Source organism: Podarcis muralis, chromosome 5 (assembly GCF_964188315.1).
Source record: "Podarcis muralis chromosome 5, rPodMur119.hap1.1, whole genome shotgun sequence".
NCBI lineage: Eukaryota > Metazoa > Chordata > Lepidosauria > Squamata > Lacertidae > Podarcis > Podarcis muralis.
The window spans coordinates 35,813,114-35,885,202 of NC_135659.1; the positions used below are offsets into that span (position 1 = coordinate 35,813,114).

At 42.5% G+C, this 72,089-nt stretch overlaps 1 protein-coding gene across 1 annotated transcript; it reads right to left on the reverse strand.

Moving 5' to 3' along the window:
- Positions 1-9,514: 9,514 nt before the first annotated feature.
- Positions 9,515-43,271, reverse strand: IFI44L (interferon induced protein 44 like). The gene is made up of 22 exons (XM_077928117.1): positions 43,126-43,271; positions 41,591-42,090; positions 41,448-41,499; positions 39,329-39,524; positions 38,380-38,532; positions 37,308-37,479; positions 36,999-37,099; positions 35,923-36,128; positions 29,413-29,912; positions 29,270-29,321; positions 27,178-27,373; positions 26,219-26,371; positions 25,148-25,319; positions 24,844-24,944; positions 23,765-23,973; positions 16,878-17,377; positions 16,735-16,786; positions 14,647-14,842; positions 13,202-13,354; positions 12,317-12,488; positions 11,286-11,386; positions 9,515-10,149 (listed from the first exon to the last, which is right to left on the reverse strand). Exons 2-22 carry the CDS (start codon positions 42,081-42,083, stop codon positions 9,937-9,939), a joined length of 4,143 nt encoding a protein of 1,380 aa, XP_077784243.1. The 5' UTR covers positions 42,084-42,090; positions 43,126-43,271; the 3' UTR covers positions 9,515-9,936.
- Between the last annotated feature and the right edge of the window lie 28,818 nt (positions 43,272-72,089).

Genomic DNA, 72,089 nt, shown 5'->3' on the forward strand with positions numbered 1-72,089 from the left:
GAAGCCAGCGTGGGAAACAAGTATTGGGGAGAAGTGAGGCTGGGAATCAGTCCAACACTTCTCACCCTCATGTTCCGGTGGGGCTTGCACGGCCCAAGTCCGACTCCGGGGACAAGGACGAAAGAATGGCAAGCCCCTGGATTCCTTTAACGGAATTCCCTTTCCGCATCATTTGGAGGGATAGGCACTTACCCCTCCAAGAACCAATTTAACCAATGCCTAACCGCCAACCTTACAAGTTGTGACGATTTGCTACGTAGTAGGCAAAAACCAAATGGCACCAGCCAATCAGCCAGATGGCAAAATTCCTACTAGGCCCCCGCACCAAGGCGAACGACCCCATGACAGGCAATAGCAAGGTCAAGCGAGCAAAACAAAAAACCACCCTATAAAAGGGAGGGAGGGCGGGTGATCCGATGCAAAACGGCCAAGAGATCGTCCCATCGTCTGGCTCCTGAATTTATAGTCTCTGACCCCTCCTCCGAATTGGCAACACTCAAAAATCCCCAGCAACCCAATTAACCCTTTACAGGTTTGGGTTCCATCAAATTTGCCTAGTCATGACACAGTGGCCTGTTCCCCCAACCGCAACACGTGCTCTCTGTTAGGGAGAACACGCTTTGCCAGAGCAGGGAGACGGTCAGCTTCCCAGACACTGGAATTACACCCCCACGGTGCCTCTGTCTTCTTGGGATTTAAGCTCAGTTTATCAGCCCTCATCCATTCCACAACTGCATCCAGACAAGGTTTCAGACTATGCTTAGCCTCACCTGACTCAGAGGTTATGGAGAAATGGAGCTGGTTATCATCAGCATACTGAACACCCTTCGCCCCCAAACTCCTCTACATGACTCTCAATGGCTTCATGTAGACGTCAAAGAACATTCACAATGGGATTGTTCCCTGAGGCACACCGCAGCACAAGGAACAGGGAGCCAAGAGACAATCCCCTAATGTTATTCTCTAGACACTGTAAAACTGTATCCCCAGTACCCAGCCTACAACGTCGGTCCAGGAGGATACCATGGTCATTGACACCAACAGACTGAGAAGGTGGTACCCTGTCCCACTCTTGTTACAGGTTATCCATCTTGGTGACCAAGGCTGATTCAGTCCCAAAACTGTACCTGAACCAAAAGTGAAACAAATCCAGATATCCTCCAAGGACTCCTGTGTCTATTCTGTCAGAGTTCAGCTCTGCCTAGTCTTAGAACCTGAGGTCTCCTTGGATAAGGATATGTCTCCCATTCACCCAAGATGTTTCAGTGATGCTTTCAAAGTGTCCAGCTAGTGGCACATGAGACTACTTGGGAGGAGGGTGAAGTGCATGGAAGCACCCATGAAGATCAGGATCTGACTGAGAATCAGAAAGAGGTAGAACCTCAAGTTCCTGCGTAAGGTTCAAGGCTGAGATGCTTCACTGTTGAAGCAGCTTTTCCCCCAAGCTCCAGTCTTCCTGAACTAGGCAAATGGACTGTCAGGACTGAGACGGCTCCAAGTGAAAGGTTACAGCCTGCTGAAGAACAGAGAGAGGCAGATCACACACAGGCTGAGCTGAGTTCACATCAGACAGGGGTAACTTCACAGCCCCGTGGAATGCAGGTTGCCAAGGGAACAATCTTGAATGAGCAGGATCTCAGACAGGACTCTCATGGGGAGGAAAAAGACATGGGAGAGAAGATTGACAGTCTGTCTTTTCAGGAAGAAGTTGGAGGGTATCCAATGAGCCCACGCAGTCGTCGCTGGGGGAGGATGTATGACAGAAAAAAGAATCAGAAACAAAAGGGTCATAGGTTCCGTTTATGTTGGCGGAAGAGGAAGGACTCTTTAGAAGGGTCATCATGATGGATAAGACTGGTGGCATGTTAGAGCCATCCAGAGAACTCTGTGTTTTGCAATAAATCTTCCTTTTTAATTAACCATGCTTGCTGTGTTATCAAGTCAGAAACTGGGACTCCTGACATGGACATAGAGTGCTCTTTTCCACATAAACAAACACAGCTCCATTACTGGGTAGTTCATAGATTAGCATTATATGCACAAGCCTTTGGCAAATATGGTGCCCCCCACCACCACCAGCAGGAAATAAATACATACATACATACATACATACATACATACATACATACATACCCACCCATCTGGCTGGGTTTCCCCAGCCACTCTGGGCGGCTCCCAACTTTTAAAAGACAACTGAAGGCGGCCCTGTTTAGGGAAGTTTTTAATGTCTGATGCTGTATTGTTTTTAATATTCAGTTGGAAGCCGCCCAGAGTAGCTGGGGAAACCCAGCCAGATGGGTGGGGTATAAACAAATTATTATTATTATTATTATTATTATTATTATTATTATTATTAGTTGTTGTTGTTGTTGTTGTTGTCGTTTAGTCGCGTACGACTCTTCGTGACCCCATGGACCAGAGCACGCCAGGCACCTCTGTCCTCCACTACCTCCCGCAGTTTGGTCAAACTCATGCTGGTAACCTCGAAAACACTATCCAACCATCTCGTCCTCTGTCGCCCCCTTCTCCTTGTGCCCTCCATCTTTCCCAGCATCAGTGTCTTCTCCAGGGAGTCTTCTCTTCTCATGAGGTGGCCAAAGTACTGGAGCCTCAGCTTCACGATCTGATATAATAATAATTATTATTATATCAGACATTAAAAACTTCCCTAAACAGGGCTGCCTTCAGATGTCTTCTAAAAGTCAGATAGTTGTTTATTTCCTTGGCATCTGATGGAGGGGCATCCCACAGGGTGGGCGCCACTACTGATCAAAAGCAGTCCCTTCTGTTTTTAGCTACCCACAGTTCCTTGTGTCCAAACTTGGATAAACTGTAGTTAGCTTTAGCTTTTACAAACAGACCGACCTCAAAATGCAATGTAGGACTCTGTTTTGCTCATTCCTGCATTGCAGGGATTTTGGCCAGATGACCTTTGGAGTCCCTTTCAATTCTACAGTTCTATGATTCATATAAACCATACAAACCATAACCAAAACTAACCACAGTTCCCAGTTCAGACGACATGTCAAACTTTGGTTAGCTGGATCTCCTAATGGCCATAATGGAGGAGGAGAGAGGGTAAGCTAGCCTGCACACATAACATTAAATAATGGTTCAGCATTATGCCTGAACCAGACACTGTGCCACTAACTGGTCTTTTTCATTTATAAGACATTCAGTCTTATTTATTACCTGCCAATAGCACATTTTATCAATTCCAGACAGAACATTTTGCCTTATTTGCTTCTGTTGAGAGCATTAAACTTAGAAATGTGCCGTGGGCACTTTACAGAAATCTCTGCTATATATAATTTAAAATATTTGTATGTTATATTTCTATGCCAGCCCAACATTACATTAAGTGGGTGATGAAAGCTTAACGCCATTAGATTTCCTTTTAACTCCCACTTGCATTTACAAAAATCATATTTTCCATACCATAAAGTCGCAGTAAGCAGTTCTTTCCTTTTTTTTATAATTTTGGTAAACAAGGAAAATCTGTGCTTGCAGCTTTTAGAGGAACTCTGGTCTAATGTATTCATTAAAGGAAAGCTTTTGTCTACCTACAGTACTAATTTAAATTACCATTTCCATGAAAAGTTAGCCCAGCAGGCAGAGGAACCGTAAAGATGGACAAAGGTGGGCTGAAAACCCCAGGGAAGGTCTTTGTGGATGGGGACAAATAATTGCAAGGAAATAGATGTATCCTGAACAAAGAGGGTGAATTTGGGGGCAAGGAGTGGGGACTGGGTTTTTTGATCCTAAAATGCAAAAACATAAAACAAACATTAATCCGAGGGGAAAATGTGAGGCTAATTTCTCCAGCTTAAAAAAGACTGAAGAACTGCTCTGCTGCCCTGTTTTGTGAGATGCACTTGTAGTACTGATATATTCAAACTTTTTCTTTCTTTCTTTCAAAAAAAACTTCTATCAAATAGTGGGTAATAAATACACAGCAGGGCAAACAGGACAATCCTTTCTATTTAGGGGACCAGGTTGTTTATGTATTTGCAAGATGCCGTACCTAAAAATCAGTCTTTCTCCCAGGTTTACAACAATGCCTTGACCATTATCTCACTCCTCTTCTTCTTCTTCTTCATTCTACTTGTAAACTTTTGTGCATTTAAAATTGAATCCAGAATTTATTTTCTTTAAATCAGATGTTCAAATAATTTTGTGTGTGCATGCATAAGCATGAACATTGGTGTATGTTAAGCGTGATCATATACTTGTACATATATGACCCAGCAGGGTAATTGTGTTGCGATGGAAAAGTACAAATATTTATGGCCCTATCCCATTACTTCTCATTGCACATTTTCTATCCCTCAAACTGTGGGGGGGATACAGTCTTAGAATGGATTACAATGTGGTGAGAATATAGAGCGAATAGGAATGATATTGAGCTTCTTGTTCCTTCTCTGACATATATGATGAGAAGTCTGAGGTAAAATACCATTTTAATCACTGTAGCTTCCCCTGATCATTTCCATTCTTCTCAGAACACCCAAGTCACACCAGGACATGTTGAATTTATAGTATACAATTGCCCTTCAGGCATGCTCTGTATGTAGTTCTCAGGCCATATGCGGTTACTGTAAGGTGCAAAAAAACAAAAAAAAACACCTAGCTATAGCAAATGCTTTAAAAATGAACTGCTTTTTCCCAACTTAATAGGAAACTGTTAACTATAATATTCACCTAGCCTACTGGAGTATATTCAGAGCAAGCCTTTGAAAGCAGCTTTGAATCTTCTCGTCTCCCCAAAATCTCTCCCACCATCCTCCTGAAGTGGAATTTTCATTCTGTTTAACATCCGCTCTAAAATTGCCTCGAGCAGAATCCTACCAGACTGGAAGGAAGACAAGACTCAATTTATATGTCCCGTAGTCATTTAAATAGGAAGTGTGACATGCACCCCACCCTTGACATCACAATACAAACGCCGCTGAAATGCAGCAGTGAAAACAGCATCCTTCTTGTGGCTTTGACTGCCATGACTTTGACTCTTTGCCTCTCCTCCTGCCACCTCGAATGGGAAACGCTATCCAGTGAGATGGTTCATTCAAAGGCCGGGCTGGTACGCTAGGAATGAATGCAACCTGGAGATCTCAGCAGCCGCCAACCGGCTCCGAAAGAGAGGTGAAGCGAGCATGCTGGGAAGAAAGGGAAGTGATGCAGCAGCTGTTTGGTTTTACCTTTGGTAGCACAGAGAGTGGCAGCCATTCATTCATAGTCAAGCAAAGTTCTGTTCCAAAAGCAGCTTCAAAAACTCTGGGAGTGAAGGGTTGGGGGGGGGTGCTTTTGTGAAAGGTGGAGGGACTGGCTTTTATTTCTTCTGTTCCATTCAGGACAGAGGTTAGTCAAGTTTCATATTATTTCCATTTTTAAAGAGCCTCTTTCATTTTTGTGTGTGCGCGCATTGGCTATTCTGCGGACGACAATTCGCGTTCATTAGTGCCCCCATACTGAGATGGCTGAGCAACTATCAAAAGACAGAAGAGATACCCACCGATGCTCCTGGCTGTGAAATCCAAACATAATGAAATCTAGTAATGTGCCTTGAACTGGGTGAAGAAAAGAATAAACTCAGATGAAAATCCATCTTCCCCAAAAACTTAAAAACCATATTAATGTTAGAAGTGTCAATACACAGGTGCTCCTTTCCCCAAATATACCACACACAGGCATCGGTTCCATTGAGGCACATAGCAGGTGTTCAGACTAAAAAGTCACTGGAAATTATTCTTGATCTGTTTGAAAAAGTTATGCCTAAACTGGGTGTGGGGGGGACTTCAAATGTATATTCCACAGTCTTCAGTACATACAGTACATACATATAAATTGCTGGTTTTGTAGTGTTACTGTAAGGTACATATTGTGCATATTGTATTTTTGGTTTTATTTTGATTTCATAGCAAGGGGAAGCTGAATAACAAATGTAGGCCCCGCCACACAATCTCTTTCCCTTTCACGAGCTATTTTGGATGTGATGGTCAGCAGGATCAGTACTGCAGCACTCCAGCTGGGCCATATTGATAATAGTTGTTTCTGTGAAAATACATCAATGGGACTCTTGCCCTAGGCTAGAAAGCCTACTCACATTAGTCTTAGGAGCAGGCGTAGACTGGATGAAGGATGATCTTGTATAGAAATGCTTTGCGGGGGACCCCACAAACCACTTCACCACTGCCCCAAGCTCCCATAGTTGCTTCCTCCCTTTCCACTTTCCAGAAGACAATATAGGAGGGGAATAAGCACAGGAGAAGAAAATGCCCCTTTTCCCTTTCTGATATATGAAAGAAAAGGGGGGAGATATTCTTTTCCCTCTCACCTTGATCACCACCTTAGGAAGATAGAAAGAGAGGGAAGATTCTTTTCTTTCCCATAGCAGAAAGGGAAAGGGAACAATTCTTTCCTCTTCACTCTCCATCACCACAAAAGATTCTAGGAAGAAGCTGGAGAAAGAACAAAAAACTTTTCCCCCGATGCCTGAAATAAAAAAGGACACCCGTTCTCTTTTCTTCTGCCCCACAACTGCCTGACACGGAAGTAACGGGTGGCGGGGAAAAGAATGAGTCTCTTTTTCTTCCATGTATCAAAGAAGGGGGGGACTTGTACTTACCCCTCCCCACAGGAATGTGGGGGAAAGGCATGGGAATGCTTGCTACCACTGAAAGTGGCAAAGAAATCAGGATTATAGCAGTGCCACCCTACAAAAAAGCAGCAAAGGAAAGGTAGCATCAATGGCTGGAATTGCCATCTTTGGTATTCACTTGGTTCGTTCATACAATGCAGTGAGCTAAACCATGGCTAAGCAAGACTGCATGAATGTGCAGCCTCCTAGAATGGAGATCACAGCCAATCCGTTTCTCCCTGGTACAATTTACTGCCATATCATGCTGAGCTAAGCCAAAACTCTAAACTGGGACTCTCTCGAGTTTGCTGTACTTTGTTTTGCTAACCAGGCCAATGTTTACCCAGACAAAGAAGTTATTTACTCAGGTATTTTCTTCTCTCTCTTTACCTTCAGTATTCTGTGGCTCCTGCAAGTTCACTGTGTGGTTTGGATATTTTGTTTTATTGCTTTTACTTTTAATTTGCAAACTTACATACACCTGCAAATCTAGGAACTCACCTGAGCATGTAGAACATTAGTGTTGGATTGTCCTGTTGTGCTTCCAAATTTGCCATAAGAGGGAAAGAGGGAATAATGGATAAAACATAGCACTTTCCTTCACGAGTACAAAAATAAATACATTTGTAGGCATACCTGTAGATTCTTTATATAACCCCTCCCCCCACGATTGTGGGTTTTTATTATTAAATCCTGAACTAGAATTTCAGCCTAATAAAATGGTGTATGGGTATGTGCACAGCTCATTAACAGTTCTGTTGGAGAGTTTGCATCTCATTTCTAAAAGACGGAAGAAAAAAAATATCATTTAAAACCAAGGATGTGCCTGTTAACTCCTATTAAGCTGCTGTCTAAAGCAGAAGAGCTGCTTTAGCCCAGAGGGCATTTGGTACCATATTGGCCTGAATATAAGCCTCACTTTTTTTCCAAATTCCGATTGTGAAAAGTTAAAGTGCGGCTTAGATTTGCAACCTTACAAAACCTGGCTTTTATGATATCACTGCTGAAACAGACATACGGTAAAACGGAACGGGTGTGAGTGCCTGCGGAATTTTAAAGGAGCAGCTTATATTTGGGTATTGTCTTTTTTCTTTTTTTTCCTTGAATTTTAAAGGTGTGGCTTATATTCAGGTGCAGTTTATATTTGGGCTAATACGGTAGATCTAGAATGCAAATGTGAAAACTAAGAAATTGACTAGGATGTCTCAGAATCTCTGACTTACGGAGCAAGCAAGCATTTTTCCATTATTTTCCGAAACACCCTTAATAGAAGACTGGGGCTACAACAGAAGTTAGGCACTACAACTCAAAAGTATTTCTCCACACTTTTAAAAAAAGCTAAATTATGACCCCTTTCTGCCATCTAGTGGTTTTGTTAGGTCATTATAGAGTGCCTCAATGTTCTGTTTTGCTGGTTGATTTCCAGGTTTGAAAGCATTTGAGGGAATGTAACACATATTCCCACCCATCTCTTTTCAATTCAGAAGCATGGCATTATAAATGCTGAAGATTTGCAAGCACCAATTTCCCATTATGTCTGTAAGTAAGCAGGCACTCTCTAGGCCCATCTTGTTTTGGTTACAGGATAACTAGAAATATATATCACTACCATTCCTAGCAGGGTTAAGGGCACAATTTTCTTGAAACCTATCTGAGGCTTTTGTGATTCCCACATTAAAAGCAAGCAGGTTTAGAATTTTCTATACATTTCAAAAACTGTTTTTTGTTCAAGAATCTCATTTCCCAAAGAGGTAAGAAGTTCCAGGCAGGATTTCTGGCAAACTCCCTTGTGAAGAAATAGTACTAGAGGCTATTGTGACTATCTCTTTCAAGGACAAATCAGAACCTGAGGAGCTGTTGGTGGGGGGTAGCATTTGTTGTTCAGAATCATGTTTCTATCCATTACCGCAATCATTACTCATTTTATCCGCAGCAAATGTAGGGTTTATGGAGCAGAACCTGTAAGAAAAATTACTTTGTCTGAACACCCCTTTTTACTGTGCGCAAGTCTATCTATAGCTGTTAGACTTGTGGCTATATAAAGCACCCACGTTTAGAGACAGTGCAATTGCTGCTGAACAACAATTCCTGGGGAGTAGCAGTAGGGAGAAGCTTTTGCTTTCATGTCCTGTTTGTACATTTAAAACAGGACTGAAGCCCTAACAATTGGACATTCATGGTAGAGAGACATTTGTGGACAAAGAAGATCCCTGGATGGTTAAGTCTATAGGGTTGCGGCACTCATCTTGTTTTCAGGCCAAGGGAGCCGGCGTTTGTCCAGAGCCAGCTTTCTGGGTCATGTGGCCAGCATGACTATACCACTTCTAATGGAATGGGAAAACCATGACAGAAACCAGAGTGCACAGAAACCCCGTTAACCTTTCTTTCACAGCGGTACCTATTTATCTCCTTGCACTGGTGTGCTTTCACAATTCTAGGTTGGCTGGAGCTGGGGCAGAGCAATGGGAGCTCACTTCGTTGCGCAGATTCGGACCGCCGATCTTCCGATCGGCAAGCCCAAGAGGTTCAGTGGTTTAGACCACAGCACCACCCACATCCCAAGTCACAAAGTCACAGCTGGAATGGTGTTCTCGCTAGGAATAAAGAATAAAAACACGTCCTGCAGTAAGGCACAAGGCACAGGCTAAACTCTCAGGAGCTGAAGACTACACATAGCAAAGGGCTGTAGGAAATCCCCTCTTTTCCACAAGGCCGTCTCATTATTTCAGCATCAAGCCACTAAATTCAGTATGATTCAGAAGAGCACCTTATCTTTCTTAAATTGTCTGTATTGTTCTCCACTAGAGGGCAAACTTGATCAGCATTTAAAAACAAGACCCTGAAGCAAGACAAATACTAATAACAGACTTCGCCTCCAATTGTAATGAACATTTTATAACAGAAAAAAAATCACACACACAAAATAACGTTTGCAGAAATATTTTTTGTTCAGATTTCAAGTCTACGTTTTCCTCCTAAGTAAGTTAGGATCAAATTATCTTACATTTGACTAACACCAGGTATTTTGGCAGGGTAAATTCTTGTTCAGGAAATACCCCCTCACCCCAGTTATAGAGGAAATGCATGCCTTCTGATGCATTGGCAACAATTCCTACAGTGGCCCCCTCGGCCAATCTGAGAACTTGAGCTGGCTGATATGGGGAAAGATATCTAAGTCCCAAGTTGCGCAGGTCTTTATAACTTTACATGTTTACTATGCGCTGGAACATGTACCCCAAACACGTTCCTTTAAGTGGCAGATGTAAATGCACACGAAGGCAGAAATTCAGTCCTATATATCAAGGCTCAGCGTAACAATCCTTTGTGGAACGATTCACCGAAGTTTCGTCGTCAAAGTCATCAAAGTAGTCTTCAGCTAAACGAAGCATCTGCCTCACTGCCATGAGTATCAGGATATCAACATCATTCCTCAGTTCCAGCTCCGAGGAATAATTTTTAACAGGAACTATATGAGACAGAGGGATGCCAAGTTTTGCTTCCATTAGCCGCATCTGTAAAGGAAATAAAATGTGATTTGTTACCAAGGGAACTATTTTTATGCCCCTTTGGTTCCACCAGCTGACACAAGGCCACTGCTGGCCATATTAATTAATTACATTTTTATGCCCCGTATCTGTACACTGACCCCAAACAAAAAAAAATTCAGGGCCACTTACAAGAAAGAAGGTCCAGTCAATTTCCAGGTCCAACTTAAAAGTGTTGGTTTAATGCCCTATGACCTTTAATGCCCTAGACCAGGTGAGCCTCTCTTTGACCCTAGGATTTTCTTCAGGCCACACACTCTCCAAATAACAAACCTCAACAGCCCTGCTTTGCACATCTAGAGTGCAAAGATGTTATGACAGTTTTTCATAATACAATGCAATAAAAAACAAACTAATCTAAACAGAAAGAGAAAGAAAAATGCAGTGTCATCCCTCAAAGGTAGCTCTTAAACCTTGTCTCACACAGAAAGGGATGGACCTTCCCAGCCTCTCAGCCTGGGACCTCTTCCCTTCCCTGCCTCTCACACAGGGAAGGAATCTACACACATATTTAAAAACGCTGTGAAAATGCTTTTTAAAAAAATGTTTTGAAAAATACAGCTCACTGTCGCCAGCTAGTGTCACATTGGTATATTGCACTTCACAACCCTTTTAAAATGTTTTATTGGCATCTTCAAAACAAAAAAATTCCTTCCAGTAGCACCTTAAAGACCAACTAAGTTAGTTCTTGGTATGAGCTTTCGTGTGCATGCACACGAAAGCTCATACCAAGAGCTAACTTAGTTGGTCTTTAAGGTGCTACTGGAAGGAATTTTTTTGTTTTGACTATGGCAGACCAACACGGCTACCTATCTGTAACTGGAATTTTATTTATTTTTTTTATTTTTTTATTTTGACTATGGCAGACCAACACGGCTACCTATCTGTTATTGGCATCTGTGTAGCTGAGTCCAGGGACATTTATCAGCCAGCCATCACCTTCAAGTGTATATTCTCATTAGCCCAGAGTAGAGGATATAAAAAAACCCAAGAAGCAAGAGCAGAAGCAAAACAAAAAAAGGAAAGAAAAAGTAACAGAAAGATTAAAATATTAAAGAAAAGCCTGACTAGCTTTAAAGATAGCTTTTAATTTAACAGTTTACCTGCTTCTGAACAGCCATGCTTTTGTATACGTATGATATATCTTCCTCAACAATAGGACAAATCTGATCCACTTTAGTCAGAATAACAAGCTGTGGAACACCTGTAAGATTAGGTTATAAAAAAGGAGTACAATATATGTTTGTTTTTTTCATTTTGAATTGGGAATAGCCACCACAATTATTATTGTTTTTTTAGCAATGAGCGAAGAACTATTTGAAGCCATTTTTTATAATATGAAATAAGACAGCAACTACATTGTTCTTTTGGGGAAGACATTTACAGGTAGGGTGTCTTGTGCTTAAAGAGAAAATTGGTGGAGGTCATCTTTCCTGTGAATAATTCCTCTACATATTTGAAAGCTAATAGTTAAATCTCTAGGAATCAGTCCTTGTTTGGTAAAGCAAGTACAGTCATACTTCAGGTTACAGACACTTCAGGTTGCGTTTTTACGGGTTACAGACACACCGAAACCCGGAAGTACTGGGTTTCGGTGGTCGCACATGCACAGAACCGCGAAATCGCGCTTTGTGCATGCGCAGAAGCACCGAATCGCAACCTGCGCATGCACAGACGCGGCACTGCGGGTTGCAAACATGCCTCCCTCATGGATCAAGTTCGCAACCAGACCGTCCACTGTACAATGATCTAAGCCCTGGCTTATGAAGTCTCCTTCCAAGGGCCAATGGGCCACTGACAGACATCAAATAGGGAGAAGCGACAATCTGAAAATTCATGCAGTCAGGTATGCACAACTGCCTCCAACATATTCAGATAGTGGGACAATATGGTCTGCTTCTCATTGCTCCATAAAAAAGCTCTAATCATTTATCTTTGAGAAGGTGTGAGCTTTGAAGAGAAGTGTTAAATACTTCTCAGGAAACCAAGATAAGAAGTTCATCAACTCACAATCAATGGTCAGTGTTTCCTACATAGCTGAGGGACCATTTCAGCAATCAGCCTGCACAGGCAATGAAACATTGGTATTGAGGTGGATCAAAACATAAATGTAAAATAAATGTAAAAGACTGACCAAAACTGTTCGCTTTTCGACGGATGTCTTTCAGTTTTTCTTCCAGCTTCTCAGGAAGGATCTCAACCTTGGACCCATCAATAATGAACGCAACACAATGAATCCGGTCTTTTGGAGAGGGGCACTTGATATAGTTTGGCATATTGGGGCTCATAACACAGGATGGATTGAACTGAAAAGGAAAAGGGTAATAGAAGAAAAAATATAGGATAGCTGCAATGGAATCAGATTCCTATAGGGTTGTGTGAGAGACATAGGGATGGATGAACCTACATACAAAAAGATGACAGCCCCCATGTAGTGCTCATGGAGCAGCCATCTTTGATGTGTAAAGTGACCATTTCTGCATAGCGAAAATGACATGTAGTCAGTTGCTGCCCCATTTTGAAAAGCATTTTTACCCAGTGTGGTGAGGGTGTAGTACCTGAATTAGTACTCTGGTATTCTCAGTCTGGTACTGAGGAGACCATTACAACAATCAATTTCCCAAAACTCAACCTTGTTCAGGCTGCTCAGCATGATAAGCTGATCTGTGAGATATTTCCCAAATGGTTTCAAATTTTTTTTACTCAGAAGAAGATGAGTTTTGAGGGCATGGGCTGAAACTACCATGGCTTCATGGTGAGCCAAATCACATGATCAGCTTTCCCCAAGGACCAGTCTTCTAGCAACTGTGTTTCCAAGCCATGTCATGGATTTGTGGATGTAAATCAGTCCTTAGCCTGGCAAACCACTTGGGAAAATAAAACTGCGCTTGCTGGGGTTATAATGGCGGACCACAGGAACTGTGATGTTTGCATTATAGAAGTAAATTAGAAATGAAAAGCAGAGGTTCCTAAATGATAATCTCTCCATCTAAAATGAACAATAGAGGATGCATCTTACCGAGTACCGATCAGGAATATGGCCCTCCAATATGCTGCGCACGTCCTCAATGTCCAGACCAGTGTTGGGTTGAGCTTCAAGTCCCATGGTATCACAGAAAATGATTGGGAGTGGGGCTCTATCGCTTCCGCTTTTAAGTTGATAAGTCCTATACTGTTTTTTTGAAAATACAAATAGCACCATATTGAAATCTATTCCTATCTGCTTTCCTTTCTATTTTACATATGTAAATGACAAATTGCACCTACTAGTATATATACTAATCTACTGTAATTTTTGTGGCTCTGTATAAAACTGCAAACTCCATTACACAAAAACAGGTTACGAAAGGCAAGTTAAGTATGGTCACATCACGAGTCAATGGTGGTAGCTCCTCGCTGCCTCCATGGGCAGCGAGGAGGTTCAGGCAAAGGAAAGCCAGGATTTAGGTGGCAAAAATCCTAGCAATGTTCCCAGTGGAATCTGGTGAGCTCACTGCATCCTGCTGTGCCAAGCAAGCCCATATCTGGATGTGTGTCACTGCTATGGACGAGCCTCCGTCTCCGGCGTTATTTGGTTGTTCTGTAACAATTGGACAATTGGCATTAATCAAGAGGCGCTTCTGTACCGACATATGCTTATGGGCTACAATCAGTCAGCTGCCAAAAGGACTGGGCTTGGCTCTTTGAAGGTATCTGAATGTTTTCTTTGCAGCTTGAAAACCCTTACAACAGCCGGGAAAGGAAGGGGGAAGACAAGGTGTTTTGTGCTTTCTATGGTTTTCAAATGGTCTCCTGCCAAGGTCTGATGGGATTTGTAGTCTAGTAACCCTAGTTGAAGTATATATTGAATCTCATGTATCATTTTGTTGCCATTAGTTATTGGCCAACATGTTTGAAAATACAGTGGTACCTCGGGTTACGAACTTAATACGTTCTGGAGTCCCATTCTTAAAATGAAACTGTTCTTAACCTGAGGTGTGCTTTCGCTAATGGGGCTTCCCGCTGCTTCCGCGCAATTTCCGTTCTCATCCTGAGGTAAAGTTTGTAACCTGAGGTACTACTTCCGGGTTAGTGGACTTTGTAACTCAAAGTGTTTGTAATCCAAGGTGTTTGTAACCTGAGGTACCACTGTATCCTTTTTGGAGCTCTTCACTGCCAGCTTAGGATATCACCTCTGAATAATGTATCACCTACAAATTTTACCGTCACAGCAGTTACCTCTAATGACACATGGTTTGTTTCAAAATGCAGCCACAATTGCAAAAATGCAGTTATTTCCACTCAATAAACCTTATCTACAGGGCTGCAGATTTAAAAGGCTTGTGAGGCATGAATTCTCTTTTCAAAATGGACATTCGTTATAGCTAGGATAAACAATATATTTTGAAACAATACATGCATTTGAAATATTGCTTGAAAAATACTGAATGCATTTTATCTTTTGCTTTATCAGTGCAGAGCTACCTGCTTTGTCAGACTTGTGGAATCCGATCCTGCTGCAGCTTGACTTGACACGTAGCCTCGGAAAGTTGAATTCAAAGAGTTGAAGAAACTAGACTTCCCTGCTCCAACTGGCCCAACAAGCAGAACCCGACACTGGGGCACAGCATCCAAGCAAGGTTTGTAAGTTCTTATTTCTTTCATCAGTGCTTCCCTTTTCCTGCCAAGGTAGCAAAATACATCCATCTATTAACCATAGATTACCATAGATAACCATAGATAGAATCCGTGTGCTGCGCTGGCTCGCCAGATGCAGCTTTGTCACGCTGGCCACGTGACCCGGAAGTGTCTCCGGACAGCGCTGGCCCTCGGCCTATAGAGTGAGATGAGCGCACAACCCTAGAGTCTGTCAAGACTGGCCCGTACGGGCAGGGGTACCTTTACCTTTACCTATTAACCATATTAGCATAATCATATATACATATATCCCAGATTATACAGTGTTGAAGTTGATAAGCAAAGCAACACTCTATTATGTTGAAGCCTGTGGGTTTAATTGTGAATCAAATGAAGATAATGTGTACAAACCTTCTGAAATTTAGCAGAGTACCTACATGTTTAGTGACCTAAACTGGCCACATTTCAGACACAGCTGTTGAGAAATAGCTTAAATACCACCTCCAAAAGAATTGCTCTTTGGAGACTAATTTCTGCTGTTTACCACCATTTTTAGCCTACTGCCCCATACAATATCTTCCTTCCCTGCCTGATTCTCCTAAAATAAGAAAATGCAGACATCTTTCTACATCCCTTCACGAAGTGATCAGCTTTTAAACTAATCTCCACTGGTGGGGAGCTGCAGCTTGTGGGCCTCACTGGGCCTGGCAGCCTTCTCCATTTGACCTGCCAGGCCGTTAGGTCCAAGTTACACCCACCTGCCCTTCATCTGACATTATCTGAGGCCAAGGTCACGACAGGTAAAGCTGTAGCCTCAAATAGCATGGTGCATGCTTCTGTTAATTCCCCAGTGCTCCCTGATAGCCCACAGATGAATTTAGGTTAGCACGGTAGACTCCAATGCACCGCCAATTCATTTCATATTGGGTCGTGGTTTTGCAATATCAATAAATTCTATTTTGATGTTAAAATGGAGTCACTTTGAAATCAATCATTAATTTTATTTCTAGCAGAGACTTTTGAAAGGGGCCTGTCGGACCCCAGCAGCATAGTGATACCGTTAAAATAAACGATGTGCAGGGGTTAAGGATGATGTTCAATGTGCAAGGGTTAAGGATGCTGTTCAATGAATGGAACAGGATTTCCTTCTACACTGACTATATAGCTGCCCTATAACTCTTCTTTTGGACTGAAGAGGGGGTGTTCCAAAACCACAACTGGAGGTCATCCTGAGATGGTAAGGTAAAGGACCCCTGGATGGTTAAGTCCAGCTGAATTCGACTATGGGGTGCAGCACTCATCTCTGCTTTCAGGCCAAGGGAGCCGGCATCTGTCCACAGACAGGTTTTTTCCAGGTCAAGTGGCATGTTTCTGGTGCACAGGACACCATGATGAGTGCCAGAGTGCACAGAAACGCCATTTACCTTCCCACTGCAACAGTATCTATTTATCTGCTCGTGCTGTTTTGCTTTCAAACTGCTAGGTTGGCAGGAGCTAGGACAAAGCAACAGGAGATCACCCCATCGCACGGATTCGAACTGCTGACCTTACGATCAGCAAGATCATGAGGCTTAGTGTAACGGTGTGCCTGAGATGATGGCTAGCCAAGGGAAGGAAATATAAGAAAGTGACACCTGTTAGCAGCAGGGGTTGGGAAACTCAGGCACAGAGGCCAAACGTGGTTCTCCATCTTACCTCTCAGAACTCTCCACAAGCCACACCCCTCACTTGGCCATCACTGGTTAAGTGCTTTAGCCCAGCTGTAATGTGCTCTTGAACTGCGGTAACTTTGAAACCACTTGAAAATTATATGGATTAAATTGTATATAAATGCCTTAAATAAATAAATAAATGAAACAATGCCACTGGCTTGCCTAAATGGTGTGTGGGGTGGGGGGAAATGGGGTGGGAGTGTTTCTCGAGTCAGTAACCTACTTAGCTGTCCATGTCATCTCCCGCCATGGTTTTTCCAAAACACTACTCAGCCCTAAGGAGAAAATAAAATTTGACATCAGCAAGAGGGCAAATCAACAGCTTTCAAAAAATGAAATAACTTTTAAATGATTGTTTCAGCTCACCTTCGACTCGATATACTTCACATTCCAAAAGGACTTGGTCATTTCCATGTAGGTCTTCTGCACTGAGTGTGTAACTGTTAGTGTTAGCATTTGTGGTAACACTATTCTTGCTTTCTGACAGGAATACAAGTGTGTTAGCTCCAAAAGTAGGACCATATGCACTATTGTCAAGGACAGCCTCAACAGCATTCTTGACTGGGAATTTTAGTATGCTGGGCTCCTGCCCTTTCCCTTTCAATCTAAACAGGAAAGCATTGTTATCAAATAGGTATTTCCCAGCTGAAGCATAACTCTGTTCAGTAAAGCCTCCAAAGATATAGCCACTTGCATTGTATCCCACAACTACAGTTGGGCCCTGATTGTTGCATTTGTTATGAAATGCATTGACATTGTAGGTATGCAAACTTGCTTTATAGAGAAGGCTTAGATGTTGGCATCCCAAAATATCCAGCAGCGCCTTTCTCTCAGTTTTGGTCAATCGAGATTGGGCCATCTTTAATCTGAAAGAAATGAGATATAGTAGGAATATAAATATTTCTGAAATTAGGAACAGCCAAACCTTGGTAGCAGAAGGTCCCAAGTTCAATTTATAGCATCTCAAGACAGGTTTAGGCAATATCCCTGTCTGAAATTCAGAAACCCACTTCCAGCCAATGTAGACCAGGACTGTGACGATTTGCTACAAGATAGGCGAAAAACCAAGTGGCTGGTGCCAATTTGCCAGTTGGATAAAAATTCCTACCAGGCCCCTTGGGCAACCAAGGTTACCAACCACAGGTCTATAGCAAGGTCAAGCACAAAGCGATGAACTAAAGGGAAGGGTGGTTGTGTGATCCGTTGAAACGCGGCAGCGCAATGAGGGGCAGGAACTGCCGTGGCTGCATTTGAGCGGCTAAACTCTGCCCCCAAGACTCCCCTTGATTGGTAGGATGCCTGGGAGCGCAGTGCGGCAGCAGTGATGGCAAGCAGGGGCAGGAATGCCCAATGCAAAGTGCAGGAACAGCTCCCGATCACAACTCCTCCCCTCCGGGAGGAGGAGGAGAGGCTCTTTCAAACACATATGCCACATTTCTCTTTCAAACCTCCACAGGGTAAATGTTAAGAAGACTTCAGTCCTACAGCCCCACCCAAGACATGCTAGAAGCTGGAGAACAAGCTTTGACAATAAGAGCCTCATTTGATTCAACCTGCACAGATTTGTGCTGCTGGTCTGTGAACTGCAGCTGCAATACTTACTTAGGGGGCTAGGCCCCAGTGAACATGCCTGAGTAAGCATGGGGAGGAGGCTTGTTCTGTGCGTGCCTTCAGCTTGCTGTATTAAATAAGCATCAGGTTTCATGGTGATCTGCAAATATAAAGCAGCTTTCCCCCAACTAACGGTTGAAAAACAGAAAGCACCACTAGATGGTGAAGAATAATATTTTTCTTTTCACATGGACAATACCAGCCGAGGCTTTCTGACTCCACCCAAGAGATTAACACGCGCTTGTAGATAAAGTTAGATAATTTCGGTGCCCTCCCAAAAGCTTCCCTTTCACTGAAGGATCAGATTCAGAAAATCTCTCACAAGCATACATGCAAAGCAATTGTTAAGCTGAGCTGCTGAATCACCAAAAACCGTATGGAGCAGCCAAGCAACCGTTTAAAAATCTCCATTCTATTTTAATAGCTGTATGTGGCAGGAAAATATCATCATGACATGATCTTACCAGTTTAGGGGAATATTTTTTCCTGTTTCCAGAGCTCTGTTTTACTTCAGATTGGAAGCCCGGGAGCGTCTGCAAACAAGCCTCCTCCCTCTGAGAAGCAGCTCGTGTCTGCAAGGGAGAAACGAAAGTGAAAGTGCAGAGGTGCTCAAGAAGCAGAAACACGCCTTCTCAGGTTTCCTGGAGTCTGTGACTATGTAGGGGGGAATGCTCTTAGGGAGGAAGGTAGAACTAAAATAGAAATTTCTTGCAAGATACCTGACAGTAAGACAAAATCCTACATAAAGCTGAAATGACTGTGAGCATATAGGGAGGGGTGCAGGGGGTCTCAGCTTGTGCAAGAGCAAATGGCTCACATCCCTGAATCCAGGCTGCAGAGATCCTGCAAATGGGTGGGGATGAATGACTGCTCTTGGCTGATAGAGGGCCTGGCTAATGCAGGGAAGAGTCTGCTTTCCCTTAGCTTGTGCAAGAGAGCATCTCTCAGCCCCACTCACCTCACAGAGTGTTTGTTGTGGGGCAGGAAGGGAAAGGAGATTGTTAGCCGCTTTGAGACTCCTTAGGGTAGTGATAAAGCGGGATATCAAATCCAAACTCCTCCTCCTCCTAAAAAAGGTCACGTGTTGTGGTGAGACCTGGAGACTGGCCCTCTAGTTGTGGGTGGGTATATTGGTCAGCCATAACACCCGACTGGTAGGTCCCTCGTTGATGGGTTTAATCTGGCTAATGGGGTGCTGTCTAAATGGATTGAGGGACCTATAAATACCTATACACGTGACCCAGAGCTTCCTCTTTCAGCTCATGCATCGGAACACCCGCCCACCTCTCCCAATATTTAGGGCATTTTGCGATTGACCTTGCTATGCCATCATGTGTTGTCTGTCGTTGGGACAGAGGTATGGCAGGAATTTTGACTGATTGGCTGTCGCCACTTGGGTTTCGCCTGCCACGTACCAAATCATCACAACTTGTAACGTTGCAGATAGGCACTGGTTCAGGTGATAGGGATGGGGGAACAGTCTTGCCATCCCTATGTGAAGGGTATTGTGTTAAAGGAATCCAGCGACTCAACTTGGTTTGGTCAACCTCCGAGAGGGGGTTGTGCCCATGCCTGTGTCCAGGGGAGTGGACATAGTCCGTTCCCGGGCTTTCCGCCTACCTCAGGTGTTCACCCTTGGCTGACCGATGATAGAGCTCTGGCTCAGCAAGGGTGCAGAGAATTATTTGAACCAGAGCCTATGCAACCACTCACTTTCTGTAATCAATAATGCTGTGGCCTAAATTCTGCCAAAAACCCAAACTAAAATTTGAGTCAAATATGTTTTTATTTAGGGGGGGAGGTCTCTGGGTCTGAACATGCAACAAATGGATGTATACCATATATCCTCAAACCTTCCTTACTGCTGAACATGGCCTAGAGGTTGCAATGCTTGTAGTACCAGTACCAGAACTGAGGTTGGTCTGTGTGAATGTGGGTGGGAAGAGTGACATTTGTCTCTGAACCCTAATAATGTCTCTTTCTTGCCTGGATTTAGGATGAGGGTGGAACGTAGAAACTAGTCTTCTGTGCAATAGTAACAAGCTCCCTGCAGGTGTTTGATTTCTGGCCTGACTGCATCCAGGCCAGTCTTGCATTAGTGTTCCTTTTGGGAATGAAGGAGTCATTCATCCCAATGAGCAAATAGATGTGTACCATATATCCTCAAATTTACTTACAACAGGCCAGAGTGACTTACTTCTCTTCATTACCAGGGCTTTTTTTTTTTTTAACCAGAACTCAGTTCTGGCACCTCTCAGGTGGGCTCCATTGCCATTTTAAGAGAACTAGGGAGTTGCTCATGGTGAGTTCCAGCACCTCTTTTTCTATAAAAATAGCACTGCTCATTAATGAAATCAAAAAGTAAAAGGTAAAGGACCCCTGGATGGTTAGGTCTATGGGGGTGCAACTATGAAGGTGTGGCACTCATCTTGCTTTCAGAGACAGAGCAGACGGAAACCTCGTTTACCTTTCTTTTGCAGTGGTACCTATTTATCTACTTGCACTGGTGTGCTTTCGAAATGCTAGGTTGGCTGGAGCTGGGGCAGAGCAATGGGAGCTCACTTCGTTGTGCAGATTCAAACCGCCAATATTCTGATCGGCAAGCCCAATAGGTTCAGTGGTTTAGACCACAGCGCCACCCAGATCCCAAGTCACAAAGTCACAGCTGGAATCGTGTTCTCATTAGGATTAAAGAATAAAAACACTTCCTGCAGTAAGGCACAGGGCACAGGCTAAACTCTTAGGAGCAGAAGACTACACATAGCAAAGGGCTGTAGGAAATCCCCTCTTTTCCACAAGGCCATCTCATTATTTCAGCATCAAGCCACTAAATTCAATATGATTCAGAAGAGTGCCTTATCTTTCTTAAATTGTCTGTATTGTTCTCCACTAGAGGGCAAACCTGGTCAACATTTAAAAACAAAACCCTGAAGCCAGACAAATACTAATAACAGACTTGACGTCTAATTGAAATGAACATTTTATAACAGAAGAAATCACACATATAAAAATAATGTTTTCAGAAATATTTTTGATCAGATTTCAGGTCTGTTTTCGTCCTAAGGTATGATCAAATTACAGTGGTACCTTGGTTCTCAAACCACTTGGCTCCCAAACAAATTGGCTCCCGGAAGCCGCAGACCTGGAAGTGTTCTGGTTTGCAAATGTTTTTCAGAAGCTGAATGTCTGACAGTTTCTGCTTGAGTGCAGGAAGCTCCTGCAGCCAATCCGAAGCCATGCCTTGGTTTTTCTGCAGTTTTGGGAGTCGAACAAACTCCCAGAACGCATCAAGTTTGAGAACCAAGGTACCACTGTATGTTACATTTGACTAACACCAGGTATTTCAGAACACCAGGTATTTCAGCAGGGTAAATTACTGTTCAGGAAATACCGCATCACCCATTATAGAGGAAATGCATTCCTTCTGATACATTGGCAACAATTCCTACTGTGGCCCCCTGGGGCAATCTGAGAACTTGAGCTGGCTGATATGGGGAAATATATCTAGGTCACAAGCTGCGCAGATCTTTATAATTTCACAAGTTTGCTCTCAGTGTGACTTGGTTTTGCTACTGTGAACATGCCAACAGATGCTAATGGTAAACATCCCAAAAGATGAAATACAATTTCCTCGTTGAACAGCTTAAAAAGATAGAGGCGCTCCCAACAAGCAACCATGATAGAAAACACTACAAACGCTATTAGGGGGGGAAAGCATTAAATAATTGCTTTGACCATGGGTTACGCCAGCCAGATTCCTGTGCCCAGCCAAGACTACGGTGGCATCTCTGGAACATGTACCCCAAAAGTGTTCCTTTAAGTAGCAGATGTGAATGCACTGTTGATATTTTCACCCCCTCCCATTGCAAGAATCTCCTGATCTGATGTTTTGAGAAAGGAGGGGGAGGAAACTGCTCTTCTACTCTTCCGCTCCTGACTGCCTGACTCTGACTGCCTGAGAGAGTCTTATCTATGTAGTGTCTAGATGGCTGAGTGGGAGATGTAACACTCACGCAAGCCAGTTCCTTAGTTTGTAGTAGCTATTAGAAATAAAAGAAGTTATGCTTCACAGCTACCTTCCGCGTTATTTATACTTTGCTGAGTCTGGGGCTCACAATGCACAGTTGTGAGTCCAGTGCACTGAGACCTGCTTTCCAGGATTGGAAGGTCTGTGAAAGTGCTCCAGTCGCTTAGCTCAGTCGGGGCAGAACCAGTTATTGAGCCCAGTCGCTGACATCGGTTGAAAGGCATACTGACATGCACATGAAGGCAGCAATTCAGTCCTAAACATCCCTACAGTTCTGAGACACAAAGGTTATTGAACTTGAACTGCTGCATTGCTGAGATTATTAAAGGTAAAGGGACCCCTGACCATTAGGTCCAGTCGTGGCCGACTCTAGGGTTGCGGCGCTCATCTCGCTTGATTGGCCGAGGGAGCCGGTGTACAGCTTCCAGGTCATGTGGCCAGCATGACTAAGCCGCTTCTGGCAAACCAGAGCAGCACACGGAAATGCCATTTACCTTCCCGCTGGAGCGGTACCTATTTATCTACTTGCACTTTGACGTGCTTTTGAACTGCTAGGCTGGCAGGAACAGGGACCGAACAACGGGAGCTCACCCTGTCGCGGGGATTCAAACTGCCAACCTTCTGATTGGCAAGTCCTAGGCTCTGTGGTTTAACCCACAGCACCACCCGCGTCCCGCTGAGATTATTAGCCAAGCAATTATTAGCATGCCCCCAATATGAGCAACAGTTTCAGAAAAATCTATCCACAGCAGCACTATGTGCTCTTATGGGGATAGTTCTTTTTCTGAGATTTACAGCAACAGGCTAAGTGTCTACCCTTCCTTTTCCTTCTTCCTTTCCCCCTTTTTCAAAATCCTCCAAGTTGAGTAAGGACTTCAGGGACCAGGGGTGGCATATTTTGCAGCTGGTAACTTCAGAATTCATTCATACACTGAGTTTCACATGCATTTATTTATTTGTTTTAAGAAAGCAGTAACATTAAAAAGATACAAAACACCTGAAATATTTCTCATCAACATGGAAGTCCATTTTATACCTAGTTATTTATTGATCTTGCACATCACATGAGAATCATCAACCCCTGTATATAAGCCCCCCCCTCCCCTCCCTAGTATCACGTCTATAACTTGAGGTTGCACCACTTTCTCAACTTTTCCAAGGCCTCTGGTTGATGGCTTAGTTACCCTCTTGCACTTGCTCATAGCATAAGTGGTTTTCCTGGCAGCTGGTATTTTTTATTTCTCTTTCCCTTCAGATCACATCTCTAGTGCACACACCAATCTGGTTTCTAGCCTGGAGTCGCAGTGTAATGGACTTCGTGCAAGCTACCTATATAGTATTATTGTCTTAATGATTGTCTTATAATAGAAACAGAATTTTAGGTTTGGAAAGGATGTTGGAGGCCAAAAGAACATAAAAGCCTTGCAGCTCTACAGTTAGCCTGTCCATTACCCACATACATACAGCAGGAGCAACAGCGAGATACTGAGATTAGTATGTAAGCATGTTTCAAAACTGGAATGGCATCTCCCTAAATGGAGAATAAACTTGGTCACTTTTATTAAAAAGCTAAAGCATAAACTAGAATTCTAATGGGCTTCAGTAAATATATCACGGCTCAGCATAACAATCCTTAATGGAACGATTGACCGGAGGTTCGTCATCACAGTCGTCAAGGTAGTCTTCAGCTAAACGAAGCATCTGCCTCACTGCCATGAGTATCAGGATATCAACATCATTCCTCAGTTCCAGCTCCGAGGAATAATTTTTAACAGGAACTATATGAGACAGAGGGATGCCAAGTTTGGCTTCCATTAGCCGCATCTGTAAAGGAAATAAAATGTGATTTGTTACCAAGGGAACACTATTTTTATGCCCCTTTGGTCCCACCAGCTGACACAAGGCCACTGCTGGCCATATTAATTACATTTTTATGCCCCATATCCGTACACTGAACCCAAACCAAAAAAATTCAGGGCCACTTACAAGAAACAAGGTCTAGTCCATTTCCAGGTCCAACTGAAAAGTGTTGGTTTAATGCCCTATGACCTTTAATGCCCTAGACCAGGGTGAGCCTCTCTTTGACCCTAGGGTTTTCCTCAGGCCACACACTCTCCAAATTACAAACCTCAACAGCCCTGCTTTGCACATCTAGAGCGCAAAGATGTTATGACAGCTTTTCATAATACAATGCAATAAAAAACAAACTAATCTAAACAGAAAGAGAAAGAAAAATGCAGTGTCATCCCTCAAAGGTAGCTCTTAAACCGTGTCTCACACAGAAAGGGATGGACCTTCCCAGCCTCTCAGCCTGGGACCTCTTATCTTTCCTGCCTCTCACACAGAGAAGGGATCTACACACATATTTAAAAACGCTGTGAAAATGCTTTTTAAAAAAATGTTTTGAAAAATACAGCTCACTGTCACCAGCTAGTGTCACTTTGGTATATTGCACTTCACAACCCTTTTAAAATGTTTTATTTGCATCTGTGTAGCTGAGTCCAGGGACATTTATCAGCCAGCCATCACCTTCAAGTGTATATTCTCAGTAGCCCAGAGTAGAGAATATAAAAAAAAACCAAGACGTATGAGCAGAAGCAAAACAAAACAAGGAAAGAAAAAGTAACAGAAAGATTAAAATATTAAAGAAAAGCCTGACTAGCTTTAAAGATAGATTTTAATTTAACAGATTACCTGCTTCTGAACAGCCATGCTTTTGTATACGTATGATATATCTTCTTCAACAATAGGACAAATCTGATCCACTTTAGTTAGAATAACAAGCTGTGGAACACCTGTAAGGAGATTAACTTATAAAAAGGAGTATAATAAATGTTTGTTTTTTCCTTTTGAATTGGGAATAGCCACCACAATTATTATTGTTTTTTTAGCAATGAGCAAAGAACTATTTGAAGCCATTTTTTATAATATGAAATAAGATAGCAACTACATTGAGGTTGATCAAAACATAAATGTAAAATAAATTTAAAAGACTGACCAAAACTGTTCGCTTTTCGACGGATGTCTTTCAGTTTTTCTTCCAGCTTCTCAGGGAGGATCTCAACCTTGGACCCATCAATAATGAACGCAACACAATGAATCCGGTCTTTTGGAGAGGGGCACTTGATATAGTTTGGCATATTGGGGCTCATAACACAGGATGGATTGAACTGAAAAGGAAAAGGGTAATAGAAGAAAAAATATAGGATAGCTGCAAGGGAATCAGATTCCTATAGGGTTGTGTGAGAGACATAGGGATGGATGAACCTACATACAAAAAGATGACAGCCCCCACGTAGTGCTCATGGAGCAGCCATCTTTGATATGTAAAGTGACCATTTCTGCATACAAGTACACGGAAAATGACATGTAGTCAGTTGCCGCCCCATTTTGAAAAGCATTTTTACCCAGTGTGGTGAGGGTGTAGTACCTGAATTAGTACTCTGGTGTTCTCAGTCTAGTACTGAGGAGACCATTACAACAAGCAATTTCCCAAATTCTCCTCCAAGGGCTTTTCCACATTTCCTCTTCTTCCACTGATTCCCCATACCGCTTTCCCCCCTAGGGGAGGGAGACTGCTCTTTGGTGGTCAAAGAGAGCAAGTGGCTATTTGGGTTTCCCCAAAGAGAGAGGTCTAACTTGCACATCCAATCAATTGCAGGTGGAAACTAAAAACCCAACCATGTTCGGGCTGCTCAGCATGATAAGCTGATCTGTGAGATATTTCCCAAATGGTTTCAATATTTTTTTTACTCAGAAGAAGATGAGTTTTGAGGGCATGGGCTGAAACTACCATGGCTTCATGGTGAGCCAAATCACATGATCAGCTTTCCCCAAGGACCAGTCTTCTAGCAACTGTGTTTCCAAGCCATGTCATGGATTTGTGGATGTAAATCAGTCCTTAGCCTGGCAAACCACTTGGGAAAATAAAACTGCGCTTGCTGGGGTTATAATGGCGGACCACAGGAAGTGTGATGTTTGCATTATAGAAGTAAATTAGAAATGAAAAGCAGAGGTTCCTAAATGATAATCTCTCCATCTAAAATGAACAATAGAGGATGCATCTTACCGAGTACCGATCAGGAATATGGCCCTCCAATATGCTGCGCACGTCCTCAATGTAAAGACCAGCATTGGGTTGAACTTCAAGTCCCATGGTATCACAGAAGATGATCGGGAGTGGGGTTCTACTGCTTCCGCTTTTAAGATGGTAAGTCCTATACTATTTTTTAAAAAAATGCAAATAACACCATATTGAAATCTATTCCTATCTGCTTTCCTTTCTATTTTACATATGTAAATGACAAAATTCACCTACTAGTATATATGCTATCTACTGTATTTCACCTAATAGTATATATAATATCTACTGTAATTTTTGTGGCTCTGTATAAAACCACAAAAGTTCCATTACACAAGAAACAGGTTAGAAAGGCAAGTTAAGTATGGTCACATCACCAGTCAATGGCGGTTCAGGCAGAGGAAAGCCAGGATTTATGTGGCAAAAATACTAGCAATGTTCCCCAGTGGGATCTGGAGAGCTCATTGCATCCTGCTGTGCCAAGCAAGCCCATATCTGGATGTGTGTCCCTGCCATGGACGAGCCTCCGTCTCCGGCGTTATTTGGTTCCTCTATAATTTGGATAATTGGCATTAATCAAGAGGCGCTTCTGTGCCGACATATGCTTATGGGCTACAATCAGTCAGCTGCCAAAAGGACTGGGCTTGGCTCTTTGAAGGTATCTGAATGTTTCCTTTGCAGCTTGAAAACCCTTACAACAGCCGGGAAAGGAAGGGGGAAGACAAGGTGTTTTGTGCTTTCTATGGTTTTCAAATGGTCTCCTAGCAAGGGCTGATGGGAGTTGTAGTCTAGGAACCCTAGTTGAAGTATATATTGAATCTTATGTATCATTTTGTTGCCATTAGTTATTGGCCAACATGTTTGGAAATACAGTGGTACCTCGGGTTACGAACCAAATACGTTCTGGAGGCCCTCCCTTAACTTTTCCTTTATCAGCGCAGAGCTACCTGCTTTGTCAGACTTGTGGAATCCGATCCTGCTGCAGCCTGACTTGACACGTAGCCTCGGAAAGTTGAATTCACAGAGTTGAAGAAACTGGACTTCCCTGCTCCAACTGGCCCAACAAGCAGAACCCGACACTGGGGCACAGCATCCAAGCAAGGTTTGTAAGTTCTTATTTCTTTCATCAGTGCTTCCCTTTTCCTGCCAAGGTAGCAAAATACATCTGTCTATTAACCATATTAGCGTAATCATATATACATATATCCCGGATTATACAGTGTTAAAGTTGATAAGCAAAGCAACACTCTATTATGTTGAATCCTGTGGGTTTAATTGTGAATCAAATGAAGATAATGTGTACAAACCTTCTGAAATTTAGCACAGAGTACCTACATGTTTAGTGACCTAAACTGGCCACATTTCAGACACAGCTGTTGAGAAATTGCTTAAATACCACCTCCAAAAGAATTTCTCTTTGGAGACTCATTTCTGCTGTTTACCACCATTTTTAGCCTACTGCCCCATACAATATCTTCCTTCCCTGCCTGATTCTCCTAAAATAAGAAAATGCAGACCTCTTTCTACATCCCTTCATGAAGTGATCAGCTTTTAAACTAATCTCCACTGGTGGGGAGCTGCAGCTTGTGGGCCTCACTGGGCCTGGCAGCCTTCTCCATTTGACCTGCCAGGCCATTATGTCCATGTTACACCAACCTTCCCATCATCTGACATTATCTGAGGCCAAGGTAAAGCTGTAGCCTCAAATAGCATGGTGCATGCTTCTGTTTATTCCCCAGTGCTCCCTGATAGCCCACAGATGACTTTAGTTTAGCACGGTAGACTCCAATGCACTGCCAATTCATTTCATATTAGGTCGTGGTTTTGCAATATCAATAAATTCTATTTTGATGTTAAAATGGAGTCACTTTGAAATCAATCATTAATTTTATTCCTAGCAGAGACTTTTGAAAGGGGCCTGTTGGACCCCAGCAGCATAGTGATACCGTTAAAATAAACGATGTGCAAGGGTTAAGGATGCTGTTCTATATCCACAATGAATGAAACGGGATTTCTTTCTACACTGACTTTAAGACTGCCCTGTAACTCTTCTTTTAGACTGCAACTCTGCTTTTAGACTGAATGGGGTGTTTCAAAACCACAACTGGAGGTCATCCTGAGATGGTAAGGTAAAGGACCCCTGGATGGTTAAGTCCAGTTGAATTCGACTATGGGGAGCAGCACTCATCTCCGCTTTCAGGCCAAGGGAGCCAGCATCTGTCCATAGACAGTTTTTTTCCAGGTCACGTGGCCAGTTTCTGGTGCACAGGACACCATGACGAGTGCCAGAGTGCACAGAAATGCCATTTACCTTCCCACTGCAATGGTATCTATTTATCTGCTCGTGCTGTTGTGCTTTCAAACTGCTAGGTGGCAGAAGCTGGGACAATAGCAACAGGAGATCACCCCATCGCACAGATTCCAACTACTGACCTTATGATCAGCAAGCCCAAGAGGCTCAGTGGTTTAGACCGTGTACCTGAGAGGATGACTAGCCAAAGGAAGAAAAGATAAGAAAGTGACACCTGTTAGAAGCAGGGGTTGGGAAACTCAGGTGCCGAGGCCAAATGTGGTCCTCCAGGCCTCCATCTTACCCCTCAGAACTCTCCACAAGCCACACCCCTCACTTGGCCCTCACTGGTCAAGTGCTTTAGCCCAGCTGTAATGTGCCCTTGAACTGGGGTAACTTTGAAACCATTTGGAAACGATAGGGATTACCGTAAATTGTATATAAATGCCTTAAATAAATACACTGGTACCTCGGGTTACAGACACTGCTAACCCAGAAATAGTATCTCGGGTTAAGAACTTTACCTCAGGATGAAAACAGAAATTAGGTGGCGGCGGCAGCAGGAGGCCCCATTAGCTAAAGTGGTACCTCAGGTTAAGAACAGTTTCAGGTTAAGAACGGACCTCCGGAACAAATTAAGTTCTTAACCCGAGGTACCACTGTAAATGAAACAATGCCACTGGCTTGCCTAAATGGTGTGTGGTGTGGGGGAAAATGGGGTGGGAGTGTTTCTCAAGTCAGTAACCTACTCAGCTGTCCATGTCATCTCCCGCCATGGTTTTTCCAAAATGCTACTCAGCCCTAAGGAGAAAATAAAATTTGATATCAGCAAGAGGGCAAATCAACGGGTTTCAAAAAGTGAAATGACTTTTAAATCATTGTTTCAGCTCACCTTCAACTCGATATACTTCACATTCCAAAAGGACTTCGTCATTTCCATGTAGTTCTTCTGCACTGAGTGTGTAACTGTTAGTGTTAGCATCTGTGGTAACACTATTCTCGCTTTCTGACAGGAATACAAGTGTGTTATCTCCAAAAGTAGGACCATATTCACTATGGTCAAGGACAGCCTCAACAGCATTCTTGACTGGGAATTTTAGTATGCTGGGCTCCTGCTCTTTCCCTTTCAATCTAAACAGGAAAGCATTGTTATCAAATAGGTATTCCCCAGCTGAAGCATAACTCTGTTCAGTAAAGCCTCCAAAGATATAGCCACTTGCATTGTATCCCACAACTACAGTTGGGCCCTGACTGTCGCATTTGTTATGAAATGCATCGACATTGTAGGTATGCAAACTTGCTTTATAGAGAAGGCTTAGATGTTGGCATCCCAAAATATCCAGCAGCGCCTTTCTCTCAGTTTTGGTCAATCGAGATTGGGCCATCTTTAATCTGAAAGAAATGAGATATAGTAGGAATATAAATATTTCTGGAATTGGGAACAGCCAAACCTAGGTGGCAGAAGGTCCCAAGTGCAATTTATAGCATCTCAAGTCATGTTTAGGAGATATCCCTGTCTGAAATTCAGAAACCCACTTCCAGCCAATGTTGGCCAGGACTGGGGAACCTTTTGTCCAGACATGTTCCTCTAAGCCTCCCATGTTGCCCATGAGACCATTTTCATAAAGCAATCCCTACCTGCCCCATATGACATCAGATGTGGAGCAGAAAAGGCAGCATTTTTGAGGAACAATTGGGAGCATACAGTTTTGATGGAGCAAGTCATGCTTCCAGATACCCATCAACGGATGGGCAGCATGCTGGAATCAAGGCTTTCAAACACATATGCCACATTTCTTTTTCAAACCTCCACAGGGTAAATGTTAAGAAGACTTCAGTCCTACAGCCCCACCCAAGACATGCTAGGAGCTGGAGAACAAGCTTTGACAATAAGAGCCTCATTTGATTCAACCTGCACAGATTTGTGCTGCTGGTCTGTGAACTGCAGCTGTGGTACTTAGGGGGCTAGGCCCCATTGAACACACCTGAGTAAGCATGGGGAGGCGGCTTGTTCTGTGTGTGCCTACAGCTTACTGAACAGGAAGCACCACTAGATGGTGAAGAATAATATTTTTCTTTTCACATGGACAATACCAGCCGAGGCTTTCTGACTCCACCCAAGAGATTAACACGGCGCTTGTAGATAAAAGTTAGCAAATTTCAGTGCCCTCCCAAAAGCTTCCCTTTCACTGAGGGATCGAATTCAGAAAATCTCTCACAAGCAAACATGCAAAGCAATTGTTAAGCTGAGCTGCTGAATCACCAAAAACCGTATGGAGCAGCCAAGCAACCGTTAAAAAATCCCCATTCTATTTTAATAGCTGCATGTGGCAGGAAAATATCATCATGACATGATCTTACCAGCTTAGGGGAATTTTTTTTCCTGTTTCCAGAGCTCTGTTTTACTTCAGATTGGAAGCCCGGGAGCGTCTGCAAACAAGCCTCCTCCCTCTGAGAAGCAGCTCGTGTCTGCAAGGGAGAAACGAAAGTGACAGTGCAGAGGTGCTCAGGAAGCAGAAACACGTGTTCTCAGGTTTCCTGGAGTCTGTGACTATGTAGGGGGGAATGCTCTTAGGGAGGAAGTTAGAACTAAAATAGAAATTTCTTGCAAGATACCTGACAGTAAGACAGAATCCTACATAAAGCTGAAATGACTGTGAGCATATAGGGAGGTGTGCAGGGGGTCTCAGCTTGTGCAAGAGCAAATGGCTCACATCCAGGCTGCAGAGATCCTGAAAATGGGTGGGGATGAATGACTGCTCTTGACTGATAGAGGGCCTGGCTAATGCAGGGAAGAGTCTGCTTTCCCTTAGCTTGTGCAAGAGAGCATGTCCTGCCTAAAAAAGGGCACGTGTTATGGTGAGACCTGGAGACTGGCCCTCTGGTTGTGGGTGGGTATATTGGTCAGCCATAACACCCGACTGGTAGGTCCCTCGTTGATGGGTTTAATCTGGCTAATGGGGTGCTGTCTAAATGGATCGAGGGACCTATAAATACCTATACACGTGACCCAGAGCTTCCTCTTTCAGCTCATGCATCGCAACACCCGCCCACCACTCCCTATATTTAGGGCATTTTGCGATTGACCTTGCTATGCCATCATGTGTTGTCTGTCGTTGGGACAGAGGTATGGCAGGAATTTTGACTGATTGGCTGTCGCCACTTGGGTTTCGCCTGCCACGTACCAAATCATCACAACTTGTAACATTGCAGATAGGCACTGGTTCAGGTGATAGGGATGGGGGAACAGTCTTGCCATCCCTATGTGAAGGGTATTGTGTTAAAGGAATCCAGCGACTCAACTTGGTTTGGTCAACCTCCGAGAGGGGGTTGTGCCCATGCCTGTGTCCAGGGGAGTGGACATAGTCCGTTCCCGGGCTTTCCGCCTACCTCAGGTGTTCACCCTTGGCTGACCGATGATAGAGCTCTGGCTCAGCAAGGGTGCAGGGAATTATTTGAACCAGAGCCTATGCAACCACTCACTTTCTGTAATCAATAATGCTGTGGCCTAAATTCTGCCAAAAACCCAAACTAAAATTTGAGTCAAATATGTTTTTATTCGGGGGGGAGGTCTCTGGGTCTGAACATGCAACAAATGGATGTATACCATATATCATCAAACCTTCCTTACTGCTGAACATGGCCTAGAGGTTGCAATGCTTGTAGTACCAGTACCAGAACTGAGGTTGGTGTGTGTGAATGTGGGTGGGAAGAGTGACATTTGTCTCTGTGCTGCTGGTCTGTGAACCCTAATAATGTCTCTTTCTTGCCTGCATTTAGGATGAGGGTGGAACGTAGAAACTAGTCTTCTGTGCAATAGTAACAAGCTCCCTGCAGGTGTTTGATTTCTGGCCTGACTGCATCCAGGCCAGTCTTGCATTAGTGTTCCTTTTGGGAATGAAGGAGTCATTCATCCCAATGAGCAAATAGATGTGTACCATATATCCTCAAACCTTACTTACAACAGGCCAGAGTGACTTACTTCTCTTCATTACCAGGGCTTTTTTTTTTTAACCAGAACTCAGTTCTGGCACCTCTCAGGTGGGCTCCATTGCCATTTTAAGAGAACAAGGGAGTTGCTCATGGTGAGTTCCAGCACCTCTTTTTCTATAAAAATAGCACTGCTCATTAATGAAATCAAAAAGTAAAAGGTAAAGGACCCCTAGATGGTTAAGTCTATGGGGGTGCAACTATGGAGGTGTGGCACTCATCTTGCATTCAGAGACAGAGCACACGGAAACCTCATTTACCTTTCTTTTGCAGTGGTACCTATTTATCTACTTGCACTGGTGTGCTTTCGAAATGCTAGGTTGGCTGGAGCTGGGGCAGAGCAGCAGATTCAAACCGCCAATATTCTGATCGGCAAGCCCAAGAGGTTCAGTGGTTTAGACCACAGCGCCACCCAGATCCCAAGTCACAAAGTCACAGCTGGAATTGTGTTCTCATTAGGATTAAAGAATAAAAACACTTTCTGCAGTAAGGCACAGGGCACAGGCTATACTCTTAGGAGCAGAAGACTACACATAGCAAAGGGCTGTAGGAAATCCCCTCTTTTCCATAAGGCCATCTCATTATTTCAGCATCAAGCCACTAAATTCAATATGATTCAGAAGAGTGCCTTATCTTTCTTAAAATGTCTGTATTGTTCTCCACTAGAGGGCAAACCTGGTCAACATTTAAAAACAAAACCCTGAAGCCAGACAAATACTAATAACAGACTTGACGTCTAATTGAAATGAACATTTTATAACAGAAGAAATCACACATATAAAAATAATGTTTTCAGAAATATTTTTGATCAGATTTCAGGTCTGTTTTCGTCCTAAGGTATGATCAAATTACAGTGGTACCTTGGTTCTCAAACCACTTGGCTCCCAAACAAATTGGCTCCCGGAAGCCGCAGACCTGGAAGTGTTCTGGTTTGCAAATGTTTTTCAGAAGCTGAATGTCTGACAGTTTCTGCTTGAGTGCAGGAAGCTCCTGCAGCCAATCCGAAGCCATGCCTTGGTTTTTCTGCAGTTTTGGGAGTCAAACAAACTCCCAGAACGCATCAAGTTTGAGAACCAAGGTACCACTGTATGACACATTTGACTAACACCAGGTATTTCAGAACACCAGGTATTTCAGCAGGGTAAATTACTGTTCAGGAAATGCTGCATCACTCATTATAGAGGAAATGCATTCCTTATGATGTATTGGCAACAATTCCTACTGTGGCCCCCTCGGGCAATCTGAGAACTTGAGCTGGCTGATATGGGGAAATATATCTAGGTCCCAAGATGCACAGGTCTTTATAACTTCACAAGTTTGCTCTCAGTGTGACTTGGTTTTGCTACTGTGAACATGCCAACAAATGCTAATGGTAAACATCCCAAAAGATGAAATACCATTTCCTCGTTGATCAGCTAGATAGAGGCGCTCCCAACAAGCAACCATGATAGAAAACACTACAAACGCTATTAGGGGGAAAAAGCATTAAATAATTGCTTTGACCATGGGTTATGCCAGCCACACATTCCTGTGCCCAGCCAAGACTACGGTGGCATCTCTGGAACATGTACCCCAAACGAGTTCCTTTAAGTAGCAGATGTGAATGGCACTGTTGATCTTTTCACCCCCTCCCATTGCAAGAATCTCCTGATCTGATGTTTTGAGAAAGGAGGGGGAGGAAACTGCTCTTCTACTCTTCCACTCCTGACTGCCTGACTCTGTGTGTAGAGAGTCTTATCTATGTAGTGACTAGATGGCTGAGTGGGAGATGTAACACTCACGCAAGCCAGTTCATTAGTTTGTAGTAGCTATTAGAAATAAAAGAAGTTATGCTTCACAGCTAGCTTCCGCGTTATTTATACTTTGCTGCGTCTGGGGCTCACAATGCAGTTGTGAGTCCAGTGCACTGAGACCTGCTTTCCAGGATTGGAAGGTCTGTGAAAGTGCTCCAGTCGCTTAGCTCAGTCGGGGCAGAACCAGTTATTGAACCCAGTCGCCGACATCGGTTGAAAGGCGTACTGACATGCACATGAAGGCAGCAATTCAGTCCTAAACATCCCTACAGTTCTGAGACACAAAGGTTATTGAGCTTGAACTGCTGCATTGCTGAGATTATTAAAGGTAAAGGGACCCCTGACCATTAGGTCCAGTCATGGCCAACTCTGGGGTTGCGGTGCTCATCTCGCTTTATTGGCCGAGGGAGCCGGCGTACAGCTTCCAGGTCATGTGGCCAGCATGACTAAGCCATTTCTGGTGAACCAGAGCAGCGCACGGAAACACCGTTTACCTTCCCGCTGGAGCGGTACCAATTTATCTACTTGCACTTTGATGTGCTTTTGAACTGCTAGGCTGGCAGGAACAGGGACCGAACAATGGGAGCTCAACCTGTCGCGGGGATTTGAACTGCCAACCTTCTGATTGGCAAGTCCTAGGCTCTGTAGTTTAACCCACAGCGCCATCCACGTCCCGCTGAGATTATTAGCCAAGCAATTATTAGCATGCCCCCAATATGAGCAACAGTTTCAGAAAAATCTATCCACCTATCCACAGCAGCACTATGTGCTCTTACGGGGATAGTTCTTTTTCTGTGATTTACAGCAACAGGCTAACTGTCTATCCTTCCTTTCCCATCTTCCTTCCCCCCTTTTTCAAGATCCTCCAAGTTGAGTAAGGACTTCAGGGACCAGGAGTGGCATATTTTGCAGCTGGTAACTTCAAGATTCATTCATACACTGAGTTTCACATGCATTTATTTATTTGTTTTAAGGAAGCAGTGACATTAAAAAGATACAAAGCACCTAAAATATTTCTCATCAACATGGAAGTCCATTTTATACCTAGTTATTTATTGATCTGGCATATCACGTGAGAATCATCAACCCCTGTATATAAGCCCCCCCCCTCCCTAGTATCACGTCTATAACTTGAGGTTGCACCACATTCTGAACTTTTCCAAGGCCTCTGGTTGATGGCTTAGTTACCTCTTGCACTTGCTCATAGCATAACTGGTTTTCCTGGCAGCTGGTATTTTTTATTTCTCTTTCTCTTCAGATCACATCTCTAGTGCACACACCAATCTGGTTTCTAGCCTGGAGTCGCAGTGTAATGGACTTCGTGCAAGCTACCTATATAGTATTATTGTCTTAATGATTCTTATAATAGAAACAGAATTTTAGGTTTGGAAAGGATGTTGGAGGCCAAAAGAACATAAAAGCCTTGCAGCTCTACAGTTAGCCTGTCCATTAGCCACATACATACAGCAGGAGCAGGAGCAAGATACTGAGATTAGTATGTAAGAATGTTTCAAAACTGGAATGGCATCTCCCTGAATGGAGAATAAACTTGGTCACTTTTATTAAAAAGCTAAAGCATAAGCTAGAATTCTAATGGGCTTCAGTAAATATATCAAGGCTCAGCATAACAATCCTTAATGGAACGATTGACCGGAGGTTCGTCATCACAGTCGTCAAGGTAGTCTTCAGCTAAACGAAGCATCTGCCTCACTGCCATGAGTATCAGGATATCAGCATCATTCCTCAGTTCCAGCTCCGAGGAATAATTTTTAACAGGGACTATATGAGACAGAGGGATGCCAAGTTTTGCTTCCATTAGCCGCATCTGTAAAGGAAATAAAATGTGATTTGTTACCAAGGGAACACTATTTTTATGCCCCTTTGGTCCCACCAGCTAACACAAGGCCACTGCTGGCTGTATTAATTACATTTTTATGCCCCATATCCGTACACTGAACCCAAACCAAAAAATTTCAGGGCCACTTACAAGAAACAATGTCCAGTCCATTTCCAGGTCCAACTGAAAAGTGTTGGTTTAATGCCCTATGACCTTTAATGCCCTAGACCAGGGTGAGCCTCTCTTTGACCCTTGGGTTTTCCTCAGGCCACATGCTCTCCAAATTACAAACCTCAGCAGCCCTGCTTTGCACATCTAGAGTGCAAAGATGTTATGACAGTTTTTCATAATACAATGCAATAAAAAACAAACTAATCTAAACAGAAACAGAAAGAAAAATGCAGTGTCATCCCTCAAAGGTAGCTCTTAAACCTAGTCTCACACAGAAAGGGATGGACCTTCCCAGCCTCTCAGCCTGGGACCTCTTATCTTTCCTGCCTCTCACACAGAGAAGGGATCTACACACATATTTAAAAATGCTGTGAAAATGCTTTTTAAAAAAATGTTTTGAAAAATACAGCTCACTGTCACCAGCTAGTGTCACTTTGGTATATTGCACTTCACAACCCTTTTAAAATGTTTTATTTGCATCTGTGTAGCTGAGTCCAGGGACATTTATCAGCCAGCCATCACCTTCAAGTGTATATTCTCAGTAGCACAGAGTAGAGAATATAAAAAAAAACCAAGACGTATGAGCAGAAGCAAAACAAAACAAGGAAAGAAAAAGTAACAGAAAGATTAAAATATTAAAGAAAAGCCTGACTAGCTTTAAAGATAGATTTTAATTTAACAGATTACCTGCTTCTGAACAGCCATGCTTTTGTATACGTATGATATATCTTCTTCAACAATAGGACAAATCTGATCCACTTTAGTTAGAATAACAAGCTGTGGAACACCTGTAAGGAGATTAACTTATAAAAAGGAGTATAATAAATGTTTGTTTTTTCCTTTTGAATTGGGAATAGCCACCACAATTATTATTGTTGGTTTTTTTTAGCAATGAGCAAAGAACTATTTGAAGCCATTTTTTATAATATGAAATAAGATAGCAACTACATTGAGGTTGATCAAAACATAAATGTAAAATAAATTTAAAAGACTGACCAAAACTGTTCGCTTTTCGACGGATGTCTTTCAGTTTTTCTTCCAGCTTCTCAGGGAGGATCTCAACCTTGGACCCATCAATAATGAACGCAACACAATGAATCCGGTCTTTTGGAGAGGGGGACTTGATATAGTTTGGCATATTGGGGCTCATAACACAGGATGGATTGAACTGAAAAGGAAAAGGGTAATAGAAGAAAAAATATAGGATAGCTGCAAGGGAATCAGATTCCTATAGGGTTGTGTGAGAGACATAGGGATGGATGAACCTACATACAAAAAGATGACAGCCCCCACGTAGTGCTCATGGAGCAGCCATCTTTGATATGTAAAGTGACCATTTCTGCATACAAGTACACGGAAAATGACATGTAGTCAGTTGCCGCCCCATTTTGAAAAGCATTTTTACCCAGTGTGGTGAGGGTGTAGTACCTGAATTAGTACTCTGGTGTTCTCAGTCTAGTACTGAGGAGACCATTACAACAAGCAATTTCCCAAATTCTCCTCCAAGGGCTTTTCCCCATTTCCTCTTCTTCCACTGATTCCCCGTACCGCTCTCCCCCCCTAGGGGAGGGAGACTGCTCTTTGGTGGTCAAAGAGAGCAAGTGGCTATTTGGGTTTCCCCAAAGAGAGAGGTCTAACTTGCACATCCAATCAATTGCAGGTGGAAACTAAAAACCCAACCATGTTCGGGCTGCTCAGCATGATAAGCTGATCTGTGAGATATTTCCCAAATGGTTTCAATATTTTTTTTACTCAGAAGAAGATGAGTTTTGAGGGCATGGGCTGAAACTACCATGGCTTCATGGTGAGCCAAATCACATGATCAGCTTTCCCCAAGGACCAGTCTTCTAGCAACTGTGTTTCCAAGCCATGTCATGGATTTGTGGATGTAAATCAGTCCTTAGCCTGGCAAACCACTTGGGAAAATAAAACTGCGCTTGCTGGGGTTATAATGGCAGACCACAGGAACTGTGATGTTTGCATTATAGAAGTAAATTAGAAATGAAAAGCAGAGGTTCCTAAATGATAATCTCTCCATCTAAAATGAACAATAGAGGATGCATCTTACCGAGTACCGATCAGGAATATGGCCCTCCAATATGCTGCGCACGTCCTCAATGTCCAAACCAGCATTGGGTTGAACTTCAAGTCCCATGGTATCACAGAAGATGATCGGGAGTGGGGTTCTAATGCTTCCGCTTTTAAGATGGTAAGTCCTATACTATTTTTTAAAAAATGCAAATAACACCATATTGAAATCTATTCCTATCTGCTTTCCTTTCTATTTTACATATGTAAATGACAAATTTCACCTACTAGTATAGATACTATCTACTGTAATTTTTGTGGCTCTGTATAAAACCACAAAAGTTCCATTACACAAGAAACAGGTTAGAAAGGCAAGTTAAGTATGGTCACATCACGAGTCAATGGCGGTAGCTCCTCGCTGCCCTCCATGGGCAGCGAGGATGTTCACGCAGAGGAAAGCCAGGATTTATGAGGCAAAAATCCTAGCAATGTTCCCTAGTGGGATCTGGAGAGCTCAATGCATCCTGCTGTGCCAAGCAAGCGTGTATCTGGATGTGTGTCCCTGCCATGGACGAGCCTCCGTCTCCGGCGTTATTTGGTTGTTCTGTAATTTGAACAATTGGCATTAATTGTTTCTGTACCGACATATGCTTATGGGCTACAGTCAGCTGCCAAAAGGACTGGGCTTGGCTCTTTGAAGGTATCTGAATGTTTTCTTTGCAGCTTGAAAACCCTTACAACAGCCGGGAAAGGAAGGGGGGAGACAAGGTGTTTTGTGCTTTTTATGGTTTTCAAATGGTCTCCTGGCAAGGGCTGATGGGAGTTGTAGTCTAGTAACCCTAGTTGAAGTATATATTGAATCTTATGTATTATTTTGTTGCCATTAGTTATTGGCCAACATGTTTGGAAATACAGCGGTACCTCGGTTTACAAACTTAATACGTTCTGGAGGCCCGTCCTTAACTTTTGCTTTATCAGTGCAGAGCTACCTGCTTTGTCAGACTTGTGGAATCTGATCCTGCTGCAGCTTGACTTGACACGTAGCCTCGGAAAGTTGAATTCACAGAGTTGAAGAAACTGGACTTCCCTGCTCCAACTGGCCCAACAAGCAGAACCCGACACTGGGGCACAGCACTCAAGCAAGGTTTGTAAGTTCTTATTTCTTTCATCAGTGCTTCCCTTTTCCTGCCAAGGTAGCAAAATACATCCGTCTATTAACCATATTAGCGTAATCATATATACATATATCCCGGATTATACAGTGTTAAAGTTGATAAGCAAAGCAACACTCTCTTATGTTGAAGCCTGAGGGTTTAATTTTAAATCAGATGAAGATAATGTGTACAAACCTTCTGAAATTTAGCACAGAGTACCTACATGTTTAGTGACCTAAACTGGCCACATTTCAGACACAGCTGTTGAGAAATAGCTTAAATACCACCTCCAAAAGAATTTCTCTTTGGAGACTAATTTCTGCTGTTTACCACCATTTTTAGCCTACTGCCCCATACAATATCTTCCTTCCCTGCCTGATTCTCCTAAAATAAGAAAATGCAGACCTCTTTCTACATCCCTTCACGAAGTGATCAGCTTTTAAACTAATCTCCACTGGTGGGGAGCTGCAGCTTGTGGGCCTCACTGGGCCTGGCAGCCTTCTCCATTTGACCTGCCAGGCCATTATGTCCATGTTACACCAACCTTCCCATCATCTGACATTATCTGAGGCCAAGGTAAAGCTGTAGCCTCAAATAGCAGAGTGCATGCTTCTGTTTATTCCCCAGTGCTCCCTGATAGCCCACAGATGAATTTAGGTTAGCACGGTTGACTCCAATGCACTGCCAATTCATTTCATATTGGGTCGTGCTTTTGCAATATCAATAGATTCTATTTTGATGTTAAAATGGAGTCACTTTGAAATCAATCATCAATTTTATTTCTAGCAGAGACATTTGAAAGGGGCCTGTTGGACCCCAGCAGCATAGTGATACCGTTAAAATAAACGATGTGCAAGGGTTAAGGATGATGTTCTATATGCACAATGAATGAAACGGGATTTCTTTCTACACTGACTTTAAGGCTGCCCTGTAACTCTTCTTTTAGACTGCAACTCTGCTTTTAGACTGAAGGGGGGTGTTTCAAAACCACAACTGGAGGTCATCCTGAGATGGTAAGGTAAAGGACCCCTGGATGGTTAAGTCCAGTTGAATTCTACTATGGGGAGCAGCACTCATCTCCGCTTTCAGGCCAAGGGAGCCAGCATCTGTCCGTAGACAGTTTTTTTCCAGGTCACGTGGCCAGTTTCTGGTGCACAGGACACCATGGCGAGTGCCAGAGTGCACAGAAATGCCATTTACCTTCCCACTGCAATGGTATCTATTTATCTGCTCGTGCTGTTGTGCTTCCAAACTGCTAGGTGGCAGGAGCTGGGACAAAGCAACAGGAGATCACCCCATCACACAGATTCCAACTACTGACCTTATGATCAGCAAGCCCAAGAGGCTCAGTGGTTTAGACCGTGTACCTGAGAGGATGACTAGCCAAGGGAAGAAAAGATAAGAAAGTGACACCTGTTAGAAGCAGGGGTTGGGAAACTCAGGTGCCGAGGCCAAATGTGGTCCTCCAGGCCTCCATCTTACCCCTCAGAACTCTCCACAAGCCACACCCCTCACTTGGCCCTCACTGGTCAAGTGCTTTAGCCCAGCTGTAATGTGCCCTTGAACTGGGGTAACTTTGAAACCACTTGGAAACGATAGGGATTAAATTGTATATAAATGCCTTAAATAAATACACTGGTACCTCGGATTACAGACACTTCAGGTTACAGATGCTTCAGGTTACAGACTCTGCTAACGCAGAAATAGTATCTCGGGTTAAGAACTTTACCTCAGGATGAAAACAGAAATTAGGTGGCGGCGGCAGCAGGAGGCCCCATTAGCTAAAGTGGTACCTCAGGTTAAGAACAGTTTCAGGTTAAGAACGGACCTCCGGAACAAATTAAGTTCTTAACCCGAGGTACCACTGTAAATGAAACAATGCCACTGTCTTGCCTAAATGGTGTGTGGGGTGGGGGGAAATGGGGTGGGAGTGTTTCTCAAGTCAGTAACCTACTCAGCTGTCCATGTCATCTCCCGCCATGGTTTTTCCAAAATGCTACTCAGCCCTAAGGAGAAAATAAAATTTGATATCAGCAAGAGGGCAAATCAACGGGTTTCAAAAAGTGAAATGACTTTTAAATGATTGTTTCAGCTCACCTTCAACTCGATATACTTCACATTCCAAAAGGACTTGGTCATTTCCATGTAGGTCTTCTGCATTGAGTGTGTAACTGTTAGTGTTAGCATCTGTGGTAACACTATTCTTGCTTTCTGACAGGAATACAAGTGTGTTAGCTCCAAAAGTCGGACCATATGCACTATTGTCAAGGACAGCCTCAACAGCATTCTTGACTGGGAATTTTAGTATGCTGGGCTCCTGCTCTTTCCCTTTCAATCTAAACAGGAAAGCATTGTTATCAAATAGGTATTTCCCAGCTGAAGCATAATTCTGTTCAGTAAAGCCTCCAAAGATATAGCCACTTGCATTGTATCCCACAACTACAGTTGGGCCCTGACTGTCGCATTTGTTATGAAATGCATTGACATTGTAGGTATGCAAACTTGCTTTATAGAGAAGGCTTAGATGTTGGCATCCCAAAATATCCAGCAGCGCCTTTCTCTCAGTTTTGGTCAATCGAGATTGGGCCATCTTTAATCTGAAAGAAATGAGATATAGTAAGAATATAAATATTTCTGGAATTGGGAACAGTCAAAGCTAGGTGGCAGAAGGTCCCAAGTTCAATTTATAGCATGTTTAGGAGATATCCCTGTCTGAAATTCAGAAACCCACTTCCAGCCAATGTAGGGCAGGACTGGGGAACCTCTTGTCCAGACATGTTCCTCTAAGCCTCCCATGTTGCACATGAGACCATTTTCATAAAGCAATCCCTACCTGCCCCATATGACATCAGATGTGGAGCAGAAAAGGCAGCATTTTTGAGGAACAATTGGGAGCATACAGTTTTGATGGAGCAAGTCATGCTTCCACATACCCATCAACGGATGGGCAGCATGCTGGAATCATGGCTTTCAAACACATATGCCACATTTGGCTTTCAAACACATATGCCACATTTCTCTTTCAAACCTCCACAGGGTAAATGTTAAGAAGACTTCAATCCTACAGCCCCACCCAAGACATGCTAGGAGCTGGAGAACAAGCTTTGAAAATAAGAGCCTCATTTGATTCAAACTGCACAGATTTGTGCTGCTGGTCTGTGAACTGCAGCTGTGGTACTTAGGGGGCTAGGCCCCATTGAACACACCTGAGTAAGCATGGGGAGGCGGCTTGTTCTGTGCGTGCCTTCAGCTTGCTGTATTAAATAAGCATCAGGTTTCATGGTGATCTGCAAATATAAAGCAGCTTTCCCCCATCTAACGGTTGAAAAAACAGGAAGCACCACTAGATGGCGAAGAATAATATTTTTTCTTTTCACATGGGACAATGCCAGCCGAGTCTTTCTGACTCCACCCAAGAGATTAACACGGCGCTTGTAGATAAGGTTAGCAAATTTCGGTGCCCTCCCGAAAGCTTCCCTTTCACGGAAGGATCAGATTCAGAAAATCTCTCACAAACATACATGCAAAGCAATGAGCTGCTGAATCACAAAAAGCAGTATGGAGCAGCCAAGTCCCCATTCTATTTTAATAGCTGCATGTGGCAGGAAAATATCATCATGACATGATCTTACCAGCTTTGGGGAAATTTTTTTTCCTGTGTCCAGAGCTCTGTTTTACCTCAGATTAGAAGCCCGGGAGCAAACTAGCCTCCTCCCTCCGAGAAGCAGCTCGCGTCGGCAATTGGAAAACGAAAGTGGAAGTTCAGAGGTGTTCAGGGTCAGTAACACGTGTTCTCGGGTTTCCTGGAGTCCGTGACAAGGGGGAAATCCTCTTGGGGAGGAAGATAGAACTAGAAAAGAAATTTCATGCAAGATATCTGACAGTAAGACAGAATCCTACACAAAGCTGAAATGACTGTGAGCATATAGGGAGGGGTGCAGTGGGTCTCAGCTTGACCCTGAATGGCTCGTGTCCCTGAATCCGGGCTGCGGTGATCCTGCAAGGAGAAAGAGCAACTAGGTGTTTGGGCAGCAATGCAAATGGCTGGGGATGAATGGCTGCTCTTGACTGATAGAGGGTCTGCTAATGCAGGGAAGAGTCTGCTTTCCCTTAGTCTGGGGGAAAGAAGAGTGTTGGAGCAAAGCAGTCCTACAGGTACCACATTCACATGAGAGGCAGAGAGAGGGAAAGGATCGCATCAGTTGTAGCCAAAACTCCCCCTTTCTTACATGTGTGGGGCACTCCATCCTGGCAGCCCAGTCAGCGGTGGGCCTGTGTGTAGGGACAGGCAAATCTGTCAATTTCAGTTCCATGCAAATGCAGGTTAGAGTTGTTTTCAAATAAATAAATAGATGGAATTGATGTTGAAAAAACTATCGATAAAATTAGGGTATGGTGTAAAAACAAAAAAAATTCCTTCCAGTAGCACCTTAAAGACCAACTAAGTTAGTTCTTGGTATGAGCTTTCGTGTGCATGCACACTTCTTCAGATATCTGAAGTGGTATCTGAAGAAGTGTGCATGCACACGAAAGCTCATACCAAGAACTAACTTAGTTGGTCTTTAAGGTGCTACTGGAAGGAATTTTTTTTGTTTTGACTATGGCAGACCAACACGGCTACCCATCTGTAACAGGGTATGGTGTGTTATGCTTCCTCCTCCACCCTGGAACAGTCAGAACTAAATCCAGTTTTAATTCACCAATTTGTAACTATGAATTAGAGCACTTCTTTTACAGCAGAAGTGAGGGGGGTTTCATCTTATTAGAGCGTCCCCATGTTAATCTGTAAAACATTGGGTGGTCTGTTTCATATGATTTTGGCCCTGCCGTCGCCCTTGCCCGCTGCTGATGTCAGCCCCTGAGATAATGCAGCCTTCAACAGAAAAAAGGTTGCCCACACCAGCTTCCACAGCTGCATGACAGACAGAAAACCAACAGGTGGAGCCCTCCACATTTCTGCAGCTTTACAGTTGGTGGTGACAGTCCAAGCATACCAGGGTTAATGTTTTCCATTGGTCATTATTGGGATTCATGCATTTGAAATCAGCACAAGAATAGTATAGCCTAATTCTCTTTTCCTATAGCACTTGGGGAATAAGGTAAAGGTAAAGGTACCCCTGCCCATACGGGCCAGTCTTGACAGACTCTGGGGTCAAGAGGCCGGGGGCCAGCGCTGTCCGGAGACACTTCCGGGTCACGTGGCCAGCGTGACAAGCTGCATCTGGCGAGCCAGCGCAGCACACGGAAACGCCGTTTACCTTCCCGCCAGTAAGCGGTCCCTATTTATCTACTTCCCCTTCATGGATCACTGCCTTGCCGTGGCGAAGGGGCTTGAATAACTCAGAGAAGCTATGAGCTATGCCGTGCAGGGCCACCCAAGATGGACAGGTCATAGTGGAGAGTTTTGACCAAACGTGATCCACCTGGAGCAGGAACTGGCAAGCCACTCCAGTATCCCTGCCAAGAAAACTCCATGGACAAAGACAACAGGCATATAAAAGTTATGACGCTGGAAGATGAGCCCCTCAGGTCGGAAGGTGTCCAACATGCTACTGGGGAAGAGCGGAGGACAAGTACAAGTAGATCCAGAGCTGATGAAGCGGCTGGGCCAAAGCCGAAAGGACGCTCAGTTGCGGATATGCATGGAAGCGAAAGGAAAGTCCAATGCTGTAAAGAAAAATATTGCATAGGAACCTGGAATGTAAGAACCATGAACCTGGGTAAGTTGGATGTGGTCAAAAATGAGATGGCAAGAATAAATATTGACATCTTGGGCATCAGTGAACTAAAATGGACGGGAATGGGCGAATTTAGTTCGGATGACTATCATATCTACTACTGTGGACAAGAAACCCGTAAAAGAAATGGAGTGGCCCTCATAGTCAACAAAAGAGTGGCAAAAGCTGTACTGGGATGCAATCTCAAAAATGATAGAATGATCTCAATACGAATCCAAGGCAGACCTTTTAACATCACAGTAATCCAAGTTTATGCACCAACTACTGGTGCTGAAGAAACTGAAATTGACCAATTCTATGAAGACTTACAAGACATTATAGAAGTGACACCAAAGAAGGATGTTCTGCTCATAATAGGGGATTGGAATGCTAAAGTAGGGAGTCAAGAGATAAAAGGAACAACTGGCAAGTTTGGCCTTGGAGTTCAAAACGAAGCAGGGCAAAGGCTAATAGAGTTCTGTCAAGAGAACAAGCTGGTCATCACAAACACACTTTTCCAACAACACAAGAGACGACTCTACACATGGACATCACCAGATGGGCAGCATCGAAATCAGATTGATTATATTCTCTGCAGCCAAAGATGGAGAAGCTCTATACAGTCAGCAAAAACAAGACCTGGAGCTGACTGTGGCTCAGATCATCAGCTTCTTATAGCAAAATTCAAGCTTAAACTGAAGAAAGTAGGAAAAACCACTGGGCCGGTAAGATACAATCTAAGTCAAATCCCTTATGAATACACAGTGGAAGTGAGGAACAGGTTTAAGGATTTAGATTTGGTGGACAGAGTGCCTGAAGAACTATGGATGGAGGCTCGTAACATTATACAAGAGGCAGCAACTAAAACCATCCCAATGAAAAGGAAATGCAAGAAAGCAAAGTGGCTGTCCAACGAGGCCTTACAAATAGCGGGGGAGAGAAGGCAAGCAAAATGTGAGGGAGATAGTGAAAGATACAGGAAATTGAATGCAGATTTCCAAAAAATAGCAAGGAGAGACAAGAAGGCCTTCTTAAACGAGCAATGCAAAGAAATAGAGGAAAACAATAGAATGGGAAGAACCAGAGATCTGTTCAAGAAAATTGGAGATATGAAAGGAACATTTTGTACAAAGATTTCCATAATAAAAGACAAAAGTGGAAAGGACCTAACAGAAGCAGAAGACATCAAGAAGAGGTGGCAAGAATACACAGAGGAACTATACCAGAAAGAAATTGATGTCTCGTATCCCCCAGGTAGTGTGGTTGCTGACCTTGAGCCAGACATCCTGGAAAGTGAAGTCAAATGGGCCTTAGAAAGCATCGCTAATAACAAGGCCAGTGGAAGTGATGATATTCCAGCTGAATTATTTAAAATTTTAAAAGATGATGCTGTTAAGGTGCTACACTCAATATGCCAGCAAATTTGGAAAACTCAGCAGTGGCCAGAGGATTGGAGAAGATCAGTCTACATCCCAATCCCAAAGAAGGGAAGTGCCAAAGAATGCTCCAACTACCGCACAATTGCACTCATTTCACACGCTAGCAAGGTTATGCTTAAAATTCTACAAGGCAGGCTTAAGCAGTATGTGGACCGAGAACTCCCAGAAGTGCAAGCTGGATTTAGAAGAGGCAGAGGAACCAGAGACCAAATTGCAAACATGCGCTGGATTATGGAGAAAGCTAGAGAGTTCCAGAAAGACATCTACTTCTGCTTCATTGACTATGCAAAAGCCTTTGACTGTGTCGACCACAGCAAACTATGGCAAGTTCTTAAAGAAATGGGAGTGCCTGATCACCTCATCTGTCTCCTGAGAAATCTCTATGTGGGACAAGAAGCTACAGTTAGAACTGGATATGGAACAACTGATTGGTTCAAAATTGGGAAAGGAGTACGACAAGGCTGTATATTGTCCCCCTGCTTATTTAACTTATATGCAGAATTCATCATGCGAAAGGCTGGGCTGGATGAATCCAAGGCCGGAATTAAGATCGCCGGAAGAAATATCAACAACCTCAGATATGCAGATGACACCACCTTGATGGCAGAAAGTGAGGAGGAATTAAAGAACCTTTTAATGAGGGTGAAAGAGGAGAGCGCAAAATATGGTCTGAAGCTCAACATCAAAAAAACGAAGATCATGGCCACTGGTCCCATCACCTCCTGGCAAATAGAAGGGGAAGAAATGGAGGCAGTGAGAGATTTTATTTTCTTGGGCTCCATGATCACTGCAGATGGTGACAGCAGTCACGAAATTAAAAGACGCCTGCTCCTTGGGAGAAAGGCGATGGCAAATCTAGACAACATCTTAAAAAGCAGAGACATCACCTTACCAACAAAGCTCCGTATAGTTAAAGCCATGGTTTTCCCAGTAGTGATGTATGGAAGTGAGAGCTGGACCATAAAGAAGGCTGATCGCCGAAGAATTGATGCTTTTGAATTATGGTGCTGGAGGAGACTCTTGAGAGTCCCATGGACTGCAAGAAGATCAAACACATCCATTCTTAAGGAAATCAGACCTGAGTGCTCACTGGAAGGACAGATCGTGAAGTTGAGGCTCCAATACTTTGGCCACCTCATGAGAAGAGAAGACTCCCTGGAAAAGACCCTGATGTTGGGAAAGATGGAGGGCACAAGGAGAAGGGGACGACAGAGGATGAGATGGTTGGATAGTGTTCTCGAAGCTACAAACATCAGCCTGACCAAACTGCGGGAGGCGGTGGAAGACAGGAGTGCCTGGCGTGCTCTGGTCCATGGGGTCACGAAGAGTCGGACACGACTAAACGACTAAACAACAACAACATTTATCTACTTGCACCTGGGGGTACTTTCGAACTGCTAGGTTGGCAGGCGCTGGGACCGAGCAACGGGAGCGCACCCCGCCGCGGGGATTCGAACCGCCGACCTTTCGATCGGCAAGCCCTAGGCGCTGAGGCTTTTACCCACAGCGCCACCCACGTCCCACTTGGGGAATAAGGGTAGTCAAATATTAGAACCAGACATCAGGGATGATGTGCAACCCTTTTAAAATGAACCACCACCTGATAAATAGCTGATAAATAGATAAAACAGGAAGTCCAAAGCAACGATTGTGTGAAATTCAACAGTATGTGTGTATTTTAGCTATAGTTCTGTATATATAGTTAAGTTTACAATAAAAGTTTAGGATATTTGAAGGCCAATGTATGCTACACCAATAAAGACTGTTATGTTGCATTTTGATGTTTTCTTGCTCTCTTACATTTTTTCTTGGGTACAGAACATCATGCATTTCTCAAATCTTCAGCTTTCATTTACTTGTTCAGATGTCTTTGTTTGGAGCTAAGCACTGAGCCATCTCTGCTTCCTCTCCTTATGAAGTTCTCAAGCTTATTCATTATTTTTGAGATTATATATATATATATATATATATATATATATATATATATACCATAGGTGAGTCAAGGTAAAAGTCATACAAAGCTTCTCCCCACAAAATATAATAAGCAGAGACAGCATGTTCTTGTTCCGTGAACATATAACATCAGAACATTCAGGAATCATAGTCTCTAGTCCATGGATCAGTTAATCATACATCTTTTTCTGGGAGTTATTACTCCTGTTACAAAGGAGGCATGCCGAAAGAACAAAAGAGCTATTCTTTGCAGGCTTGTGCAAAGCAGTTGCACCATTGTTCAGGTGTACTTCAAGCATTGCGAGTTTGCTAGTTATTTTCTCAGCTCTGTGGCAGTAATCAAAACTGAACTTGCATTACCCATTGGAAAGAAATGGTAGGTGCACCAATTTATTCCTCTGTACCTTTTCTCCCTCCTCACATAATCTCTGCTCGATAAATAGTTGTTCTTATGGCAACTGAGTGTGCTCCAGATCACGTATTTCATCATGCATATAACGGGGTATCTACACCACTCGGAAGTAACTAGGAGGAGAGGGAACGCCTGTAAATTTCTTTCAACTTATCAAGAGGCTTTACAACAAAGGGTTTCCTGAATTGTGGTGCCACCGCTAGGAAAGGGAGTGGCTCACATGAAAGAGAATGAGAGGACACAGCTCCTCCCTCCACAGCTGATCCGAGTTCTGGTGTTGTTGGCCAATGCCCAGCAGGGTTGCTGGTGGTGGCGGCGGGAAGAGAAGGTGGGGGTCAAAAGCAAAAACCAACATGAGATCACACTGCACAATCTCACGAGACCCACCTTTTCAAGTCCACTTTGGCGCAGACACAGTATTGTGGCAACAGCCCTTGCTTGCAATCATTCAAAGCCATAATAACAGATTCAGTTGTACTTTGCCCTCTGCAATGCAAGAGGAAGATACCTGGAATAAGTTTCCCGTATCTTCTGAACAGGTGCCTGGTTATCTGCTTGCTGGGCTGCTAGTGCTTTTGAGGTCCTTAGCAAGTGTCCAATTTCATTTTTTCATTTTGCTATCTCTAAAATGGGAATAAGCTGTGGCTCTTCCTTAAGAGAAAATTTGCTTCAGAATCTGTTCTGTGCTTTGGATAACAGGTTGCTTCAGTGCTGGCATCTCACTTTGGTTTATTTTCCAAAATTATGGAGGTCTCCACATTGACTATAACTGGGAAATCAACAAATGACTATGATTTTTAAAAATGATAATGATGCCAAACTCAGATGAAATCTGCAGGAAGCCCCTCCTGAGGTGAGTGAGCTACTTTCAAGTCCTGAATTCAGCTGCCAAGTAACAGCTACAATATGCAGAAGCTGTGCCTTAGAACACAGACCAGCACAAGCTCACTCCAGGTGTGACGACAGAGCTCATAGAGTTGGGGTTGGCAGCAAAAATAAGTCTGCAGTGATTTCAGAGATGGAATGGAGGAACTATGCAGTTGAACCTATAAACAAAGGGACTAAGCTTGTGAACCTACCCATTTTCAATGGCATCCTTAACTCTGATATTGGACCTTGCTTCTCCAGTCACTATACACAATATTTTTATTTGACTGTATGTAAAGTATTTGACTTTAATAACATTTTTTTAAAAAAAGTATTGCATTCATTAGGTATGTGTGGGTGAAAATCCCAACACACACACACACACACACACACACACACCACTGCTGCCCCCAAAACGAGTTTTAACCAGGTCTTCTGCAGTGAAATTGGTAATGATTTCCAGCATGAGTTGTAAAAGCGGCAATTTAAAAAATGTATTCCATTATACATGGATTTGCAATGCCTTAATCCATTGATCTAATTTTCCTGATCATGGCATAGGTGTAGAAGTGTACATACTGAGAATGAAATGCTAGAATAAAAAGCAGTCATGCTGTTCAAGTCTATGGGTGTTTAAAAGGTACAGTAAAGGTAAAGGGACTCCTGACCATTAGGTCTAGTTGTGGCCGACTCAGGGGTTGTGGCGCTCATCTTGCTTTATTGGCCGAGGGAGCTGGCGTACAGCTTCTGGGTCATGTGGCCTGCATGACTAAGCCACTTCTGGCGAACCAGAGCAGTGCACGGCAACGCCATTTACCTTCCCACCAGAGCGGTACCTATTTATCTACTTGCACTTTGACATGCTTTCAAACTGCTAGGTTGGCAGGAGCAGGGACCGAGCAACGGGAGCTCACCTCGTCTCGGGGATTCGAACCACCGACCTTCTGATCAGCAAGTCCTAGGCTCTGTGGTTTAACCCACAGCACCACCCTCGTCCCTCCTATGGGTGTTTACTTAGAAGTAAATGCACTAAATTACTCCCTAGGAAAAATGCATAGCATTGCAACCTGCTCAGGTTGATAAAATATAAGCCACTCAACACCTCTCACTGAACTCATGGATCCATACAGAAATACCAAATCCTTAATCCGCAAATCAGCGGTGTCTGGCTTTTGGTAATACTTCCATTTGCCACGAGGTGGCCCTCTTAGTATAGTTTTGTACTTCAACACATACTTCCAACATGAATTCCATGGTAGATTGTATCGTACAGTATACAATGAAATCGATCTGCAATTCTATCCCCAACACATTTCATCTCCCATCTTCTTGCCACCCTTTCCTCAGTATTTTCTCCTTCACCAGGTTCTGGAACATGCTCATGTCAGATGCCTTGTGTAGATAATACCAATTAAATAACTAAGCAAAATTTCATTTCACAGGTATATAAACGACATCTGTGCTCGTGTTTTCTAGAGATGTCATTATTCACCTGGATTTATTTATTTTTTATTTATTTTAAACATTGGACTCTAGCTTGTTGAAATGCCAAAAGATGTTGAATTACGGTACTTTCAGAAATGCTGAAATATTCCAAAAAAATGAAATGCTGAGAAAAACATGGTTGATACATTTATGGTTGCCTTAAGATATACAGTGGTACCTCGGGTTAAGTACTTAATTCGTTCTGGAGGTCTGTTCTTAACCTGAAACTGTTCTTAACCTGAAGCACCACTTTAGCTAATAGGGCCTCCTGCTGCTGCTGCGCTGCCGGAGCACGATTTCCGTTCTCATCCTGAAGCAAAGTTCTTAACCCGAGGTACTATTTCTGGATTAGCGGAGTCTGTAACCTGAAGCGTATGTAACCCGAGGTACCCCTGTATTCGGAATATCATTGTATAAAGTGAAACCATCAGGTTGCAGGCAAGTATGCCATTTTATCTCATAATATTCAGATGATCAAATATTGTAATAAAGAAGAATAAAGCTGGACTGCACTGCTGGGAGGACAAAAAGCAATAACATTTGGGATTACAGGCCTTTGAGCTGCACAAAACTGTTCATGTGATGGTGATGCTCTTAAGCAAGGATTTTAGTTCTGTATTCTAATAAAAGGTAAAAGGTGACCAGGTTGACAAAATTCCCAAATCCATACCTAGGGCCAAAAAAAAATTTAACCATCTGAAATGTCACAGAATACAAAAGCTTTCAAGTTCTCAAGCACTGACAGATAATTTTGCAATATTTTGCTAGGCCTACTAAAGGTATTGTCCTAAAATGGATTTTGGATTATTTTCCCTTTGTAATATTTTGTTTGTGATATATAGAGAGAAGGAGCACATAGGTCTGTTGGCTGCAATACTGTGCCGAGAAATGTACTTCTATTTAAATGGCAATAATCAGTTCTAAATGTGTGCCTATGCGAATATGTTAGCATATGCAAAATTTATGCAAATTGCTATCCTCTTTTGCCCTTTTTTTGATGATGCATTTCATCATTGTTGACTTTGATTAACTGGACAGCTTAAACCAGTCCACCTGAACCTCAAACAAGCTTTGGAGGCAGAAAGTGTGAGATGATGAAGAAGGGAAAAGGGGACACACACCAACTTGCAGCTTCTCACTGCTTTCCCATAGACTTCCAAAACCATTAGATGAAAATCTCTAATAAGTCATCATGTCCAGTACACTTCTTCTTTTGCTCCTTCTTTGACATTTATTTTATTGTTAGTATGTTGGGATGTGTACATTGCATAGCATAACTGTCTTCTTACTTGCACTCTTTCTTTCTTTGTCTTGTTTGCCCTGCTGTGGGAAGATGTATATGAATATGTATATCTATATGAAGCTGCTGGGAGAGATCATCAGGGGGTTTGGACTGGGTGTTCATCAGTATGCAGATGACACCCAGCTCTACCTCTCTTTTAAATCAAAACCAGTGAAGGCAGTGAAGGTCCTGTGTGAGTGTGTAGAGGCGGTTGGAGATGGATGGCAGCCAACAGATTGAGGTTGAATCCTGACAAGACAGAAGTACTGTTTTGGGGGGACAGGGGGTGGGTGTGGGGGACTCCCTGGTCCTGAATAGGGTAACTGTGCCCCTGAAGGACCAGGTGCGCAGCTTGGGAGTCATTTTGGACTCACAGCTGTCCATGGAGGCGCAGGTTAATTCTGTGTCCAGGGCGGCTGTCTACCAGCTCCATCTGGTACAAAGGCTGAGACCCTACCTGCCTGCGGACTGTCTTGCCGAGTGGTGCATGCTCTAGTTATCTCCCACTTGGACTACTGCAATGCACTCTACGTGGGGCTACCTTTGAAGGTGACCTGGAAACTGAAATTAATCCAGAATGCGGCAGCTAGACTGGTGAGTGGGAGTGGCCGCCAGGACCACATAACACCGGTCCTGAGAGATCTGCATTGGCTCCCAGTATGTTTCTAAGCACAATTCAAAGTGTTGGTGCTGACCTTTGGTGCTCGGCCCTGTATACCTGAACGAGAGTCTCCACTCCCATCGTTCAGCCCGGACACTGAGATCCAGCACCAAGGGCCTTCTGGCGGTTCCCTCATTGCAAGAAGTGAGGTTACAGGGAACCAGACAGAGGGTCTTCTCAGTAGTGGCGCCCTCTCTGTGGAACGCCCTCCCTTCAGATGTGAAGGAAATAAGTAGTTATCTTATCTTTAAAATACATCTGAAGGCAGCCCTGTTTAGGGAAGGTTTTAAATATTTAATGCTGTATTGCTTTTAACACTCGATTGGAAGCCGCCCAGAGTGGCTGGGGAAACTCAGCCAGATGGGCGGGGTATAAATAATAAATTATTATTATTAATTATTATTATTATTTCCAAAATGGCAGCTGCACATTTCCCTGTGAGCATTATTTTTATCCTGTTGATCCTTTATTGCTGGTTATTTAGTGCAAAAGGCTCATCTGGCCTCTAAGAGAGCAAAACGTGTTTGCTGAGTTCGCCAACATATGTCCTTTTCTAAATGGAACACTTCTGATGAGCAGCCATTAGGGGCACAATTAAAATGGCTCCCACTTCTGTACTTCTGTATCCTATTGCTTTCAAGTGTGGAATTGCGTTTTCACAGGGATCAATGAGAGCAAGCACTGGAAAACACTACAGATTATGTCCTGTGAATCATGATTCTCCCTCTCATATTCTCCCTCTCAGGCCCCCAATGAACCTGTTTAGCTCATTTCATCAAGCAGACACTGATTAGACAGAAAACAGTCATTTCTAATCACATAGCCTGATTGTTTTCGTGAAGTTCATTGTCAGCTGTTTATACCAGCTTTCAGTTCAGTTTTAAAGAGTGGATGATGGATGAAATTATTTCCCTTCATCCTTTAGCCTTTTTCTTGCGGGATGAAAAATAAAATTACCATTTGTAATTGTGAAATATGGAAGATGTCCACCCATTTCAGGTGAACAAAAGACTCATGAGACACCTTAGCTAAATGTGGATGGGGACATAACTTTTCTTTCTCTCTGTGTATGTCCTCTCTCTCTTTCTTGGTGCCACACTTTTTCTCACTCTAGCTATCCCCCTTCTCTCATTTTGCAACATCATTTTCTTCTTTTTTTCTCTTGCTTTGTCTTTGAGAAGGCACAACTATTCTAAAATCTCTAGGGTGTTTTAAAAATGGCAGCAACCTGACTTTCTTTCTTTACCCCATCAGTCTTCCAATGGGCTATGTTTATTTTCTTGCAGACAACTCCACATTATTGCCAAGTCTCTCTCTGTTTGTACTCCATTTGCACTGTCTAATGGTTGCTGTAATACACTGCTGGGCGAAGGGCTTGAGTGAAGCAGGAAAGATGAAGGTTGAGGCCAGACGACAGACAGGATCAGAGGTTTTCCATCCCTGATATACAGCAGTAGTATAAGACTAACAATCAATGCTGCTCTACTCACCTCCTAAGTGCTTTTTTATTCAGTAGTTGATCGTTAAGAAACAAAGCTGCAATGTGTTTAGAATAATAGGAACATTTTTTAAAAAAAAACAACATGTAAATTGATTCTATTGTGCATAGACATATGGCAATGACTTAGGGAATATTTGCCAATATTTGAGTAGCTTAGACGAAAAGCAACTTCCATCACTTCTATCTCCCTGCCAAAATACGTATTTCCAATCCAAGCCTTTAGGCACTGGGTTATTTCAAAGCAGTTTCCCCATATGATTTGGATCTTTCTTTAAAATGGAAACAAAAGGTGACTTTACTGTAACATGCATGGTCAAATCACAAGAAATTAGAACAAGTTCTAATACTTAGAATGAACGCACAAGGCTCCTATCTACTTCGCTCCTCCCTGTTCATTTCATGGCTGCCCTGCACTGAGTAAAGCCATCCTTTGCACAGCATGTTATCTGAACGCAGGTTCATGGTTTAGCTCTCCTGAGAAACGTTGAACCATAAACCATAGGACAAGCCATGGTTACAACTCATGGAGAGAGAGAGAAAACCTGGGTTCAGATGACATACTAAACCAAACTATGGTGCAGCCGCAAAGCAACCAGGAATAAGCAAAGCAACTGAGATTTCCTCCCATATGCTTGTTTAAGCTATGGTTTGGCTTAGTGTGACATCAACAGTGCCAGATTTACGTATAAGATAAACAAGCTATAGCTTAGGGCCACACTCTCTTGGGGGCCCCCCAAAAAACTGGATGTACATTTCCAAAAAAGGGGGGGAAACTGGATGTCCATTTCCAAAATATAAGATAAAAAACAAATAAAATGAAACCTACATACAGCAACAGTGTTTTGTGTTGTGTAGGCTGCTATGATGTAAGTAATGGGCCCCGCCTGCTAGCCTGCTCCCGAAAATATCACTGGTTTGCTCATTTCTATATATAGGGTGCCTATATTCTGCATGTGAAATGGCTTTAGGTCCATAAATTACCATATAGCATATATTCAACACAAAAAACAGCATCAATTTGTTGTTGACAGCTGGACATATAAAGGGCCCCATTACCTTCAGGAGCTTAGGGCCTCATCAAACCTAAATCCAGCCCTGGACATCAAAAACGCATGGAAATAAAACAGACCATGCACCATATTTTCATATTGCCCCATGTCAACATAAGTTCAATGCTTATAAACTGCACTAGTTCACAAGTTGATAATGATGATGATGATGATGATGATGATGATGATGATGATGATGATGAAAGTACCCGACTGTATTTCATGAGCTGCTGATCAGATGAGGCACATCACGCCCATCCTCTGAAGGACCACCCAAATGATGTGTCATGTGGCATGTCTTCTGACATCTCTTCAGCAGCCCAGGATGGAGTCACACTATAAACTGCCCTCAAAAGTCATGTGAAAAGGACCCCAGTGTTCTTGTAAACATCTTTCAGAAAACAATACATTACCACCTACTTCTTGTACTTATACATTGTTGAAATATGGACCGGTTAATCCATCCGTAATCTCTGCTTTGCTTAGTGACACCAGAAGTAAACAGAATTGGCTTTGTGCTTGTAGGTCTCCCTGTGGTTTCTTCATTTTTACGTCTCATGTTGTCCCTGTCATTTCACAGCAGACTGCCTATGTTGATTGAAATAATCCCTACCAAGGAATTGGAGCAGACGTCCCTTATTTCTGTTTTGTCCTTAAAATATAATCAGCAATGGATTACACTCTGTGATGCTCTTGAAATGTGCCTGTTATTACTGGGCCTCAGAAACTTTTGCAGAGCAATATTGTTCATCCCGAAGCTAGCATCAACTTGGCAATATTTTAAGCCTTTCTAACGGCTCAGATTCAAATATGTGTCTCACTCCCTTTCACATTGCGACATGACAGGAGGCCCTATCTTGTTTTTATTTAAGCATGATCCTGTTGACAGAAAATTAAAGGATAGATAGATGAAACCACTCAACCATTGGAACATTTCACCATGTTGAGACATTATCAGGAAATCTTTGTCACAATTGAAATCCATTCATTCAAAGCTCAGGAAACATGCATGCTTGAGCAGAAAACATTTAAACAATTGAAGTTTTCAACAACAACAAAACTGTCTTTCTGTAGCATTCATATCTGCTATGCTGGCATGTTAGCAATTATTTATTGTGTCCAGAGAAACATATCATCTTAAAGGCACTATATCCCATTTTGGGGGCTTGTTTAATGTCACTGCACACGGGTGGTGTAGTGACAATAAAGGGTTATTTTTTATTATTATTATTATTATTATTATTATTATTATTATTATTATTATTACTTCTGGTGACCCCCTACTCTCCTTCTTATGATTTTTCACCTCAAAACTAGAGTATAGGATCAACTACTCATCATCTGATAGGGGGGAGGGGGTTCAGTCCTGCCCAGTTCGGCACAGAGAATTGGTGCATGGAACTGACCCATGCAGGATTGACCTCCATACAACTTTTGGAGGTCAATCTTTCCTTGTTTGGGTGCTTGTGCACTTCTGTGCAAGGGATTTTAACAGGTGAACAGGACATCATATAAAACATCACCTGATGTTTTAATGACATCATGTGATAGATGGGTGGCTTGCCCCACTGAGCTGTCAAATTTGGCTTGTGGATCTGGCCCACTGAGTCAAAAATGTTCCCCACCCCTAAAATAGATGGCTTAAAATAGCAGACTCTCATTTGTCAGTCTTCAACTAGAGGACTATCCTCTGTAAAGTAGACCACATGGCCACCCAAACTGAGCACCAGAGAAAAGGACCCAGAGCCAGGCATCAGCGATGTCTCCTGACAATATGCTGAGACCCTGCCACTTACTGAAGATGTCAGTGACTGGTACTTGCCATGCTGTAACTTCTCTGATGAAGGGAGAAGTGGGGACTTTCCCAAATGCTTGAACAAGACAGATCAAAATGGGATATTAGTTTTGGCTGAGATTTGCAGGCAGCTCCTGAAACGAATCTGGTATGTTCTGCAGTGACAACTCATTGCAACCAAACATCTCCTTTGTGATTTTATCTGACTTTCCTGGTACTCGAAGGAAGTCTGTCCCTGAAAAGACCCTGTTTAATGAAGCGACTAACCAAGTTCTGAAAGCAACCATCTTTTAAAGCAAATGCTCAGAAAAACTGGCTGACAATTCTTTGACAACTTTCATTTATGTCTTGGGTGAGAGGTTCTGTACAGAAGTGGCTGTCATAAATATAAATGAGACATTCTGTTTGAATTAAAATTGCAGTTCTGTGGTGTTATTTTTTTATGAAAGCAATTAAATTCTGTTTTAATAAGCAAAACTTAATGGGGGGAATTTTGAGGTTTGATTTTGTTTTTACTTTGTTACTTGCAGACAAACATTTCCAGAATGTATAAGCGTGTGGCATTCCAGTTGCTTAATTGATTTAAACTTATCTATGCTTCTTATCTGAAGGCTCCAGATGACTAGCTATATTTCCTAATGAGGAACTGACGTGGAAAGAGACGGACTTATTCAGACATAAATAAACCCGTGGGCAAGCCAGGATTTGAATTCCACCTATCCACATCCAAGTCAAATGCTTCACATGCTGAGTTATGTGTTGAAGGGTCTGCCAAACAGTTTCCAGAGCAATTGGGTTGGGGATGCAATGCTACTGAAACATAAATGATCTGTATATTGTGTGAGAGAAACAGTGCCCACCAGAACAGAGTACCATCACCTCTTCTTTTTCTTCTTTTTCCTGTTCATGGCAGCCATTTTGTGCTGGCGCTCACAGCACTCTGCTTTCCTTTGGACCACATCAGCGAAGCCAGGGAGGAGGCTTGTCTAAGAAGCCCAGGACCTCCATACACACTGCTCAGGCTTGTGCCCCAGGGTGATCACTTCGGTTCTGCTAACTGCACCCCCGGAGGTACACTCCATTGTCTCTTGAGACAGGCAGATGCCAACAACAACAGTACCATTACCTCATTTCTTACCAAAAAAGAGTTTTGGTAAGAAATTACATCCCACAAACAGGGAGCCACTGCAGAAAAGGTCCGTTCTCATGTTGGACCTCACATGGAGGAGGCACACGAAGAAGAGCCTCAGGTGATGAACACAGAGTCCGGGTTGGTTTAGATGGGAGAGGTGATCCTTGAGGTATTGTGGTGCAAGATCCATCCCACTGGTGGCTTATTTGTGTTCAGGTAAGCACAGGCTCTGGCTTTCTTGGGTTGAGAAAAGCTTGGGGTGTGCAACATTGGCCCTTGTGAATGGCAAGACATATATTGAAGCCTCTAGAGTGGCTGGCCCTGGGATGAATGCTACCTTCTGCTCTGCCTTTGTCTGATCAATAGAATCTGGCCCAAGTCCTGCCTGCTATATTTCAGGCCTTAGTTCTCTCCTTGAGCTGATTATCTCTGGTGCTATTCTTCAAATACCACCCTTTTAAACAGAGTGTTAATTTTCCTTTTCCCTCAATTATCCAGAGTAATGGAAATTATTTTGTTAAAACTGTGATGAAGAAATTGAGACTGACTGAAGGAAAACAACTGGCAGTGAGTAAATAAAAAACTGTTTTATGGAAAGTTTGATTGCACACAATCTTGGGCCAAATATTTGATTTTTGTGAAGAAATCCTTTTCTTTTTTTCCTGCAACAAGTCAAAGAGAAAGGACAGTGTTCCAACGATAGATTACACAAGAGTATCTAATTTGTTCTCCTCTTTTAAACCCCACGTGGTTTACAATCTCTGTCTACCTAAGGGCAGTACTTTTTTCTGGGGGGGTGCAGAGGTACGCATACCCCTAAACATTTCGTGAATCTGAGTTTGGCCTCATTGAGGGGCAGTATTTCAATATGAGTAGGAAAATGAGAGTACCCCTAAACATTTTTTTTAGAAAAAAAAACACTGCCTAAAGGGATCTGCACAAGTGCTACTAAGTTTTATAGGTTTCTTATTCTTCACTAAGCTGACACTTTTGTCATTAACTTCAAAGCTACAGCAGCGACAGTTCTGGTAATAAGCCAAGCCGCTAACATCTTATCATTGTTTCCTTTCACTTCCCTGAATGGCTCCCATCTGCAGATATTTTTCCTGGTGTGCTGAAAGGCAATGATCTGTAGTTACTCACCAAATGGAGTGATTTGTGCACCCGCTTCATGCATTCAAGTTATCAAGTACCCCACGTTTCATACAAATGTGTGAACTCAACCTCACTGTGATAATTACAACTGGAAAAGAAAACCTGCAGGTGGAACAGCTGGGACAAAAGCCAGATCTGAGTCCAACATAAAAAGCAGCAGAGTCATAAACAACTGAATAGGGGGGTTATGTAACAATGCCAAGACTATGGAAAGGTAAGTAGCTCTAATTAAGAAGATGACTATACCAGTGAATCCCTTCTTCCCACCAGGGAGAGGAAGCTGGTCACACATTTGGATGGTGATGTTCCTTTCTGGTCGCCCCTGCAAATTGTCACACAGCTAATCTCAGGTTGATTCTGCTGTGTGAAGGTGGAAATCTGAAGATCTTCAGTAAACGGGTGGGTAACATGATTAAAGCTAAATGCTTATAAGAATTAGCCTTCCGGAGGAAGAATCAGCATGGCTTCTGCAAAGGGAAGCCCCATCTTCTCAAACTTTCAGATTTCTTTGAGAGTTTCAGCAAACACACGCCATACATGCCCACTCGACCGCTTCAATCAGGGACACATTTTCATAATCAATTTAGCAAAGCTCATACAATATTCTAATCAAAGTTCTTGCACTATATTTGGGGTTTCCTGCCTTTTACCAAACTATATACAACGTGATGTTTTTAAATGTTGCATAAGCAACCTTTTTGTGCTTTTAATAAACAATAGCTAAGAACTATTGTTTTTTAATGATCCTTTATCAGTTTGCTTAAAGGAAGCAAAAAGAAGAACCGGCAGCCAAAATCTGCTACAAGCACCTGCCAGTTCAGTGGGAATGGAAAATGTTCTATCCATCATTAGCCAATTTTTGCCACATGAGTCAATAGGATACATGTGGAGCTAAAATCACAGATTTGTGTCAATTGGGGAAGGCCTTATGTAAGATAGCTCCCAGCTATATAACATGAATAAAGGATGTAGTAGAAAATACAGAGATGTTATCACCATGGAGATTTCTGCCTGCCTCTTCATGAAATGGCCAGGCTCATCCCACTTTCTGTTATTAAATTGCACTTTCTTTTCTTACAGACTTTGATCTTATTCTCCAGTTTACAACAGAGGGCAGCCCACATGTCCTCAGCCCATGGACACCATTGATGCAATCCTCCCCATACATCTGCCTTTAGTGAGAGCACGGCAAGGGTTCTTGTGATAACATGCCTTGCCCCTCAAGTACCATTATATCACTATGTTATCTGGTCATTTAAGGAAACATAAGAGCTCTCCATGCAGGACGTGGTCTGCCGTCTTGATTTCTGATTTTCTGTGCTTTTTCCCAGTTCTGCATTAAAACAAGCCAGCCAAAGAAAAGAATATACAATATAGCGGGAGGCTGACAACACCACACTTTCTCCGGTGTGATCTGTGCAAGGGTAGGAATCTCCACATCTCCACATCTACCATGTGAACCAACCAGACAGACTTTGTGCAGATCCCATTTGAATTATAGATAAGAACAAAAGAAAAACCTTCCAGACCTTCCAAGTGTTCCTATTTTTCAGGGACAGTTCCAGATTTACAGAAGCCATCCTAGTTTGATCCTGGAATGTCCCACTTTTCCCTAGGACATCCTTATTTTCATCGGAGAAATTTTGGAGGGTATGGAATAGGATGTTCCTATTTTTGTTGAAGAAATGTTGGAGGGTATGACCTTCTGGATAGGGTCAATGCCTTTTTTAACCCAGCATCCTATGTCACAGGGGCTGAAGAGATGCCTATCTAAAGCCCATGAACAGGACCTGAGCACAACAGCCCTCTTACCACTTCTGAAAGCAAACAACTGGTAATAAGAGACATACCATATTTTTTCGTGTATAACACACCCTCGTCTATAAGACAACCCCAATCGCACACCTCGCCGAAGCCACCAATCATCTTCCCATTCGCCACCAGCAGCTGCCAATCGCACGCCAAATTGCCGCAGTCACCAATCACCCACCCATTTGCCACAGCAGCAGGCCTTGCCGCAGCCACCAATCACCCGCCCAATTGCCGCAGCAGCAGCCAATTGCCAGCAGGCTTTGCCGCAGCCACCAATCACCCGCCCAATTGCCACAGCAGCAGCCAATCATCAGCAGGCCTTGCAGCAGCTACCATTCACCTGCCCAATCACCACTGACAATTTTCTGCTCACGACTGCCACCGATCGCCCGTCCCCCCTCTGCACTATCCATGTATAAGACGACCCCCAATTTTTAAATAATAAATAAAACATCATCTTATACACAGAAAAAAATGTGGTACTTTCTCCAATAGTGGAGGTAGAACCTAGAAATTGTGGCCAGTAACCATTGATAGACTTATCCTCCACTAGTTTGCCACTAATGCCTATAAGCAGGTAGCAAATATTCCATGTGAGGTGTGAATTGGAGGTAATCATCCTAATAGCTTGAGCCTAGCTCTTCTGTTTGTATTGGGAAGATAGATTTTGAGAGCCTGTCATCTGTTTCTTTTGATGCTTTGGATGTTTCCTAGCATATATTGGGGAGTGAGATGCAGGGAGAACAAGGTGTTGCTTCACCCTGTTACTGTAAAATGGGTTACATGTTTTGTACTTACCCATGTGCACACAGTAAATATTTTGTTGTTATTATTATTTATTCTAGTTATGTTCGGCCTTTCTTCTAGTGAACTAAAGGCAGCATACAAGTGGTTTCTGTCCAGACACTGAACAGAGTTCTAACCTCCTTCGTTTCAGGGGGATTCTAACCTCACATTCCTGCAGACCATAATCAAAAAGTGGCCTCATTCCAGCGGGAGAGGGCTATGCATTTGCCAGCTACTCTAAAAGGCACCTTGGCTAGGGGAAAGTGTTATGGAAACATACACATTGCGGTCTGCTTTTGCCTTGTCAGAAACAACTTGCCCTTCATTCCTAGCAAATTGCAGCTGCTAGCGGAGAATGCACTGTATATTATTACAGTAGCACGAAAAGAAAAGCATAAATAACCTGAGACAATGGCCAAGCAATATCTTGCAGTCATATAGCTGCGTAATGGAACTGTTGGGTTCATTTTCACTGGTTGTGGCCCATGACTCAGCATGACAGAGATGCATAGAGCCTGTAATTCTCCTGTGTACAAAGGATACTAGTGTGGCAGCAAAGGTGTCTGGGTTGTAGAAGAGGTGACTGTTAGTAATTTGGGTATAAGTGGTTGATTGTCAGAAATACTGTCTGAAGTAATGAATGGTTGCAGTGGTTGCAGGACTGGATGGTGAGACTGTGTGAGTGATTGTGTAATAATGTGTTTTTATGCTGGTTGAGAGTTTGTTTCATGCTCCCTACTAATTTTCTCTTATCTTAGCTTTATGGATAGGATGTTGATGGATATGAATAATGTATATTTAGATTTTTCTTAATGTATATCATTTGATATCATGCTTACTATATAGCCATCTATTTTGACTATTTTCTGTTTTTGTTTTTATTGCAAAGCATTTCAAGATCTTTGGCTAATAAGCAGTTTATAAATAGACCAAATTAAAAAAGTTTTTTTTCTTTAAGAACATTAAAGACTTGCCAATTTATTAGGCCTGTATCAGGTGGGATTGTGAAGTCTGCAACACAGTGAGTTAGTATTCTTCATTTTCATCTTTCCTATGCTGAGAAAGTGTCATCTGTGCCTGTACATTCACAGCAAGCCTCCTATTTTACTTCAGAATTTTTTAAAAGGAAATACAGATTTGTTTTTGGTTTTTTGGCATACAGATTCTCCATTTGCCCATGATCAGTAAAACAATTTATTTGCCCAGGAACACACAAAGTGTACTCAACTGGAGGGTAATTTAGATTCTTTCAAAATGACTGCTTCATTTAATAGATCTAATGTTTTCCTCAATGCGGGGTTTGTGTGTGTTTGCCTATGACTGAAGAAGTGGTGAAATCCTATTCTATAAGGCAAGGGATTATGCATTGCTTTTGTGGGTTATTTAAAAATGAAAACAGAACTATATCAAAATCAATTTACCCATCCGTACTAGATGCAAGAACTCTCAATTTTCAGTAAAATAACATCTCCGACAAATTATTTCCAGAAGACACAGCTAAGACACCTTCTTTCTGATGGATATGCCTTCTGGGCACACAAAAAATCATGGGTAATTTATAAAGGTTGGAACTTGCATAACCATGTCTGCATTCCTTTTTAAATCATGGACTTCACAGAAGCAGCCATGGGAACCAAGTCTGTCTTCTTGTATAATTGTATGTTTAGTTCTTTCAGAGGTCAGAACTCTGAACTCCAGATACTTGAACCAGAAGTGCTTATAACTTTTCAGTACAAGTTTTCATTTCTAGTACCAAATCCAGTTTTCCCCTCATAGGTCATTAGAATTGCTATTTAAAATCCATAATATTTTGACTCAAAAACAGAAACTGTGTGTCTGTGTGTGTTGCCAGTTCTTGAATGGTAGTGATATCTCTGAAAAATTATATCAGACAAGCTCTGTTTCAGACAACCATAATGGTGTCTCTTTTTAACATGGGGGAAATGATACAAAAAGGGGGTGATGACCCAGCACCAAGATAAACCAATTTCAGGCTAAAATCTTTCAGGATGAAATATTACTCACTTGGGAACTCAATGGGACTTCTGAGTCGACATGTGTAGAACTGCATTGTATAGGATTGCTTGCTCCAAAGTAAGTGTGAATAGGATTGTATCTTTTGTGCCTTTCATTCGTGTTGAACTGAATGTGTACCTAATATTCCTGCACATTCACAGTGAATGATGAAGTCAATCAATCTTACAGAATCACACATGGCCGGCCCAAGGCATTTTGCTGCCTGAGGCAAATGATAATGTGGCACCTTCCCATTCCACATTCATGAGCCAGCTGGAATGGCAATTGAATTGTGGTCCTCTAATACACATGAGAAGGGACGCGGGTGGCGCTGTGGGTTAAACCACAGAGCCTAGGGCTTGCCGATCAGAAGGTTGGCAGTTCAAATCCCCGTGATGGGGTGAGCTCCCACTGCTTGGTCCCTGCTCCTGCCAATCTAGCAGTTTGAAAGCACAAAGTGCAAGTAGATAAATAGGGAAGGTAAACGGCGTTTCCGTGCGCTGCTCTGGTTTGCCAGAAGCGGCTTAGTCATGCTGGCCACATGACCCGGAAGCTGTACGCCGGCTCCCTTGGCCAGTAAAGCAAGATGAGCGCCACAACCCCAGAGTCATCCGTGACTGGACCTAATGGTCAGGGGTCCCTTTACCTTTACCTAATACACATGAGAGTAGCGGAATACTTATGGGGGTGCATGAAAGGCTGCATGGCACACGCAGCTCTGTCCTCCAACAGAAGGTGATGCCTAGGGAGCTCAGGAGGATCAACTGGGTTAGGGGAACTTCCACTGCTGTCCTTCCACATCTGCTGCCACTTTGCCTAATGATAGGACTGGCCAAAGACTCACAGGATATAAACTGAACATAATTGTATCAAAAATACAAAGGTTTAATAGTTGCCTTCTGCCTTTCAACCAACTTAGATTACTCATCTGAAACTTTGATTATTTTTGTGTAACTCATCCAAATAGAATAAGCACAGATAAAGGTTAGAGAGGCTGCGGACAACTTTTCAAGGTGAAGTTATAAAGTGCATTCAGATGTCCAGTTCTTGAGTTCATGGCAGTGGTAAAGCATAACAGGAAGACCTATTCAGACAGAGAGGTGTGAAGTTGAAGAAAAACACTGAGAACTGAATAAAGGAAGCAAGAAAGGACTGATATTCCAGAAGGGGAAAGTGTGATAAACAGAGATTAAAATGCCCGAAAAGTACTGGCATTCACAAAGCTACTGGAGGAACGGAAACATTAGCATCTCATAATTTATTTGATCTTTTTACATCCCAGGAAAACATCTGGTACAATAAGTATGTCTCAACTAAGTGGAAGAAACTAAATAAATAGTTATATTATACTAAACAAATAGTTATCTTGCACTAATTTAATTTCCAGCAGGTATTTTGGTGCAGAAAAATCACACTGCAAAATCCCTTATTGCGTTAGAAATCTAACCGTTTCTTTTTTCAAATGAAATTTTGGCATGCATGCTGGACCAATTGTTATTGCAAAGCTCTTAGGTGTCTGAAACCTCTGCTTCCAAGCAACGTGTTGGGGTGTTCCTCCCAATTTTTGTCAGTTTTCTTGGCTGGGTATCAGCTAGGCAGAGGGGAGAAATTCAATTCAGTTTGCAGTTAAAAGTGAACCTATCTAATTCACCTTTTCCGAAAAAATATGCAAACCATAATACAGCCATCCTTCAAAATCTGCACTTGTCTGAATCTTGCAATAAAGTTATTCAGCCACAAAATGTGTCCAAAAATGCTTATCATGGGATAAAGCGTGTATATATTTGTGAAAAGAACATTTTTTAAAAGCCTTATATTTGGCTGCATATAAGTGCAGAAGTGTGCACTTAGACAAAAGTGCATACAAAAATGTTGGTATTTAGGAGAAATTTGCACTGAAATGCTGGTGAATTTTCAGGTGTGCTATAATAATCATAATGATAGTAATGATGCTGGTAATAATAATAATAATAATAATAATAATAATAATAATAATAATAGCCACAGCAGTCTGGAAATGTGGAAAACAGACCTTAAGCCTGGAAATACTGAGAAATGGAGAGAAACTAAAACTAACAGATTCTCCATTCCCTAGTAACAAAATATTTTTTCACGGTCACCTACTAAATTTCTTGTTGAGCTGAGGTCATTGTAAGAGAACTATCAGGGCATGCTCTCTGCTCCATCTTCTAACCAATAACTGGATTCACATTAGTCATATGCTTAAAATAAAATGACCATTAGGATTAGGCTGCAATAAGTGCATTGACCAGGGACATTGAACGCAGTTCTTTTGTCATCAAGCATACTTAGGACCACATTGAATATCTGTTGAAAGTAGGTAATATTTGCAAGTGGCAAGCTGGAAAGATAAAGTATTTTCTCTCTCTTTAATTCTGGCTCTACAGGCTTTAATAATCTCTGCAAAACACAAAGATATCTTGCAAGAAAACTGGCTCTCATCACTGCTATTCAGGAATAAACCACAAGACTGGAGATGCTCTCCTGCTCTTAGGAATTCCTCCCACAATGCCATATAAAAATGTTTAATATGATATCTGGCTGAAACCAACAAGGCCAGGGAAAATATCCGGTTTAAGCCAAAGCTTACATCTTCTAATACATTTCCTGTTTCAAAAAGCTGTTGTCCAGCTTAACTTTCTGGAAAACTAGGAACTTATTATTTAAAGATAGTTGAAATCTGGATACTAGCTATATCCATTATGGACACTAGATAACAATGATCTATGTATCCGGAGAATTACAGAAAAATCTGTGTAAACTCTTCTAGCCATTGAAATTTATCGTTCTTGTTTCAGACCCAACTTATCCTCTTCTCTGTTATGAAGTCTGATCCCAGTGCAAATTACAGCCCAGCCAATTCTATCTGTCTCAGCTGTTCTCATGCTTTTTAAATGTATTTGTTTTAGAATAAGAAGATGTGGATTTTGGTTGTTATGCATGTTTAGGCCTGGCACTGCAAAGACTCACTGATGTTTTGATTCTTGTCTTTTAACTGATGGCTTGGTTACCAGGAACCTACAATTGACCTCCTGTTACTTAACTCTAAACAAAACAATATTAGTGTCGAAACTTCAAGCTTTTTAACAGAATAAATGTCACTGCCTTTTCCAGATAGTGTTCTTGAATTGCCCTTGTGCATGCTTCAGAAGAATCATAAAAGGAAAACATTTGGCACGTAAATAAAACTTGGGGATTCTTACCATGGAGAACCCACATTCTTCTCCCAGTTGAGCAACTCAGGCTCCAATCCTGTTGCTCTACAATCTTCTCCCAGTGTAACTACCTGGGAACTGCTTTTGATGTGACAGAACTCTGTGATTTAGCAGTTCTCCATTTCCATTGTGCAGATGTTGAGCTGATCGTTATGATTTGCCCAAGGCTTCCCAAATAATCTATGGGGTTACTGGGTCCCAATACAACCCTATTTACTGAATCCAGTACCTGTTCCAAGCTGTCAAGTGCCCTAAAAGAAGATCAGAAGTGATGTTAGGCTCCTGCTAAGACCCACACCAATTCACTGCTGATCCCTGGGTTTTCTTGGCCCTGCTCTTCTTCCTTCTTCTCTTAACTGTTGCTCACTTGTCTTCTGTAACAATGCAAGTAGTGACAAGAGTGAGGAGATGGTGCATTGTCCTTCACCTTCCTTGCCTCCTGTCTATGAACAGGTGTGAAAATTGGGGCCTCAGGGAGAGGACTAGTGCATGGAGAGAAAGAGGATGGATCATTCAGAGAGGGGGGATCATTGAGAGAATCTTGTCCAAGGGGCTCCCAAAAACCCAGATAAGGCCCTGGGCAAGACAGCTCAGTTGGTAGAGCATGAGACTCTCAATCTCGGGGTCATGGGTTTGAGCCCCATTTGGGTAAAAGATTCCTGCATTGCAGGACATTGGATGAGATGACCCTCGTGGTCCTTTCCAACTCTACACTTCTATGATTCTAAGATGCTCTTAGTAGGCCCTGCTCTTGAGTGTGCCTAGCTCTTCCTTGGTACTGTTGCCAGACACTTCATATTCTCTTATCTTTTAGCAATCATTTTCTGACAAGGAACTTCCGACTGCTCCAGCTATTGTGCTGTGTTCTTGTTCTTCCTAGGGAACTAAAATGGAACATTACTGCTGGGCTGAACATCCAAAGTAATTTTCGTGCCATCTGTTTTGTAATAGTCTATAGTGCCATAATTTCTGACCATTATTTTGTGAGCTTAATTGAACTCTCTCAATCAGATGTTAATTTAAACTGATATTAAATCCTGAACGATTGGTGGATACCCCAGAACTGGATTAATAAGTACACACAAGACAAAGCAATATGTCCTTGCTCATTGTGACTGAGTGTGCCAACTAATATGATGTTCTAACCTTCAAGGCATGGAAGAAAAGATCAGAGGAGGAGAAAGACAGCTCACTTGTATTGACGTGATCCTAGAACATGCATTATCTGTATGAATTATTGTTTGCTGATTTGGCTTGACTAAGCTCATTGTGGGCAATTGATGCTTTAGTGATTATAGCCCTTCCCCTTTCCCAAAGTGGTTTCATAATCATTCCTTCTTCACAGGGAACTCTGGAAATTGTAGCTCTGTGAGGTAACTATGGGTCTTCTAACAACACTCAGCACCCCAAACAAACTGCAGTTCCAGAATTCTTTGGCGGAAGCCATGACTGTTTAAAGTGGTAACATAGTGCTGAAAAAGTATAGTGTGGATGTGACCAAGGTCTCAATGTTGGCATCCTCTGTTTTGGGAGACAATGGAGGGGTGTGCCTTTGAGAGCATTTGAGAGTTACAGAGCCTGCTGTGGCTGTAGAGACCAGCACAGGATGGTCATGTTTTGTTGCATTTGGGGCAGATGAAGGCATCCAGTTGTACTGCTGCAGATGCACCATGGCGTTTCTTCTCATTGATCGCTGTATTTAGTCAGGACTTGAAGTTTATTTCCTGTCTTAAGTTCCTTGCTAAGCATATAAAGTCCAGCAGTTCAAAAGACCCACAGCACTGCAACAGGATTTAACAATTGGTTTTATTTCTGCTTGATTACTTATATGTTGTTTTGCTTCCAGTTGGCTGTGTTTGAAACCGTGAAGCAGAAAAAATGCATGGTTTTACCTTCACAAATGGTTGACTTGGGGATGTTACTGACAGCATCAGTTTCATAGAAAGAAAGCACCTCAGTGCACATCACTTCTGTTTCAAGGGAAATATAGCATGTTGTATTCTGCCCCATGTTCTTCATTATATCTCCCCATGGCTCATGTAGGAAATTGGTACAAATTGGACTAGTGGGATGGAATCAGTTAGAATGGTAAAGGCAAAGCAAACCTGACCTTCCAAGTTATTGTGGTTTCCACAGCAATTCAAAATGTTGTAAGAAGGAGTTACATACCATTGTGATTACTTGTTTGTACATCATAGCCTTTGGAGTCATCTTCAAGCTTACAGTAATTCAGGGGAAACAATGCAATCAAAATATTCTTAACAATGCTGAACATTCAATAAAAGATAATTTGTTAAAAGGTTTATGTAACTAATTGTAAATGGAAATATGAGCTGATTTATGAACCAAAGCCAACATGGCTGTCTTCACTTCTTCTTTTATTTCTTTTATTTTAGAGGACAAGGAATGTCAAAGACACGTAAACCCAGGCAAAAGCCATTTTGTTAACTCTTGGTTTAAAATTTTAATCCAAACTCATGTCTGACATGGCTGGTCTGCTTTATTGTTTATAGTTAATTTATTGCTGCTTTCAGTTGTTTGGATGTGTTTTATGTCCTCTAAACAGCACTGAGAAGTCTGCTATCAAGGGATATACAAATATAATTAAACAAATGACTAGTGACAATTCAATCACTCAAATAAAACAAAGAAGGGAAGAGAAGCAAAGCGAGGGAATCTTTAAAATGTGTTACTGCAGCCACTAAATCTTAAAACAGTGACTTAAGAGTAATAATCATTTCAGAATTCAATAAAAGATAAATTGAAAACTATTAATAATGAACCTTCATACTGGTGCACATTTTTGAAACAAATATTGGGTAGATCCAAGCCATACATTTTAGAGCATATCCAATGCACACTTAAAGCTCATTACTTCTCCCAAAGATTCCCAGGAACTGTAGCCATGTGCATTAAATGTGTGTTGGGAGTCTATCTTCTGTAATAAAGTCTGTTGGAGGTCTTACACTTCAGAAGCTGAGCTTAGTGGGACTTATAAGATTGTAGCCTTAGAGTATTTTGATTGGTTTATCTTGGTGCTGATGTAAGTAACAAATGCATAGGCCAACTCACAGGAGGATTCCTGTAGCAACACAGTGATAATTAGATGCCTCATAAGGCAATACAGGACCCAGACAATGTGGGGTATTTTCTCTGGTCCCAGGCACTTCATCCTCCCTATGCAGTTTTGGACCTGAAAGGCCAAGGAAAAGTGTGGGTTTGTATAAGCAAGCACAATGTGTGTCATTGCACAACATCATTACTGATTATGGAGCATCAGCCTTAGCTTCCAGTTTTCCAGTTTTTGCAAAAAGATGAGAGAGCAAGCATACAAAATGCCTTGGGGGAAATCGCTTGCTAAGATGTATCAGTGGCAAACATGCGCACACAAAATGTGTATATTTGGGGGGGGGGGTCACTCTGTTCATGTGTTTTTTTTTTAAATGGAATTTACAAACTGATGTGGAGAACTGGACTTAAGAAAAATAAGAAACTGATTCACCCATTACCCACCTCACCTTCAAACTGAGTGGCTTGAACAAGTAGTTCAGTGAATGCAGAAAATTATGGCCAGTCCTTCTTTAGAGAAGAGAGTTCATAACAGTTCTAAACCACAGAATTCACTTTCCAGTAAAATGCCAAAAGCAGGGGAAAGAGAATTTGCAAACAAACAAAAAAGTAGGAGAATGTTAACAGAAACTTATTCTACAAACATGGTTTCCACTGAAAAAAATGCCTGTGGATATATTTTTTAACCACACTGACTCAGTAAGTCCAAGGTCTTTCCAGTATACCATTACAGCAAACCGAAAACTACACTGCAAAGGAAAGTCAGCTGCTGGCCAAATGGCATGCTACTCATTCAACCAAGGCTGCCAATACCAGACTGAATTCATTTTGAATCCTTTTGAAACCAAGTCCCAGGATGCTTAACACCTTCTCCATCAAAACAGTTTAAAAGCAGCATGCATATCCAATCCCCCTCTTATTTTAGCTCCATATTTTAAAACTTTTTTTTACATATTTTATTAGGCAACAGCTGGTTGGGAGATGGCAAATATCATTCACAGCAAGACAATTTCTTTCCAAGACTCCTTAACAATGCAATCCTATGAGTGTCTACTCAGATGCGAGTCCCACTAAGTTCATTGGGACTTGCTTACATGTAATGTGTATAGCTCAGCATTCTTAATTGCCATTTTAAACCCTCAAGTTACCGGTAAGTGCCATCCTGATCCCATATAAAGTAGCCAATGCTTTTTGACCTCATGCCCACATCCACCATTTTTCAACTTCTG

What these genes read in the sequence shown, in the direction of transcription:
- IFI44L (XM_077928117.1), bottom strand. Translation starts at nt 42,083, where the DNA reads ATGGCCCAATCTCGATTGACCAAAACTGAGAGAAAGGCGCTGCTGGAT. An exon ending in TGAAGTATATCGAGTTGAAG is followed by an intron (nt 41,500 to 41,590) that starts GTGAGCTGAAAC and finishes TTTTCTCCTTAG; the next exon opens with GGCTGAGTAGCATTTTGGAA. An exon ending in AAGGATTGTTATGCTGAGCC is followed by an intron (nt 17,378 to 23,764) that starts GTGATATATTTA and finishes CATTTCTTTCAG; the next exon opens with ATTAAAGATGGCCCAATCTC.